Source organism: Mauremys reevesii, linkage group 1 (assembly GCF_016161935.1).
Source record: "Mauremys reevesii isolate NIE-2019 linkage group 1, ASM1616193v1, whole genome shotgun sequence".
Taxonomy (NCBI): domain Eukaryota; kingdom Metazoa; phylum Chordata; order Testudines; family Geoemydidae; genus Mauremys; species Mauremys reevesii.
This window is the reverse complement of record NC_052623.1, coordinates 326,079,298-326,151,386: the sequence shown is the minus strand read 5'-3', so window position 1 is coordinate 326,151,386 and position 72,089 is coordinate 326,079,298. Positions and strand designations below refer to the sequence as shown.

The following is a 72,089-nucleotide window of genomic DNA, read 5'->3' as shown; positions in this document are numbered from 1 at the left end:
TAATTTCTGTGCCTACCAACCTTGACAGTGCCCTCTAAGTAACAAATGGAGTAGTAAACTAACTGAAAACCATACAACAAAGTTGGGTGAACAGTGATTATTTTTTACCCTTTGGCAGCGGGAATATAAAGTGAAACTGTTTGAGTATTTTGTGGATATAGGGCCTCAAATCTCCAAGTTATTGTGCTGCAAGTGAAGACAAGGGACACTTCTGAGGAGGGACACCACACCCCAGAGAGCTGACATTATATTTCCTAAAGCTGTGTCTCAAAGCATTTCTCCTGAAATTCGTAGATATTTCAGCAACAATCATGTCAAAGTCTGGAGTCCCATTCTCATATAACTTTACAACTGGAATTCAGCCACCATATGCCACGCAACACCCTACACAATACTGGTAAGAGGGGACATTTTGGATAAGGATATTGCATGAAATTTATGATCTCAGGAAAAGAGCATCCATGCACAGTAGAGGGGAGTGTGGTATTTATGGTGTTATCTTGATGATTAATGCATAGTCAGCTGCATGGACCTCAGTTCATCTATTCCAGAAATATGAAAGTGAGGGTGAGGTAACCGTAATCAGAACAAACTATCAAGGGAAGGGCTGGTTTCTCCATCTCTTGATGTTTTCATGTCAAGACTGGAAGATATGCTGTAGTCAAAAACAAGTTATTTGGTTCAGTATGGCAGGAGCTGGGTGAAATTCTCTGGCCTGCGTTACACAGGAGATCACATAACTGAATGGTCCCTGCTGGCCTTAGAAACTATGGTAAGGGGGCTGTTGCCCCCTTATTAAAACTTAGTAGATTTTTTGGGTTGGTTCTCCCCACACCAGGAGAAAGGGCTGAAGAGGAGTCAGGATCCTTAGGTCAGCACTAGAAGTCAGCCAGATCGACAGGGTTGTCAAGCCAAGAGGGAGTCAAGTGCCCAAGTCTGTGAGAGCTTGGGCTGTCAGGCAGAGCCAGTGAGAAAGCAGCAGGCCAGAGCTGAGCTGAGGAGAGTGCAGCAGGCCAGAGCAAAACCAGGGAGGGTGCAACAGCCTGAGCAGCCAGAGCAGCAGCCCAGAGCCAGAGAAGCATCATCACCATAGTGTTGGGGTGAATCTCCTGCTCCCACAGCAGGATTGTGTGTGCTGGTCAAGGGAGCAACAGGCCCTTTCCCACAGTCTATCAAGGGGGCATTAAGTGCCAGCCAAAGAGGGGGACATGGGCTGGAAGGAGACCAGAACTACAGGTGGAGAATGGGGTCTGTCACATAGAGTCCAAACCCACACTGGGGCCATGCCACACCAACAGCAGCACAGCAGGCCCAGGAAGAAGACACTGGACTTATACATTTGTTGTTACTGTAAAGTTTATTGCACTTTAGAGACTACTAGATTGAACCATACCCAAGCATTTTCTCACTGTGCTTATGCTATGAAGCTGTCTTCATTACCAAAAGAAATGGGCTTGGTGTAAATAAATTCTATATGTTTAAGGGAATTGTGCTGATTACACGTTAAAAAGATAACAAGTGAGTTAGGAGTATTCTGAAGTAGGGGCACCTTCATCCCTGCCCAGATCTGGCCATGGAGAGATGGAGATAAACCCCTGGAACCCTTGGGCTCAGGTCTCCCTCTGCTGTGTGAGTGATTTTATAGGTATCATGATTTTTCCAGAAGTGGCATGTAGGGGTATTCTTTATTATATAGTGTGTGCATGTGTAATACTGAAAGACCATAGTCATCGGCGGGCCTCTGGAGCATCATGCATGAGCCTCTGCAGCATGAGCTAAAAGCCAGTTGGCTATTAATTAAGGTTATAGAGCAGACTCATTTAACTCTCTCTCTCTCTCTCTAAATGGTCTTGGTGCCACTAGATGGGACAGAATACCATACCCAAAAGGTGCGTGGGTTACACATGCTTTTTTAAAAATCTATGATGCTGCTTTTAAATTGAAAATTGGTGTTTGTGTGTATCATTCATGCAGATGTTCTATGAGACTTTTACAATGTTTTTGTTGCATAAATTATGCCAGCAACAACAAAATTAAACCTTTTAGAATATTACAAACTTGCTCAATTAAACTTGATTAAAACTTGATGAAACATGAAACTGCTTTAAAATTACATGGTGAAACACTTATATGCAGTGCAGTGTAGGGGGCAGTCGACTCATGGACTTTAAGGTCAGAAAGGACCATCACGATCATCTAGCCTGACCTCGTGAAAATCTCAGGCCATCTCACGTCATCCACCCACTCCTGTAATAGACCCCTAACCTCTGCCTGAGTTACTGAAGTCCTAAAATCATGGTTTAAAGACTTCAAGTTACAGAGAATCCACCATTTACACAGCACACACTCTGCTTCATAGAGTGTTTAGGTTCTTGCTTCTGCTGCTACTGATTCTGCATTCTGATGTTGAGCATAAGGGCTGAAAATTGACAGGTTCATTGGAGGGATCACACGTGCTTGGCTTCTGTGTATTGCTGTGCTCACTGACCTGTGCTGGGGTAAGGGAGGGGGAATAGCCTTGAGAGTCCAGTTGTGGGGCAACAGTATGGACCATCTGACTGACTACAAGGCCACCCATTAGCAACAAAGCCATCCCTATTAGGATTTTAGAACTCTTAATCTAGGCATTTGAGATTTGAGTTTATGCCACTAAATCATCACCTCCTCTTCCACATCACTAACCTAGCTCTCAGAAGGATTATTTCCTCTAACACAGTAGGCCTGAGTCTCTCCTTAAAGTACTCCAGTGTAAATCAGGAGACAAAGAAATAGAAACAGTGAAGTTAAAGCCAGTTTAAAATTGGTGTAAGTGAAGGAAGCATCGAGCCCACTAATAGAAATCTCAGCAGACTTAATTAGAACTCTTCTCTTGGTCTCTATTAGTGTCTGTTGGTCTCTGTTCATTTCAATGAGCAGTATCCTTAGGAACCAGTAGCTAGAGGTCTAACTGTGAAATGTAAGTGCTGGCTTGAGTAGGTGTATAGACCAGAGCACAGGTGGCCTGTCCTAGCAGTCACAGCTGGGCAGAGGTCTGCCCACTAAGGACTGGTAATCAATAGACCAGAGCTGGAGGAATCACAAGAGCCATAAGCATGAGTCAGGATCAGCGTCAGTCAAGGATCCAATACTGGCAACCAGAGGCAGTACTAAGTTAGAATTGGGAGGCAGGAATAAGGGTCAGAGTCAAGCTAGGGTCAGAGTCCAGTGATCAGATGATCATGCAGGGTCTGGCATTGCAGCAGGCCAAAATCTGTGTGGTTGCCCAGACAACTTCCTGGGGCAACCCCTGGGGTTAAATAGGGGGCTTGGCCAATCAGAGGGCAGCAGGGTGCCATCACTATGGTCTATCAGGTGACACATGCTATGGCACCTTCTCTACATACCGCTCCCTGGCTGGGCTTCTACATGGCCTCCTGGTGGCATTGTGGGAATATCAGCTGTTCCAGGCTCTGCAGACCTGTGTCCTAGGCCCTGACAATAGAGGACAGTACTAAACCACCACACAACATGAGGAACTCAACAAAGACTTGAGCCTCAAGGGAAAAGCAGCCTGTTTCCCGCCTTGTATATGGGGCATTGACTAAAAGTAGAGCTTCCAACTTCCCTGCCCTGGGACACCATCCATTCTTTGCGCTCCTATGAGCACAAAGAATTCAGTTGCAACAGACCTTTGTGTGGGCTGTGCAAGTTGCTGGCACACGCCTTTATTTACTTCTACTCTGTGCACTCACATAAAGGCCGGACACAATTTGGAGCTTAGTGTTTGCCAGTCACTAGTTAATTTAGAGATGTATTATGAGAGGAATACAAATCTTCCAGGGATCTATAAACCACACAGAGTGTGGGGTCAAAATTAATCTTGACATTATCTAAGCAAAATCCTTTGAGTCTTTTTGTCTCCAAGTGCAGAGGAACTTCTGTGCTTTATTTGCCAGTTGATACCACTTAACCTTGATCGGCATGAAGAAGAACTTTGTAGTAAAATGTATTTATATGGCGGATTACTGCTTTATTTCTCCTTTTGTTTTTTAATACATTCAGCAATTCAGCCCTCACCAAGAAGAAAACAGAAATGAAAAAGAAAGGCAGATAATTAGCAACATATAAAAGAAATGATAATGAGTGTGCATAAGGTGAAAATGCAAATCTTCCATGTGTCTTTGTAGATGAAGGTGTTGGGAATCAGAGGCTAATCCATGGAGATTTCATTAATGAGCCAACAGGAGTATAACAATTCAGCAGATATTTAATAAATACCTAAAATATGTTTATACATCTGCTGCTTTCTCTTTTGTGATTTGTAATTAAAACAGCTATTGTATCTCTTTTGGGTAGAATTGTTTTGAAGGCAGCACATGCATTTGGAAAGATAGCACAGACTGAATTGCTTGATTTAGAAGCTTTGATTTCAGGATGGGTCCCATGCAGGGATGGGCGGCTCTGCTGTGTTTTGTGGGGGTTCCAGTCTTCACCAATTGTTTTTGCATTGTGATGTTAAGCAACCTGGTGTCACCAATTATTTTTCACAAACTTAGGTTTTTCAGACTATGTACAAATAACCTTTCCTGAAGAAAAAAAAATCCACTTTGATTTTAATAATCATGAAAGGGTTGAATCCGTTAATGTTATAGTAATTCAAGTATGCTGCATTAATTCTAATGTTTTATTTTGTTTTGCAGTACTTTTCAGGGTGGGATGATGCCCATCCCTTTGATCCCAACAACAGCTACCCAGCTCCTTCCTCCTGCCATCCCCATTTCATCTTAGAACCATCAGTACCATAGAGTGGTGCTTGGGGCAGAAGTGGAAGGTGCTGTGGAGTTGGCTGAATCCCCGCTCTTCTCCCCTGCACAGTTAATATTCAGCTTCAGTTTGTAACTAAACAGTTGAAGCACAAGGCCAAATTTGTGCAAAAGTTATAAACAACTAAAAATTGAATATTACACAACTGATCTCAAACCCATAATGCTGGGAAACCTCAATATTGGCACAGTGTTTCTCTCTGCATGTAGTCTGGAACTTAAGGAACATTTTTATTGAGAATATTCAGATTTAGGTTTTCAAGTGTTAATAACTTTGGGGAGGACCAACCCTCTCCCAGAAAAACTCCTCTTTAATGATACAGTGCTCTGGCTTCAGGGCCCATTGATGTTAGGAATCTGCTGGAGGCATGGGCTGTTTTTACAGAAGTTCTGTGCTTCCATATTCGCTGCTTCTTTTCTGTTTCTCTTGTTAGCAGCCTGGCGAGCATTAATACAGTCGATGAATGCCTCCAGAATCTTCCTACATCAAAAGTTCTCTCAGCATGAAAACATACCATGCAGCTTTCCCTGTCCCTGATACAATTCTCCCTTCACTCTTTTCCTTATACATTAATTTCTCCAGCATAGAGTTTTCTCCTCAGAATGTGATTTGGAGATAGGAATAATGTTTCAGAACACAGAGGTCCTAAGGGAATGATCCCTGCTTTACTATGTTCTAAGCAGGGTTGCTGTTGTTTTTTTCCAGATTTAACGAAGCATGTACCCCTAGTGAAAGACTATGCACATGCCAAGTTTGAAGTTTCAAAGTTCAGCTGTTTTGGACTGATCCATGCCCAAAAATAAACATAGTGGTCAGCAGATATATATATTATATAATTTTTCATGGTCTCATAACTTCAAAATGGCTGAAGGGATTTCCTTCAAATGTTCCAAAAATATTCACTTTAGGAAAAAGACTAAGCATGAAAAGTTTCAAACCAAAAAAGATACTAAGTTTTACAATGTGCCAAGCAGGGAAAATAAAAAAGGTTCTATAATACGGCAAGGTTAAATTGAGTTTTTGCTGATAGTGAAAGCTATCATTTTACAAAGAAATTTAAATTTCTCTTTGAGAAGAGAACTACCTTTCTTATTTAATTTTTATTTTTAATGTGTACCACTCCCCCTAAATAGAAACAATTATATCTCTTTCAAAACAGAACAAAACAAAAAAACAAAGAAATCAACCCCTTCTGTCTTGATTCTAAAGGCAGCAGCAAGTTTAGTGCAGACGTCATACCTATGTATTTTATTCTTTCCCCTCTTCACACTAAAATTTTTCACCTGCTATAAAACTGAAGTTGACGTTAAAATACAACTCTAGTCAAAAACACTGCTCATCAGATTGATATGTACATTGACAAATGATAGGATGAGTTGAAAGGGAAACTAACAGATATACACTAGGGGGCAAAATAAGGATGGTGCGATGAAGGAAGGGGACAGAAAATAAGGAATGAGAGAGAGTAGAGAGAATGACAGAGAGAGAGAGAGCATATAATTGACTTTTCTGTGCATTTCTTTGACATCTGTGGATTTAAAGCTTAATCCTAAAGTGAAATCTGAACTCCATTGAAGTCAATGGGGTCGGGACTTCATTCCTAATGTTTAATTTAATTGTTTTGGATGGAATTATTCCAGTTTCAAAATCTTTTTAACATAAGGGGAAAAACCCTACTGTAGACTGAGCAAAAAGGTACCTCTGTTGTGATTTATTATCAGGGTCTATCTACCTCTGAAACTTCCCTCATCTTAGGGTTCTTCCCACACATTCTTAAAAATAGATCATGAATCAGTTGTCCCTCAAACTATTGCATTCCTTGATTTGAAAAGTCAGCGGATGTGATTGCATTCACTTTTATGAATTACCTCTGCTTATTTTTTTTTCTGAATTCTGTGTGAGGATATTTAGATCTATGAATCCCAAGCAAGGAAGGCAGAGCTCACACCTACTTTGGAAGAAGTCCAGTGGGAGATGTCCTGTATACTCTGATGTGCATTTTGGGCATCTGAATCATTCTTGTGGTATATAAGGGGTTTGGGTTTTTTTTTTTTTAATCGGTTCATGCCTCTGCAGTTTGTCTGGGGAAAAAAATCCAGTGAATTAGACATTTATGTGTACCTGTCTTTCTGGTGCTCATGCAAAGTGTTAACATATTTTCTTCTATAATGAAAATTCTTCAATGGGGAGAACGAAGGAGCTCCGAGAGCTTTCATGTGATTCCCACTGGAACCACCTGTTCTCTCTTCATATGTTCAAAACAGCTGCCTAATTTGAAGTCTGGCTTTCAAACAGTTCAAACCAGGTACACTAATGTGAGGAAAGAAAGGGGGAAAATACCAACTTCTGTTATGCTGTGTGATCTTTTTAATGAATAATGTATGGATGTATCTGACACTTCTTGACTTTTGGGGCATTTTTTTCTCCATTTGTTCCTGCTCTTTCATACTGTACATGGTCTTGATCTTGCTTACAATGGTTTACATTAATCTCAAGAGAGGTAATCCTTATTTACACCAGCATACGTGAGAGCAAAGTCAAGCCCACTATTCTTCATTCTCTTTTCACTCTCTCAAGCCAATTTTGCAGTGATCAATGATCGTACAGCAAAAGTTTTTGTCCTCTTCACACACTTCGCTATAGGACCACTTCACTTGACTCTGTTCTTGGTCCCTCACTCTTTTCTATCTCCTTCTGTAGATTGAGAAATTCCCCCACTTCACCATGCTCTTATCATCACACTTCATTTTCTACAAAAACAGATTCAGTAATGGTGTGTGGGGTTTTGTTTGTTTTTCTTTTCCTTAAACTACCTAATCAGAAATCATCTCCATTCATTTTCACCAGTCTCAGTGTGGAAATATTTTTAGGACTCAGATGTTGTTTACTGAATTATCATGTTTCATAAGACTGAGTTGGTTTTGCTAATGCATTCGGTGCCTGCCATTCACAGCAGTGGAAGACTCAAATTTCAATGAGACTTGGATTGAGCCCAGCAGAGGCAAATTTTATACAGTTGGCTTTGGGGTAAGAAAATGAATTTGAATAAACAAGAACTGATCTGAACCTTTCCCCAAATAGGGGTTGTTGTTTCTGTTTGGCTTCTGGGGTTTTACTGAGGTGTTAAATTGCTGACTCGGGCAAACTGTAGACTAGAATCACAGTCATAAGTGCAGTGAAGGACAAAGGGGCACAAAGTCAGGAATATAGAATGAAGACTTTTTAGTTTGTGATCCCACTAGCAGCATCATAATGAATAAACACCCCTAAACAAATCCCCTTTAAGGACAGGGAGGTTTCTCTTTGCTGCAGGGGTTGGCAGCCTTCAGCACACAGCCCATCAGGGTAATCCGCTGGCAGGCTGTGAGACGTTTTGTTTACATTGACCATCTGCAGGTACAGCCTCCCACAGCTCCCAGTGTCTCACGGCCCTCCAGTGGATTACCTTGATGGGCCACGTGTGGAAGCTTGCTGACCCCTGCTTTACTGAAATGATCTACAGGTGGGAGAACTCCTAATCCATACTAAGATTCTAGAACTGGAACTAGACCTCAGGACTGAAGGGAGTTCTTACAGCTAATACACATTTTTGAGCTTAACTAAACTCCTGGCCTGGAATAAACTTCTAAGCTATGTCAGACCCCGCAAACTGAAATGAGTATCTCAGGTCTACCACAAGCTTCTGACCAGACAGAACTCCAAACTGGATTGAGCACATCAGGGTTAGAGACCAGCTTAGAAATCTGTTATCCCCACCTCTAGGTTGTGGCCAATCAGCTCCCTCCAGCTGACCCAAAATGGAGCATCACAGTCAGCTGCAAACTCTGCAGCTTCTCCCACCTCCAAAGAAATATCCATTAAATATTAATATAAAGTAAAAATAACCTACATCTCTTAGTCCTTCAAGATAGTTAAAAGGAGAAACTAAACCTATAGCATATACCATGCAGTTGGATTCTGCCTTCCTACCTCCCCTTAGAACTCAATAAAGAACTTCTGTACAAATAATATATGTTACCCTTTCATACACTTAGCCCATGACTACCATACTGCTTGGGCTGGTTTGCTCTTCCACAGGTTAATAGGTACCCAATGCCTCTCAGGATGTGTACGTACAAGTTTTTCTTTTCTTCATGTTGATTTCCTGAAGTGGTTGTCCAACGTTTTGTACATACATTTAAAAAAACACCAACATTGCTGATGAAATTAGCATGTCCTAACATATTTCTGTGCCACATATGCAACCCCTTTTTATCATTACAATTGCAATGGATATTTGGCCTAACAAATCTGTTTGTGTCAGCACATACAGTACCAGACTTTGAAAATATGTTCAGCCTCACATATAACTGAGCTTTAGAAACAAAAATAGTATTTTACCCAATTAAATACAATCATATGTCAACAAATTCAGAGGACCTTCATGCTTCTAGGGCCAGCTCTAGTGCCAGACAGGAAGACCGGCCCAATAATTAGGATAATAGGCTGGGAACAGGAGATCAAGAATCAATGCTCCACCAACAGGCTTTCAGTGTGAACCTGAGCAAGTTGTTCAGTCTGTCTGTGCCACAGTTCCCTGCCATAGCTGCATCCTGTGAGGTAGGGACATGTGATCATTACCCCATTTTATATATATAAAGACTGAGGCCAGGTCTACACTACAGACCTATATTGATCTATGTTGCTCAGGGGTGTGAAAAATCCACACCCCTGAGCAACATAGTTATACTGACCTAACTCCCCACGTAGAGAGCAGGAGAAGCTCTCCTGTCAATATAGTTATTGCCTCTCGTGGAGGTGGATTAACTATACCAATAGGAGAAACTCTTCCCTCGACTTAGTAGTGTCTTCACTAGAGCACTGCAGAAGCACACCTGCACCGGTGCAGCTATGGCACTGTAGCACTGGACGTAAAGACAAGTCCTGGAAGGTGCTCAGATGCTGTAGTAGTGGGGGGCATATAAGTATGTAAGCTAGAAAGATGCTGAGTGCTCTCCACTATGATTTAAGTCAACAGGAACTGAGGATGCAGAGCATCTGACAGGGTCAAGGTGTCAGTTAGTGCTGGGTCAGCATGAACTTATCGGAAAACCCAGCTGCTAGAAGCCAGTCTATTCCTGGAACTGGGGTGCTAGCCTAGGAGTCAGGAGACCTGAGTTCTGTTCCTTGACTTTGGTGCTCACCCAAGTTTCTTCACCTGTATCATCTTTCACACTTTGTTTGTCTTGTCTTTAGGGCAGAGTAATCTCTTACTGTACATATTTATAGTACCTAATACACTGGGATTGCAACATCAATATGGGGTATGAAATACAAATTCTTGCAATGAATAATAATTATGTTGCATAAAGGAACACCACCATGAACAGCAGCCATCCCACAGGCTCCACTCTTCCCTCAGCTGCAAAGCTTAGTCTCACACAGGACTTTAATATGACCTTAGAAGAAGAGCAGCATATGCCACAAGCATAGCACTCCTTCCATGTCCTCTCCGCCACACCCCAATCCAATGTTTACAGATCCTTCCACTTTCAGAAGAGAGCATTTGACCCTCCCTTTGGCTTCCAGATTTCTCTTACCATATCCATTAGTTGTGCACTCTGCACTTTGACCATGCTGCCCTCCCATCTGTCTCTGTTCCCCCATCTATTTATCTTCTTAGGGTATGTCTACACTACAAGACTATTTCGAATCAACTTAAGTCGAATTTGTGGAATCGACCTTATGAAGTCGAATTTGTGTATCCACACTAAATACACTAATTCGACTGTGTGAGTCCACAGTAACGGGGCCAGCGTTGACTTTGGAAGTGGTGCACTGTGGGAAGCTATCCCACAGTTCCCGCACTCCCCGCTGCCCATTGGAATTCTGGGATTTCCCCCCAATGCATGCTGGGGGAAAAATGTGTCGAGGGTGGTTTTGGGTAACTGTCATCATTGAACCGTCAATCACGCCCTCCCTCCCTCCCTGAAAGCGCCTGTGGGAAATCTGTTCGTGCACTTTTCTGCTCAGTGACAGCGCGGGCGCCACAGCACTGCGAGCACGGAGCCCGCTGCAGTTATGGCCGTTGTCAACTCCTCGCACCTTATCGTCCACCTCTTCCACAGTCAGCTGCTGAGAAATAGGGCTACTTTCAATGGTTCTGCGAGCACTGGTGGACCATGGGGGACGTTTTACCAACATCAACGTCGGGTGGCCAGGCAAAGTTCATGACGCGTGTGTTTTCAGGAACTCTGGTCTGTTTAGATGCCTGCAGGAAGGTAGTTTCTTCCCGGACCACAAAATAACTCTTGGGGATATACAGATGCCTATAGTGATCGTTGTGGACCCAGCCTACCCGCTAATGCCCTGGCTTGTGAAGCCCTATGCAGGCGCCTTGCACAGCGACAAGGAACTCTTCAAGTACCAGCGAGCAGCGTGACCTGTGACTGTTCAGTTTCTTTACAGAGAAGCTGAACCTGCCCCTGTTTCTTTACCAAGTTACTGTTGACTAGCATCTGCAGTTACATACCCCGTCCACCCCGCTTCCCCCACTTCCAACACACGTTTAAAAATAAAATACATGTTCCACTGTAACTTTACAAAGGTTTCCTAATTGATGACTTTGCGTTAAAGGGTTGAAACTGGGATGCGGACTGTGCTGGGTAGGGTGTGCGGTGATGTAAAGACCACCTCTAAACTCGAGGAATGACAGGCTCCTGCTCCCAGAGGGGTCTGCAGTGCCGGACTGGTTGTTTCAACGGAGCCTGCCATCCCTCCTTTTTGGGACTCTGTGTGCGGGGGCTATATGGCCTTTTGGCGGGGGAGGACGGATACAGATTCCTCTGCTGCGTGGCTCTGTGGTCCAGGACAGGGACCATTGCATGAGATCTGTAACCCCCCTCCCCCCACTACAAAGTCATGTACCCCCCCACCCACACAGAACCTGCAAACCACCTCCCATACCGACCAGGGTGCCTACTGACTGCACTGTGTGTGTGACCTGCTGCTGATCCTGCCCCCGTGTCTGTACCCTGGTAAAGGTGATTGTCCTGTCCAATTACCAACCCCCTTCCCCCCCTTCAAACACAGTCTCCTCTAAAAGAACATGACGGAAACAGTAATTAACAGAAAAGTATTTTTTATTATCAACTAGACAGTTAGGGGATGAAACTGGGACGGGGGCTTGGGTGAGGCGGGAAGGAAAGGACTTATCAAAATTTAGGGAATGGGAGCTTTTGGGTACTTGAGCACTCTGCTGGGGTGCAGTGACAGTTTTCACGGCCCCTGGCGCACCTCCTTCTGGTTATTTTGGGTGAGGGGGGTATGGGACTTTGTGGCGGGGGAGGGCGGTTGCAGATACACTGCAGGGGGGCTCTGTCCTCCTGCCTGCGGTCCTGCAGAACATGCACAAGGCGCCGGAGCGTGTCCGTTTGCTCCCTCATTAGTCCAAGCAGCGTTTGAGTCGCCTGCTTGTCTTCCTCACGCCACCTCTCCTCCCGTTTGCTGTGTGAGCGCTGGTACAGAGAGAGGGTCTCCCTCCACTGGCTCTGCTGGTCCGCCTCGGCTCAGGAGCACCCCATAAGTTCAGCGAACATCTCGTCCCGTGTCTTTTTCTTTCGCCGCCTAATCTTTGCCAGGTTCTGTGAGGGGGATGCTGTGGCAGGTCTGGAGACAGTCGAAGCTGTGTGATGGGAAAAAGGGAGTGAATTCCTTGCAAAGATACATTTTTGCGAACAATGAACACAGTCTAGTCTGTCTCTGTGAATTCTGGGTTGAGATCCCAGTGCCTGATGGGGCAAAAACCATTTTCGCGGGTGGTTCTGGGTAAATGTCATCAGTCATCCCTTCCTCCGGAAAAGCAACGGCAGACAATCATTTCGAGCCCGTTTTCCCTGGATTGCCCTGGCAGACGCCACAGCGTGGCAACCATGGAGCCTGTTTTGCCTTTTGTGCCTGTCACCGTATGTGTACTAGATGCCGCTGACAGAGGTGGTCCAGCAGCGCTACACAGCAGCATGCTTTTGCTTTTGCATGACAGCAGAGATGGTTACCAGCCATACTGTACCATCTACCATACCATAAATTGGTAATAAGATGATCATGGTTACCAGTCCTTTTGCACTACACCATTTGCTGCTGTCATAAGTGTCCCTGGCTGAGATCAGCCAGGGGCGCAAAAGCCAAAATTGGGAATGACTCCCTGAGTCAATCCCTCCTTTTTGGTATCTAAAAATAGAATATGTCCTGCCTAGAATATGGGCAAGTGTACTAGAGAACCACAGTATCAGAGAACCAGAGAGCACAGCTGCTCTGTGTCAGATCCTGCAGAAATTATGAGCTGTATGCTATTCACAGGGGGTGCTCCTGCAACAACCCCACCTGTTCATTCCATTCTTCCCCCAGCCTTCCTGGGCTACCATAGCATTGTCCCCCCACTTGTGTGATGAAGTAATAAAGAATGCAGGAATAAGACACAGTGACTTATTAGTGAGAAATGAGTGGAAGGCAGCCTCCAGCTGCTATGATAGTCCAGACAGGACAGTAAGGAGTGTGGAGGAGAGGAGCCCAGCATCCCTCTGCTAGTCCAGGGGCAATTGAATCTTTTCTTTACACATGAAGGGTGGGGGCTGATGGAGCTCAGCCCCCTGTTGCTATGATGAGGACGGTTACCAGACATACTGCACCATCTACCAGGAAAAATTAGGAGCAGGCGCCCTTGATCAACCTCACTGATGCTAGTCAGCATGGTTACCAGTCCTTTTGCACTGCCCCATGTGCCAATAGGCTGATGATGATGATGGATATCAGTCATATTGTACCGTCAGCCACCCATGGCAGAGGGGGGAGCAAGGATATTGGTGTTGAGTGCTGCAGCATCGCATCTATCTGCAGCATTCAGTAAAGATAGGGTGACATGTAAAAGAGTCAACAGAGGATTGTTTTCCCTTTCACTTCTGGGGGTGGGTGGAGGGGGGGTGCGTAAATTGCCGAGCTATGCCCTGACCCACCGCAGACACTGTGTTTGACCCTAGAAGCATTTGGAGCTCAGCCAAGAATGCAAATGCTTTTCGGAGACAGCAGGAACTGTGGGATACCTTGCGTCCTCAGTCCCCCCTCCCTCCATGAGCGTCCATTTGATTCTTTGGCTTTCCGTTACGCTTGTCACGCAGCAGCGTGCTGAGTCTCTGCTACGCCATCTGTCTGGAGATTTTTTTAAAATACTTTGGACCAGACGTAACATTACAGTAATTCCCCTAACTAGATGCAGGAGTCTCCGAGCGAGATCACCCTGAGGACGGTCACTGAAGGAGATAGAGAGCGCATGCTGCGTGAAAGCCAGCACAAACCAGGGGCCTATGCAGCCGTGCTCGGGGAGGCAATGCTCCCTGAGTACCTCATGAAAGCCTGGCGCGGAAAAGTGTGCTACCACGGAGCACCCAATAAGGCAGCTCTCCCCAGGAACCTCCTGTGGAGGCTTTTCGATTCCCTCCTGGAGAGCTTCGTGGAGATCTCCCAGGAGGATTTCTGTTCTATCCCCATATATATAGAGACCTCCTTTTCACATACTTCAGATTCCTGTAATATTAAGAATAAAAGTTTACATGTTTAAAGCACTTACCGACTGCTCCTTCCCCTGATTCAGGGTCCGGGTTAACGGCCGGGGAGGGTTGGTAGGGGATCTCCGTGAGGGTGATGAAGAGATCCTGGCTGTCGGGGAAACCAGTGTTGTAAGCGCTGTCGCCTGCCTCGTCCTCCACAAACCCTTCCTCATCTTCCCCGTCCGCGAACATCGCCGAGGAACTGGCTGTCGACACTGTCCCATCGTCAGAGTCCACGGTCGCTGGTGGGGCAGTGGTGGCAGGCTCCGTAGCGTCCGTTTGCTGCTTTGATTTTTTGGTAGCCTTGTCTGGGGTCCTTGATTTTCACGCGGCGCTGCGTTGCATCCCACCTGTATCCTCTGTCTCTCATGGCTTTGGAGACCTTCTCGTAGGTCTTTGCATTCCGTTTTTTGGAGCGCAGCTCCGAAAGCACAGACTCCTCGCCCCACACACCGATCAGATCCAAGACTTCCCGGTCAGTCTATGCTGGGTCCCTCTTTCTATTCAGAGATTACACGAACTCCTCTGCTGGAGAGCTCTGCATTGCTGCCGGTGCTGCTGAGCTCGCCATGATGTCCAACCACGAAATGAGATTCAAACTGTCTGGACAGGAAAAGGAATTCAAATTTTCCCAGGGCTTTTCCTGTGTGGCTGGTCAGAACATCCAAGCTCGGACTGCTGTCCAGAGCGTCAACAGAGTGGTGCACTGTGGGATAGCTCCCGGAGCTACTAAGTTCGATTTGCATCCATACCTAGCCTAATTCGACATAGCCATGTCGAATTTAGCGCTACTCCCCTCGTCAGGGAGGAGTACAGAATTCGAACTAAAGAGCTCTCTATGTCGAATTAAATGGCTTCCTGGTGTGGACGGGTGCCCGGTTAATTCGAATTAATGCTGCTAAATTCAAATTAAAGTCCTAGTGTAGACCAGGCCTTACTCTGCTACATGGAGATACCATCTTTTTTCACTGTATTTAATGATTCTGAGTCCCAGCCCCATCAAGGAAGCTAATTCCATGCAAGGAGATGAGCCTCTTTTGTTTTGGGCAATTGCCAAAGCCTTTATGTGAGAAGCTGTTAGATCAGACTTCTCAGTGAGAAAGAAACAAGGAAATTAGTGTGTGGTGGAATCTGAGACTAAAATTAGCTATTTTGAAAAGCAAATCTCTGATAAATACAACTAAGATTTATGGCTAAACTTACAGGCAGCACAGATGGTATTTGATGACATTTTATCTCAAGGGGAAAAATACTCTTTTTACATTAAAACATCAACTTTATAGGTTCAGGATTATCTGGCAGAATATAACACTCTTCTGTGTATGCAATCAGTGCACTTACAAACTCACTGCTAGCTCTTGTCATCAATCTGGAAGATATTTCAAGCATGTATTGCAGTTTCAGATTAATTTCATTTGCTTTCCTTAACAACCAAGGCCAAGGGAAAATTAAAGCCATGTTCAAACATTGAAGAGCTACAGTTTCTGATCTCCAGTTGAAAAGTCATTAAGTCCCCCAGCGTCAAAACTTTGTGAAGCCGGGGTTTAGATGGGCGATACGTTTCTGGGCACCCAGTAGGAGGCAGCAGTGCACATGGCCAGAGGCAGGATGCCTAGGGTACATTTACCCTGAAAACTTAGGTACTAAGTGAGTTTAGGCACCACAAGGTTTGGCAGGAGTTTTGGCAGTGAAGCCAAAACTGGAACTTAGCCCTAAGGTGCCTAGTGGATTTAAGTGCCTAAGTACCTTTGTGGAACTTGGGCCCAATTCTTCCATGGAGAGGGAACCTCTTGAGAATGAAACACACACATCCCTGAAAAGAAAAAAGGAACCATGCAAAGTTTCCCATCCCCTGGATGGGTTTTCCTCAATCAGGGAACAATTATGGCTTTATAATTTAGCTAGCACTATGTCCTATGAAACACTATTCCTCTTTTAGTACAATCTCTTGAACGAATCCTATTTGGTTTGGTTACTAAGGATCACATCAGTTTCTTCCCCTGACAATATTGGTTAGAGCTGATTGAAACTGAAAAAACAGATTTGCTAGAATACTTGTGAATAAACTACTTGAATTCGATTGGATGCTAGTCAGAGAAGGAGGCCTTTCTATATGTTATTTATAATCTCCAAAACAACCATTGGTATTCATGAAAACTTTTGCAGATTCTGAAGGGTTAATTAATGTATGCCAGAAATGCAGTATTTGTTATTATTCATCATTCTCCTGTACAAAAATTTCTGTCACTCAGTCAGGGAGCAAAACTAATACCATTTGACCAATCATAATCTATGAATTGTGAACAATGAATAACCAATAATTGCAGTGAACAAACCATCCATTGTCTGAAAATAATGGACCAAGCCTTCAGCCACAGGACTCCACTGGAGTGAGGGAAGTACTTGCCAAATCACTTGCATAAAGAGGGCCCAAACCTCAGCCCTAGTTCCCACTAATTTGTACTTCTCAGGCAATGCAAAGTGGATAGGAGTGGGGGAGAGAATCTTGCCCTGTTTGTCCAGGAATTTGGTGAACACTTACAAATAACAAATACATTAACAGAAATCAGGAATAGTTTATAAACTGTTTGTGAATGCAAAAAGGCCTCAATTCATCTGATGTCTTGTTCAGACAACGCCATTGTAATCTTATAACAGTAAAATTTCAGATGCCAAGACTACCTGTTATGTTCAAATCTACTACTTTGGCTTCAGTCAAGGATTTCCAAACTGGATTAGATGTTTTATGTTCCTTATAAAACATTCTTAATAAGGATTTTTGCACATAGAGTTACTTCTAACAGAGAAATGTAAATTAAAGCATCTGAGAACACTTTGACAAACATTCAGCTATGTACAGGAACAGATTGAGGGATGTTTAAAAATCACAGAAGCTTCAAGATTAATCCAAACTTTGGTGGAGTGGTAGAAGGGCTCAACAAATCCTCTGAACATTCTGAGTGCAATTTATCACTAGTAATAATTAAATTCTTGATTTGTTTCCAAAGATTTTTAAAGGGGGGTATTTAAATATATTTGATTACTGTACTCATACACAGTAGGGCCTAGATGTCTGGAAAAGAAGCATCAGAAACCCAAATGAAATAGCATTTGATTTTTTTAAATAGATGTAAATATACTGACCGAAAGTGCTAGGTAGGTAACTTCCCTCTGACAATTATTCAGGATTCTGTGTAAGATGTTACTGTCACAATGATCTTATAGTTTCTGAGCCAAGTCTCCTCCCACAATATATTCTAAATGTAACATTATGTCCAGACACTGTATTTAATATGAAAGGAGAAGGAATTTAAAATCTTTAAGAAATAAAGTGTTAGGTACAGTAACTATTTGTAAATTTTATTCACTCTTTCCTTTTTGATCTGCTAAAGCTTCAACTCAGATTGTGTTTAAAACATTTATTGCAAGAAACATGATGTAATGGGGTATTTTTTTTCCTGTGTTCCACTCAGCAAGGATATAATATTTGCACTTAATAATAGCTTTTCCTTATCTCATTTAATTCTGCTCCATGTCACATTCCCTGGAAAACTGTCTTGCTTTAATATGTGCTGTACAAACTTGCATATTATTAATGTAACAGCTAACAACAATGGTGGAAATGTTGCAGGATAATTCAAATTCTTAAAACCTATTTGCAAGAAATATTTTACACTCCCCTACTTATTTAGGGCATGACCCTGCAGGGTGCTGACTGCTGAGTAAACTATCCTGTTCCACAAAAACACTTAAGTGTGTGCTCAATTTTAAGCATGTGAATATCTCTGTTTTGTTCAATGGGACTATGCATTTACTTAATTTCATGTAAAGGCTGAAGTGTTTTGCTGGATCAGGCCATATTGCCTAGCATTTTGCAGGATACAGTCCTTACTGAGCCAAATCCTGCAATCCTTATTCAGAGTCCCATCCTGCCCACATTGAAATCAATGAGAACGACACCTTTGACTTAAATGGCAGCAAGATCCGACATTTATTGGTTAGACAAGCAACACTCTTGTTTCGCCATATCCTCATCTTAGTTACACTGATGTATGCTCATTGACTTCAATGAAGCTTCACTTTAAAAATCAGTGGGCGCTTGGCATTATAGTGATGATGGACCTGCTCCCTTTGGACTCAATGGCAAAGCATACAGAGGGCTCTGAATCATAGAATATCAGGATTGGAAGAGACCTCAGGAGGTCATCTAGTCCAACCCCCTGCTCAAAATGTTGGAGAGGGCCCAAAACAATAGCAGCTGTTTTGCTAATAAAATACTTCCATCCCTTGTTACAAAGGCAGAGTTCACAAAGTTTGAAAGAGTTTGAATTTTTAAATGGAATTGTAAACCAACATTCCAGTTTGTCTGAGTGAGAGAGACACTGTAAAACTGCATACTCATGCCTCATAGCTGACACCTAAAGATATGCAGCCGTACACCAGAATAACAGATGATATTTCCAATCTAAGTTCAGATAATGTTGTGAGTAAAACACATTCTCCATGTAGTACGATATACAGAACTGTTTCAAGCTTCCCTTAATTCTTATATGCATATTCTTGTTACCCTCACAATTTATAAACTAGATTATTTTCACATACTACCGAAATATTGAATACCAACCATGGTCTAAGTTTTCTTTGTCATCAGTTTGAGCACAGACAATTTTGGTAATAAGATGATAAAATGTAGCTGGCAGGTAGCAAGTTAAGACTATTGCAGCTAACCTGCTAATTTGTCTGCGCTAGCAAAGCAAGGCCCAATACTGAAATATTGTGCTCATGTGTCATCAAGCTTTCAGTATTGTTACACCATTATATCCCCCCTCCTATTTGTTTGTTTCATACTGCTGTTCAAATAATATTATACAATTCCATAAATATTGTAATATTAAGCTCATTTGAACTGGAGACTATTTTACCATATGTCTGTGCAGCACCTAACAACATGGTTCCCTATCAACTTGGGGCCTATAGGTACTATTATAATACAAATAAATAAATGAATACATGATTAATAAGATTTCTACCATGTGACATACTTCATTTGTAGTATATATTACGGAAGGTCAAAATGGTTTGCATAAAAGAAGATCCAACTTCTTTTTAACAAACTCACCAGAAACTGAGTTTTCTTTCTTTTTGTTATTTTTATTTTGAATAATCACCTCAATTGCCATTCTTTTCTTGGTTTGAGAAATGGTCAGAACTTGGAGAATTAAAATATCCATGATTCTGTATTTTTTATATTTTTAAACTGGTCAAACTGGGAAGTGCTGGAAAATCACACACAAGAGCTCATGAGATTTCTATGTCTAGACTAAGAGATCTAGATATGCTGTCGATAGCTTCTAGGTGATGTTCTTAACTGAAATTTCAAACCTTTTGAAGTATACATACCGACCATTTCATCTGTAATGTATTACAAAACAACCCTTGCCTAATTGCTTATGGTTTGTGCACTAGAGCTTTTTTATCCTGAAAAGCATCAATAAATCCTCCTAAATATTAGGATTATTCATCATAGAAAATAGTGTTATTGGCAATAACATAGAAGTTATTTTTTTTATTTTTTGCCATTTACAAAATGTACTTAACATAAATCTATCTCACACCATCAATTTTTAAGCAGAATTCTACTATGCTGATCCTGGGCTTATGGCCATTACAGGCAGATATAACATATAGCAGCTCTGATGCTGCTGTTGTGCAGTGCCTAGTGGCACACATTCAGAAAGCAACACTGGGACCAGTACAAGTGGCAGCTTTTTACCCACCCGTGACTTCCATTCAGGGGTTCTGTGGAAAAAAATATGTGATCATGTATTTAAAAACTGTATCATTATGCACACACACAAGGGACCTGAACTAAAGTTGCCTGTTTCCCCTGAAAACCATGGATGACTATAGAACCAGCAGGATTATGACAGGTACCAAAGAATTAAAATCTGGTTAACTGAGCAGGTAAATGTTTTTTATTTAACCTATGTTTGTTAACATGTATCAAACACAACACATAAGAAATTATTAGAATAAAGTGCTGCTCTTCTCATAAAACTGGTTCTTTTCATATGGGTGGAAACACTACTTTTAAAAATCCACATTTTGGGGAGAACTAAAATGTGAAGGCGAAGACTATAACAGGGTTAAAAAAAATTGGATAAATTCACAGAGGATAGGTCCATAAAAGGCTATTAGGCAAGATGAGCAGGGATGGTGTCCCTAGCCTCTGTTTTCCAGAAGCTGGGACGGGGTGACAGGGAATGGATCATTTTATGATTACCTGTTCTGTTCATTCTCTCTGAAGCATATAGCATTGGCCACTCTTGGAAAACAGGATACTGGGTTAGATAGACCTTTGGTCTGACCCAGTATGGCAGGTCATATGAACTTGAAGAGACTTATAAAAATATAAAGGGATTATTTCTCTAAATATTAAAAAAAAAACTTGTTTGCAGACTATTTACAGTTTAAAGTTGAATTTTAAAACTATTTAAATAGATTGGGGAGAGGCAGTGTTTGAAAGGAGTTAGAGGGGGAAAAGGTAATTTGCAAAGAATATAATTAATAGGCTGCTCTGGGATTCTAACTAATTGAGAAAGAAATGGGAAGTGGAGGAAGAATCTTTAAAAAAGTTGCATTTAATCTTTGGTCTGATAGTGATAGACTTTGTGTATTTTTTTGGGTGTCAACTATGCAGCAAATAGCACGTCACTTGGTATGTTTTTTTCTGTGCTTCGGAGGCAGAGGGAGCAGGATGCTTCATTTCATAGCAGTCTTTTCTTATTGAGCCTATCAGGCAAAGCATCACATGGTGCTTTATATAATAAAACTAATCAAAGCAATGAAATACAACTGAAGCTAACATCTGACATAAAGTTCAATAAGCAGTAAAAGCTACTGCTTATCAAAAGGCTGTGCTTTCAACCTGGATTTGAACACTAAATTAGGCTGAAGTGTCTGCACAACAGACATTAAGGAGTTCCAAGGAGGTAAAACACAACCACGGATATCTCTCATTCCTATAGATTGCAAACAATCTTTGGAATAGAGAAGAATGCAGCAAAATGTGAATGATGCAATGATCCTGGAATCAATACACATATTTAACCGAAAATGAAGAAGGAAAATATTTCACTGACAAAGTCATAGAGTAAACAGCCTTATAATTGTAGGTGCAGGGCTATGGTCTGAAGCTTAATCTCTCTAATATACAGGGAATTTGACTCCAGGGTTTTGCTTTACTTTCATCTCTACTTATAATTTCCTATCATTTTAGCTGGTGGCCTTTTCCATTGTTATTTTGCTTTGTTTTTTTATATAAGCATAATTATACATTTGTTATCACTTTTATAAAGCAGAAAATAGAACTAATTTCATGTTTGTCTTTTGTAGCTATTCTTTCTTTAATAAATAGTTACGAGTTTGCTTTTTGAAACTATTGGATCCCAATCTGATTGTGCCTTTTTGAACACTAATAAAAAATCATCAAACTTAAAAACAATGAACAGTTAGCACAAATTTGGCCTCCTTTCCAATTCCAGCGATATCTTTTATATTAACCCTAATATGTCTTGTTTAAATTGACATTTAAAAGGCAATTTTAAAGTGTGGCTGTTTTTATAGATATAATATTTATTTCTGGCTGAATTGATCTCTTCCTAACTTTAATTTTTTTAATTTTTTTTTGTTAGAATTTGCAGTGTTTTGATCAGATCTACATTGCATGAGTTTCATGGTTATGGTACTTTTAACACTGTGGCCTGTATTTTTATGATAAGAAAGAATCCCTTATCCATTTTTCTTCTTCTTTAATACATCTTTGGATTTGAAATACTTAAATATTCATGCTGAATTTGTCGCTAAACTGTAGGTGCTAAAATACACCATTATATAAAATATGCTGAAAGAGTAAGAGCCCTATTCATAAAAATAGACTTAGCCCATTTCCATCCCTGTTTGCTGAATATCTTAGGAACAAACACATTGTTTCAGGTGCATTTTTCTTATAAAGTACATTTTCATGTGATATTATGAACTCAGTCCTACAAAGTGCTGAGAACTCTGGCCCTTATCCAGCAAAGGGATTTACTTTAATGGGACTGCTCATGCAAAAAAGTTCAGTACATGCTTAAGTGCTTTGCTGGATCGGGGTCAGAAGGCTCAGCATCTTGCAGACTCTAGCCCTAAAACCTCTTTTTATCCTTAATATCCTCTAGAGGGATCCTTCTCACTCACTGTCTTTTAACCATAACATGAATAAAAAACTCAGATAGGAACAGGAACAGAGGTAAAATGTGTTTTTATTTGAAATAATGATAACAAAGGTTCCTATAAGGCTGGTGGCCAAGTGAGTAATATGGTTGTATATACACAAACTTTACGGTAAAGATAAAAAATTAATCTTTTAGTGTCCAAAAATAATCAAAGTAGCCACCGAGTGCACACAAAATTATTAGTGATGGATGCAGGGTCATTATGAATAAACACTCAGACCATCTGGATATTGACATGAATTATTTGAATTTCTTAAATCTATAGCAAAACTGGGATAGAAATCTCATGAGATGGGGCTTTATAAGGATATATCTGGTACTTCTTTCTTTTTGTCAGGCGAGAGATTCTGCAAGAACAGGCCCCCGGAATTTGGGCACTTCCATTTGGTTTCCAGATGGAAGCAGGAAATCAAAGAAAGAAAAATGAATATGAACTTTTTAAAAAGTTAGCCAAACCTTTCTTAATGTCCACAAAAATTATGAAAAAGCCCAATAATCTGTGATATCTTATTTTAACCCTTTTGTTCTGCCTCCCTTCTCCAAAGCTGTTGGCAAACCTATCAACTATCCCTTCTCCCAACCCCTCGGTGATTTTTGATGACTCTTCTATCTGCACATTAAAACTGCCACACAAATTGCATCTGGTCTTTATAACATCTCAAAATTCTGAACCTTACACATTCCTACAGCCAAAAATGCTTGTTCATGACTTGGTTTATCTCCACAACAACTACAACCACTCCTCTCTGGCCTTCCTCCTTCCTGTCTTGCTTCTTTCTAAACCTTTCAGAACACAGCAACAGAAACTCTCTCATCCTCTCCTTCAATAGCCTACACAATTCTTTCCCTAGCCATATTTTCTTCCCACTCCCACTACATTGCATGAATGAAGCTCAGCTCAGTACTTCCCTCCTATATTCCTCACACTCCTTTTGCCCTTTTATACTTTCGTATTGCCCCACTGTTGGAACACAATACCAAATGCTTGGTGCGCAGCATACTCCTTCACTTTTTTCAAATCCTTCTTCAAAACACATACCTTTATACCATGTCTTTTACTCTTTACACAGCAAATGCAATAAGTAGGAACCATGTGGATACAGAGAAGGTCCAAATAATTGTATTTACTAACGATACCCAACATGCAGTGCTATCTATGTATACACACTTCTTCTCTGGAAGGGTTCTGTGGCTTCTGCACCATGAAAAACAGTGAAGGCCATAAGAGGGCTCCCAAACAATTTAAAAGGATACTACCCAATTCCTATACACTACCTTCCACAGAACCCACACATGCTAAAGCAATGCACATCAACGAAAATGCCAGCCCTGAACTTACCATCCTCTGAGAGTTGAAACATTCAGTCCCTCATAGGAGGTGTGACTCACTAAGCCCTTGAACTGCCATTAGGGCAGGATCATAAGTGGCTACACTAATTTGCAGAGTCCACATAGAGAGCACTAAAATATACCCATATGAAGAGTGTTCAGATACTGTAGTGATGGGTGTTGTAGAAAACCCTAACATAAATAGACAAAAAAATCCGAAATCCTTTTTGACATGAAAAACATGCCTAAATTTATGAAACAGAATTTTGAGCTGGTGGCAAAATTGCCTTGACTCCAAAATGAATATTGAAGGACACTGTAGTACTGAGATAGGCAGATTCCTATAACCTTATTCAAATTAAATACTACCATACTGTACAAATGGTGACTGCAATCAGTGGAAACACTTGTCACATAAGGTGCTTCTCTTAGTTAGAAAAGAGAATGGAGTCTCAGAATCTGGCCCATAGAAGGTGTGTCCCCTTGCCAAGTGGTAGTAGCTTTGGGGGCCTTGAAGCCAATTAGTTTCCTGTCAGATAATCAGTGATACAGAGTCAGGGTACTTGTTTAGTGTAATGTATTTATTTACAAGATACACTCAAGATACCTGGAATAGTGTTAGTCACAAACAATTCTCCATTGCATAAAACTCAACTAAGGCACCTTTCCAGCTTGGCATAGAGGTCATGCTGGCGTAGCCTTCAAGGATGGTACAAACATGCATGGTGTGCTGCTCTGCATCAGAAAAAATTAATATGTCATCCAGATATACCACTAAGTACTGGTTCAGCACATCCCAAAACGACACTCATCTGCTGTTGTCATGTGTACCAAGTTCTAAACCCCTCAGATGTCCAGCTTGGTGTGCACCTGGGCAGCACCCACATGGCCCAACAGCTTGGGGATGAGCAGAAGTGGATAGCGATCCCTCTTTGTGATTTGGTTCAGAGCCTTGTAATCCACACAGAGTCAGAGGCTTTCATCCTTCTTTTAATAATAGTAAGTAATAAGTACTAGAGTCCTGGTGGATGAGGGGGATTGTGAATAAATCCCTTGGTCAGGTTTTCTTGAAGTTAAGCCCTCAGGGAGGCTCGTATGGATTCTGACATGGCATAAATGTACCCAAATGGAATATTTGGCCCTGTTGAAATTCTCTGGGGCAGTAATACTTCAGGTATGGTGGCCGGGAGTCTGCGTTCTTTTTTTCAAATACATCAGCATAATCATTGTATTGGGAGGGGGATTGGGGTTTGGGATCCGCTGGCGATCTGGCCAGGCCAAGTATCATAGTGCTTGATCCCTGGGAAATGGTTGCATGTTCTCCAGCCACTGGAGTCCAGCAGTGCTGTTGGCAGAACTCTCAGAGGAAGCTGACCTTCAGTACCCCCCACTGGATGTGTGGATTATGGCAGACCAGACCAACCAGGAGACAGCCAGACTCAGAGGAAAGCATGGGGAGATGACATTGAATTGCAGCATCTCCCTATGCCTTTCAATGTAACTTCCAAGGGCACAGTTTCCATGATCACAGATTCAAAGGACAAGAGGGATCCATCAATTAAGTACCATATCTGGGCAGATTTTGCCTCTAGGGGAATCTGCAGGTTTAGGGCTACTTCAGTGTTGATGAAGTTATCTGCAGCATCTGAGTCAATGAGTGGTTGCTGCAGGAGAATTTGTTGGAGGAGCTCAGGTACACAAAACTTGACTAGAACTTCTTGGTGCAGTATCGCTTGCCAGAAGTTGGCGTGCATTCCAGTCAGGACCATGGTTTGGGACTCAGAGGTACACTTTGTGGGGACACCCAGGCTGGTTGCCCTTAATCTGTCTGGGTTGGCTCATTTCACAGTTCCCTTTGGGCTGTGCTTTGCATGGGGCAACCAGATATGGCATGACTTGGCTCCCCTTAGTAAAAACACAGGTTGAGATGTTGATGTTGCTCTTTTTCCTCAGGAGTGACTGGCCAGCAAGTCAGGTCTACCTGCATAGGCTTAACCTGTGCAGAGGGTCTTGAAAACTGGGAGCATGGTTGTATCATTTTGCTTCTCTCCTCTCTTCGTTCCTGCAGTCGATTATCGATCTGTATAGTGAGATCAGTAAAAGCATCCAGGTCTCCTGGAGTCTCGATCCAGGCCACTCATCCTTGAATTCCTCTCACAGGGTCCGACCAGAACTCCTGTTGTTGGGCTGCCTCATTCCAGGCTATATCTGATGTGAGCCAATGGATATGTGCTGCACAGGAGCTGGCTGTACCTTGCCCCTGCTGGAGCTTATGCAGGGCTGTTTCCATGGAGTGAGCACAATTGGTTGATGTCACTCACTGGACAGCACCCCAGTTACACAAAACTGGACTGCCAGTATCAATAATGCATCTCTAATCAGGAGGCTGACTACCAGGCTACCTTGTCCACTTCAGAGGACTATATTTGCGGATGAAGCAGGAACTGAAGGCTACACTGATTCATGAAATATGTAAATCTTGGGGGATCACTGTTAAAGCATGCCAGCAGGGTCATGAGGGGTGCTGGCTTTGGGTGGTGGGGGGAGGGGTGTTGTGCAAGAGGTCAGGACTGAAGCGCAGTGTTCCCAGTGCAAACTTGGAGCATTTGCTTCTGCAATGTCTGGTTTCCAGCAGCCAACTGCAGAGCTGCCTGCTTGAAGGTGGGCTACATGCTCGTGAGATGCTGGTGCCCCTTGGTATAGTAGGAGCTCTGCTGGATCTGTGCTTGGCAGACCCAATCCCTGCAAGGGCTTAAGAATGTGATCAAGCTGTCACGACTGGGACCTGGGTGGTCTTACCTAGTCATTGTGTTATATCCTTGGGGGCAGCCGGTTTAGGAAGAAATCACTTGAGGCCAGACAGCAGACAGCTAACAAAACTACCATTTTATTTACAGACACAGAGCTCACCCAACTGGCCGAAACAGGCTGGGCTATCCCCTAATAATCTAACTCAGTTGCCATGGCAACAAAAACCATGACAACCAAATACACAACATATTCCTCCCCCGCAATAAGAACATTCCCTAAATAAAACACACACTAGACTAGAGAAGGAGAGTAGACTGCCTCCATTCCTGGCTAAACCCTGGGGATTATTTTGCCACAAAACCGTGGGTTCGCCCTAGCTAAAGATCCAGCCGATGAGGAGGCCTTCTGTCTCTAGGTGGATCACGGCGAACTTCTGGTGTTGTTTCACCCGAAAGTACCATGGGCTCAGGGTCCGCAGCACGAACAGGTGAGGAAGTGGTATCAGCTCGTGCTGGGCAAAGGGGTATCTCAGCCGCCGGCAGTAATGGAGGAGAAGAGTCAGGAACAGGTGATTCATGATTCGGTGTCTCACCAGAAGAGGTGAAGTCAGACCCCTCAACTGCAGATGTGTCCTGAGAACTGGCATGACCTGGCAACAGCTGATCTACATATCGCCACCAGGTAAGATTCTCTGCAGTCCGGACTGTGTAGGAAACAGGTCCTGTTTGAGTGATGATTGTGGCAGGGACCCATTTAGCTCTGGAAGTATAATTCCGAGCCAAAACTGGCTGTCCTGGGCTAAAGGTTCGGTCTTTTGCTCTGGGTGCCCGTCTGATGACTTGATATTGCTGATGATGTTGCACAATTTGTCGGGGTTCAGAAGGTTTCAGCAGATCAAAGCAAGTGCGCAGCTGTCGTCCCATCATTAGAAAGGCCGGGGATGCCTGGGTCGTAGCATGAGGTGTGTTTCTGTAGGAAAGTAAGAAGGTATCCAGATGCTTTTGAATGGAGTGTTGTCCCCTTGCTGATTTCAAAGCGTGTTTCATTGTCTGCACAAATCTTTCAGCTAATCTGTTGATGGATGGATGATATGGTGCTGACGTGATGTGGTGTATCCCGTTTACCTTCCTAAAATTTTGAAACTCCTGAGAGATGAACTGTAGTCTGTTGTCACTCAAAAGTTGTTCTGGCAGACCAAAACAACTAACGAGTCCTCGTAGTTTTTGGATAGTACTCTGCAGTAGTGGACTGCATTATAGAGACTTCTGGCCATTTAGAATGGGCATCTACTGCCACCAAGAACATGCTTCCTTCAAGGGGGCCAGCTAAGTCAATGTGAATATGTTGCCACGGGTTTTCAGGCCAGTCCCATGGGTGTAGGGGTGCCCACTGGGGTGCATTCCTCACACCCTGACATGACATACAAGCTTTTGCCTTCTCTTCAATAGCACTGTCCAATCCAGGCCACCAAAAATAGCTTCGTGCGATTTCCTTCATGCGCACTATTCCACAGTGACTGGAATGTAGCTGTTCTAAAATCTGTGATCTCAGTGGTGGTGGAATAATGACACGTCTCCCCCACAACAAACAACCAGATTGGACCGATAACTCCGTCCTCCTGGACATGTAGGTAACAAGGTCGGGTGAGACCGGAGAGGTTTGTCGAGATTTTCCATGCATCACCAGGTCCATAACTTGGAATAATACTGGGTCAACGCGAGTTGCCTTCTTTATCTGAGTAGCAGTGATGGGTGTATTCTCTACCTGTTCAAAGTAGAAGATTTCCTTTTGGGCACTATCTTGATGTTTGACCGGCAAAGGCAACCTTGAGAGGCCATCTGCATTGCCGTGCAGAGTGGATTTCCGATATTTGATTTCATATGTGTGTGCTGAAAGTAATAATGCCCAACGTTGCATACGACTAGCAGCTAATGGGGGAATGCCTGTGTAGGGTCCAAAAATTGACGTCAGAGGTCGATGGTCTGTGAGAAGAGTAAATTTTCGCCCAAAGAGGTACTGATGAAACTTTCGAATTCCAAAAACAATTCCTAATGCCTCACGTTCGATTTGGGCGTAGTTAGTTTCTGCTTTGCTTAGAGTGCGTGAAGCAAAAGCAATAGGTCTCTCTTCTCCCGAAGGCATAATATGGGACACGACTGCTCCCACTCCATAAGGGGAGGCATCGCAGGCCAATTGCAGGGGTAAGGATGGATCAAAGTGCGTTAGAACTTCAGAATTTAGCAATGAATCCTTAGCTTTGTTAAATGCAACATCACAGGCTTCAGTCCACTTCCAGGCCTTGTTCTGCCCAAGGAGCTCATGAAGTGGTTTTAGCAGTGTGGCTAACTGTGAGATGAACTTTCCATAATAGTTCAGTAGTCCTAGAAACGAGCGCAGCTGGCTTACATTTCGAGGTGGGGGATCCTCCACAATAGCTTTAACTTTTGCAGGGGCCTTATGAAGACCTGCAGAATCAATGATGTGTCCCAAATATTCAACAGAGGGCTTGAAGAATTCACACTTGTCTTTGCGAACTCGTCGGCCATACTCTTCCAGGCTTTGTAGGGTAGCCTCTAAATTCTTTAAGTGATCCTCTTCATTTCTTCCAGTGACCAGGATATCATCCAGATAGCACTGAACTCCTGACAAGCCACACAAGATCTGGTCCATAGCCCTCTGGAACAGGGCGGGAGCAGACATTATTCCGAAGGGTAGGCGACAGTATCGATAAAGCCCCTTATGAGTCACAATAGTCAACAGCTCTTGGGACTTTTCATCGACGTGCATCTGTAAATATGCTTGACTCAGATCAATCTTACTGAACTTTTGTCCCCCAGCCAGGCCTGCGAAGAGGTCATCGATGCGGGGAAGCGGGTATAGCTCTGCACACAACACTGGGTTGACAGTGACTTTAAAATCACCGCAAATCCGGAGAGAGCCATCTTTCTTCACTATTGGAATGATAGGAGTGGCCCATGAGCTATGGGTAACTGGTATTAGGACTCCATTGGTGACCAGGCGCTCCAGGTCTGCTTCAACTTTTGGCCTGATGGCATATGGCACAGTTCGGGCTTTCAGATATTTTGGTGGACTGTCAGGTTTAATGTTCAATGTCACAGTGATTCCCTTCATACTTCCCAAATCATCTCCAAAAACAGCAGCATGTTTCCTTAGTATAGGGGTTAGACTGGTTTCTTCTTTAGTCATCCGGTGCACTTCTGCCCAGATCAGTTGAATCTTCCCAAGCCAAGACCTACCCATTAAGGCTGGGTAGTTACCTCTCACCACAAAGAGTGGCAATTTAGCAGCCTGTCCATTGAGCTCCACCTTAACATCAATAGTGCCCAACATGGGCACAGCTTCTCCCATATAAGTCTTCAGAACTGTTTTTGTTGCCTTAAGGGGAAGATGTTGTAGCTTTTCTTTATACACAGTCTCGGAGACCAGTGAGACGGCTGCACCGGTGTCCAGTTCCATGCGTATAGGTTTGCCATCCAACAACGGGGTTACCCAGTATTCATGTGAGCCCACTGCCAAAGACAAACATGCAGTGGCACTTCCTCTTACGATGAGGTGTCACCTTGATCATCCTGGGTCCGCTCTAGGGTATGCCGGGTTCCTCTTTTTGTCGGCCAGACCACAGGCCTCTTTTTCTTTTGTTTACAGGCACACTCAATGTGTCCCTTTTTGCCACAGTGTCGACACACCAGGTCTTTACACCAGCATTCTGATGCCTGGTGACCCGGCTTACCACAGCGGTAACATTCTTGACTCGGCACAGTTTTGTGGGTCGGTTCTTGTGACACTTTTTGCACCCTAGGGGATGAACCGATGTATTGCGCCTCCCTTGTAGCCGGTTCCATGGAGACAGCAGTATCAAAAGCCTTCTGTAATGCAAGCTCAGCCTCTGTCAGTAGGCGCTTCTGTATAGCTTCACTGTAGAGGCCACACACTAACCTGTCACACAGGGCATCATTTAACATCTCTTTAAATTCACAGTGTTCTGCTAGCTTTTTTAAAATTGCTACAAATTGTACAACTGTTTCATCTTCCTTTTGGTCTCTTTTGTGGAACCTATATCTTTCAGCAATTACCAGTGGTTTTGGGGAAAAATGGGACCCCAGGATTTCCACAATGTCACTGTAAGATTTAGTCTCAGGCTTAACAGGGTGTAGTAAGCTGCGTAGCAGGGAGTAGGTTTTAGCCCCTACAACACTTAAGAATATTGGCACCTTCTTCGCTTCTGTAATGTCATTTGCAATAACAAAAAGCTCAAAACGCTCAGTATATACATGCCACTGCTCTATATTCTCATCAAAAGGTTCCAGTGGCCTGGTCAGAGTAGCCATGATTTTTAGTTTCACTTTCACAGTCAGTGCAAACAAGCAGGTTTTTTTGTTTGTTTGTTCTTTACCTTGACTTCTACTTCCTTCTGTTACTGGAGCAGCACCGGAATCCCATCCATCGTCGCCACTTGTTATATCCTTGGGGGCAGCCGGTTTTGGAAGAAATCACTTGAGGCCAGACAGCAGACAGCTAACAAAACTACCATTTTATTTACAGACACAGAGCTCACCCAACTGGCTGAAACAGGCTGGGCTATCCCCTAATAATCTAACTCAGTTGCCATAGCAACAAAAACCATGACAACGAAATACACAACACATTGAAACAGGGTTAGGCCTAGTGGTCTGAAAGAGTCCAAGCCAGGGGTCAGAGCCAGAACAAGGAACCAGAGACCAAGTAAGAGTCAGGTCCTATGCAGCAGCCAGTTAGGAAGTCTCTTAGTTGCTCAGACACCTTTCTATGCCTCCTTCTGGCATAAGTAGTCCAGTCGGGCCAAATGATGGGGCTGATCATCATCCCCAGTCAGGATCTTTGCGGGTGATGCCTCTTGGAGGGGTCAGAGTTCTGCTACCCCCTTACCTCCGGGAGTTCTGAGTGGGTGGCCAGGGTGTGAGGGATGTCTGGGAACCCATGGGCCCAGCTTTGAGACTCACAAACCCTTACACTTAGGGTCATAAATGTCTAAGTCACTTAGGTGCTTTTAAAAAAAACAACATCCCAGTGCTTGAAAGAATTTCTCAATCACATGTGGGCAAGGAGCACAATATTTTCAAATGGAGATATTGCTTGTAGACCACCATCTGGCAAAGCATTTACACATGTGCTTAAGTGCACTGCTGGGTGAGGGCTTTGGAAATTACTGTGGGTGAAATGCAGAAATGGGAACTGGACTGATTAAGAAAACCTATTCTTTTGTGCTTTAGATGTTCACCTTCCAGAACATTTTAGTAAATGCAGTGAGGGTTATTTCCAAGTAAACTCATTACATAATTACCTAACAAATGTCAAGGCAAGTACTTGGTACCTGACACACAGTGCACAGACCAAAAATGCTAGTAGGAAAAGGCAGATAAAAATATTGAAATAGCTATAAGGGTGTCTGACCAAACAGTGAAATGTGTTTGTTGCCTCAGGATGAAGGAGGAAACAGAGTTATCTAATCCCTCCTTGGGAGAGCAGGCTGACCTCATGCATGCCATGGCAATTTTCTACAGTCCTTTCATTTTGTTTCTTCTTAGTGAGTATATTACAATGGTGGCCCTTTATGTCTCCTTACATAAAGCACTTTATAAATTCAAGCTGTTGCTAATGCGATTACTACATGTATGGGAACACAAGGAGTGGTTTCTTATCCCCACATTTAAATTCTGTATACCATTTCCTCCATTTCATTTACATGCTGGTAAATGTCTTTGTAATTCTTCAGTTCTTTTATCAGGCACATGAAAGATCTACAGCAAAAATCATATGCAACTTACATAAAACCTTTTTAGTGAGTCAAATCTGAAGGTAGAAGCATCGATGATTAAGGAACAGAAAGGAAAGAGCGCATTTCCTTTTTTTTCTCCTAGAATAATACAAGCATCAAACTAATTGAAAAGAAAATTTTGCACAGTTGTAGTGTGTTGCATGATCTTTTTCTGCACTTCAACAAACAAAGAGGAAGGGTATTTTCCTAGTCACTGGAAAGTAAAACTGGTTGTCTGTTGGTTGATCTGTGATGCCAGTGTATTTCTGATATAATATAATGTTTTCTCATACTATGTGAAGCCCGTCTTGATGTCTGGTTCCTCAAAAGAATTTCTGTGCTATCATATTGCTCAGCTTCGAGTTGAATTACTTCCTGATCAGGATCCCAAATCTCTTTATAACTTTATTTTTATTTGACGGCTTTGATTAGCTACTGCAAAACTGATCACTTTTTTTGAAATGCATAAAGCAGAGAATTTATTTTGGGGCATTATATACTGGCACCTTTGCTATCAGCTAGAGTTGGTATTTATAAGAAATGTTATTTTCAAACAGTCTAAAAGCTGCTAAGCATTTGCTCCACACAATTCAAAGTGCAGCTTCATAAATAATAATAATCAGATCTCTCAGTACTGGAAACTTTTCTGGCTTGTGACAGAAATCTCTGCATTCATACTGAAATTGGTAAAATGGGTCAGGCACATGAATGCCTAGCATAGATCAAAGTAAAAAGTAAGAGTTTATCTTTTTTAACCAGTTAAATGGATACTCACCATTTTTCCTCTATAGGTTTTGATAGCTATGCACCTGCTTCTCCATCTTTTCACATTCTTTGCAAAATTAACCAAGATGTCCAGAAAGTACCTTAGTCAAATAATAACATAGTCATATGAAAGATTCCCACACGCTAGCATGTGATCCCAGACAAGTTATCCTACATTTTCCTTACTCAAAGTAAGGAAAATAGGGAGAAGTGGGGATCAGAGCGACATTTGTATTGGTTAAAGTGTATACAGTACTTTCAAATATAAAGCACTCCACACTAAGTTATTTGATTGTTTTATATTAAGAAGTCTTTCATTGTCAAAAGAGCCAAACAGTAGTAACCCCTCAAATACTTTAGGCCTGATCTTCATCTGATGTAAATCAGTGTAGCTCAATTGACACTAATGGAGTGCTGATTTACACCAACTGAGGATCTTGCCCTTTTACTCTAGCTACCACAATATAAACACATTTCTTATAGGAGAGATGAATCTTAGGCTGTTGTAAGCAACATTGCATTGCTATGTTGCTGTAAGTTAAGTGTATTGTGTTATAATTTTATGGTTTTTTTATATATTTTCTGTAAAGATCACAGCAAAGTAAGACAATATTTGAATGACACTGTATGAAATCATCATAGGCCCATTATTCAATTTGGAAGGAAAGACAATAACAGAAAATATGGAAATGGCCAAGGTGCTTAATGACTTCTTTGTTTTGGTTTTCACCAAGAAGTTTGGTGGCAATTGGACATCTAAAATAGTGAATGCCAGTGAAAATGAGGTAGGATCAGAGTCTAAAATATGGAAAGAACAAGTCAAAAATTACTTAGACAAGTTAGATGCCTTCAAATCACAGGGCCTGATGAATACTCCCAGAATACTCAAGGAGCTGACTGAGGAGATATCTGAGCCATTAGCAATTATCTTTGAAAAGTCATGGAAGATGGAAGACATTCCCAAAGACTGGAAAAAGGCAAATATAGTGCCCATCTATAAAAAGGGAAATAAGGACAACCCGGGGAATTATAGACCAGTGAGCTTAACTTCTGTACCAGGAAAGGTAATGGAGCAAATAATTAAGCAATCAGTTTGCAAACATCTAGAAGATAATAAGGTGATAAGTAACAGTCAGCATGGATTTGTCAAGAACAAATCGTGTCAAACCAACTTGATAGCTTTCTTTGACAGGGTAACAAGCCTTGTGGATACGGGGATAGTGGTAGGTGTGGTATATCTTGACTTTAGTAAGGCTTTTGCATGACTTTCTCATAAACAAACTAGGAAAATATAACCTAGATGGAGCTACTATAAGGTGAGTGCATAACTGGTTGGAAAATCATTCCCAGAGAGTAGTTATCAGTGGTTCACTGTCATGCTGGAAGGGCATAATGAGTGGGGTACTGCAGGGATCAGTTCTGGGTCCGGTTCTGTTCAGTATCTTCATCAGTTATTTAGATAATAGCATAGATAGTACACTTATAAAGTTTGCGGACGATACCAAGCTGGGAGGGGTTTCAAGTGCTTTGGAGGATAGGACTAAACTTCAAAATGATCTGGACAAACTGGAGAAATGGTCTGAAGTAAATAGGATGAAATTCAATGAGGACAAATGCAAAGTAGTCCACTTAGGAAGGAACAATCAGTTGCACACATACAAAATGGGAAATGACTGCCTAGCAAGGAGTACTGTGGAAAGGGATATGTGGGGGGAGGGGGTCATAGTGGATCACAAGCTAAATATGAGTCAACAGTGTAACACTGTTGCAAAAAAAAGCAAACAACATTCTGGGATGTACTGTATTAGCAGGAGTATTGTAAACAAGACACAAGAAATAATTCTTCTTCTCTACTCCATGCTGATTAGGCCTCAACTGGAGTATTGTGTCCAGTTCTGGGCATCACATTTCAGGAAAGATGTGGACAAATTGGAGAAAGTCCAGAGAAGAGCAACAAAAATGATTAAAGGTCTAGAAAACATGACCTAAGAAGGAAGATTGAAAAAATGGGGTTTGTTTAGTCTGGAGAACCAAGGGGACAGAGAGGGGACATGATAAAAGTTTTCATGTACATAAAAGGTTGTTACAAAGAGGAAAGGGAAAAATTGTTCTTTTTAACCTCTGAGGATAGGACAAGAAGCAATGGGCTTAAATTGCAGCATGGGTGGTTTAGGTTGAACATTAGGAAAAACTTCCTAACTGCCATAGTGGTTAAGCACTGGAATAAATTGCCTAGGGAGGTGGTGGAATCTCCATCATTGGGGATTTTAATAGCAGGTTGGACAAACACCTGTCAGGGATGGTCTAGATAATATTTAGTCCTGCCTTGAGTGCAAGGGACTGGACTAGATGACCTCTTGATGTCTCTTCCATTTCTATGATTCTATGATTTCTATAGTGGTATGCCAGCTCTGCTTTAGTTAAGGTTGAGAACCCCTTTCTGTTTAAAGGATGACACTTCTAAGTATACGAAAATCTGCATGCTTAGTTGGATTATTTTGATGTTTGCTATACTTCATAAAGGTGTGGGCATAGGTGCCGACTCCAGCCCTGGAGCACCCAAGGAAAAAAATTAACAGGTGCTTAGCACCCACTGGCAGCCAGCTCCCCACTAATGCCCAGCACCTCCCACCTGCTGGTGGCCTCTGCCAATCAGCTCCTCCCATCCCTCCCAGTGCCTCTCAACCACTGCAATAAGCAACATGCAAATTCAGGGCATGCAGAAGACTCTGGGAGGAAGGGGGAGAAATGGAGATGGGGCACACTGAAGGGAAGGGGCAGAACTGGGCGGGAAGAGGCAGGGTGGGGCAGGAAGAGGAGGGGTGGGGTGGGGACTTGGGAGAAGGGATGAGAGGGGCGGGGCCTGGGGCAGTGAGGGTGGGAAGAGACATGATGGGGATTTGGGGGAAGGGGGCAGGTGGAGGCGGGACCTGTGGCAGAGTGGGGAGTTGAGCTCCCCTGAACCCAGAGGAAGCCTGCGCCCATGGTGTGGATTAGGGTTTGTGATCCAAATTTGGGGTCATTTTACCAAATTGTTCCTGAAATACAGCTCCCTGAAAAGAACAGAATTTCATAAAGTCCACAGATTCTATCAACTTTTAGTGGGCACCTAGGACTCAAACCAACCTTAAATCTGCCCTCTTTGATCAATGACCCAATATGCCCATAATGTGCATACTTGCACTCTTCCTTTGCAGATATTGTAGAGAGCTCAGGGAACAGAGCATATGGCTACAGTAGATTGGAATCTAATACCTTTTCTTTGCGAAGGCAAAACTTTTCTTTATGTGGAGTATACTGAACAGGAGCTACCTACAACTGCCCTACACTCACACATTTATCCTACCTCACAGAAACAGCATGAAACCTGTTAAATTTTACAACCTCTTCACCTCCTTTTACAACCTTTTCAGTGTAATGCAAAGGATGTCAATTAATGGATACTTTCACTTACCCATCATTAAACTCCCAGACCTCATGTGGAATACTGTGTGCAGGTCTGGTCTCCCATGTTTTTTATAAAGATCAATTCAAACTGGAACAGGTGCAGAGAAGGGCTACTAGGATGATCTGAGGAATGGAAAACTTACCTTATGACAGGAGACTCAAAGAGCTTGGCTTCTTTAGCCTATTCAAAAGAAACATGAGGGGAGATATGATTGCTTTCTATAAATATATCAGAGGGATAAATACCAGGGAGGGAGAGGAGTTTAAGTTGAGCACCATTGTGGACTCAGGAACAAATGGCTATAAACTGGCCATCAACAAGTTTAGGCTTGAAATTAGACAAAGGTTTCTAACCATCAGAGGAGTGAAGTTCTGGAACAGGCTTCGAAGACTGAGCTTGATACGTTTATGGAGGTGCTAGTTTGATGAGATTGCCTACAATGACATGTAGCTGATCTGTGACTGCTATCAGCAAATAAACCCAACTGCCTGTGATGGGACTCTAGACATGGTGGGCTCTGAGTTACCACAGATAATTCTTTCCCATGTATCTCATAGACTCATAGACTTTAAGGTCAGAAGGGACCATTATGATCATCTAGTCTGACCTCCTGCTCAATACAGGCAATAGAATCTCACCCACCCACTCCTGTAACAAACCCCTAACCTATGTCTGAGTTATTGAAGTCCTCAAATCATGGTTTAAAGACATCAAGGTGCAGAGAATCCTTTAGCAAGTGATCTGGCTGGTGGGTCTTGCCCACATGTTCAGGGTCTAACCGATTGCCATATTTGGGGTCAGAAAACATTTCCCTTTTGGTCATATTGGCAGAGACCTTGGGGGGATTCACCTTCCTCTGCAGAATGGGGCACGGGTCACTTGCGGGTTTAAACTAGTGTAAATGGTGGATTCTCTGTAACTTGAAGTCACTAAATCATAATTCGAGGACTTCCATAACTCAGCCAAAGGCCTATCTGCTGGGAGAGCAATACAGCAGTGCACAGACAATCTAGGAAGTTTCTGGAAAGTGTAGGGGACAATTTCCTGGTGCAAGTGCTGGAGGAACCAACTAGGGGAAAAGCTCTTCTTGACCTGCTGCTCACAAACAGGGAAGAAATAGTAGAGGAAGCAATAGTGGATGGGAACCTGGGAGGCAGTGACCATGAGATGGTCGAGTTCAGGATCCTGACACAAGGAAAAAGGGAAAGCAGTAGAACAGAGACCCTGGACTTCAGAAAAGCAGACTTTGACTCCGTCAGGGAACTGATGGGCAAGGTCCCCTGGGAGAATAACATGACGGGGAAAGGAGTCGAGGAAAGCTGGCTGTATTTCAAAGAAACCTTATTGAGGTTGCAGGAACAAACCATCCCGATGTGTAGGAAGAAAAGTAAATATGGCAGGCGACCAGCTTGGCTTAACAGTGAAATCCTTGCTCGTCTTAAACACAAAAGAACAGCTTACAAGAAGTGGAAGATTGGACAAATAACCAAGGAGGAGTATAAAAGTATTGTTCAGGCATGCAGGTGTGAAATCAGGAAGGCCAAATCACACTTGGAGTTGCAGCTAGCTGGAGATGTTAGGAGTAACAAGAAGGGTTTCTTTAGGTATGTTAGCAACAGGAAGAAAGTCAAGGAAAGTGTGGGCCCACTTGCTGAATGAGGGAGAGAAACTAATGACAGAGGATGTGGAGAAAGCTAGTGTACTCAATGCTTTTTTTGCCTCTGTCTTCACAGACAAGGTCAGCTCCCAGACAGCTGCACTCTGCAGCACGGTATGGGGAGGAGGTGACCAGCTCTCTGTGGAGAAAGAAGTAGTTCGGGGCTATTTAGGAAAGCTGGACGAGCACAAGTCCATGGGGCCGGATGCGCTGCATCCGAGGGTGCTAAAGGAGTTGGCCGATGAGATTGCAGAGCCATTGGCCATTATCTTTGAAAAATCATGGCGATCAGGGGAGGTTCCGGATGACTGGAAAAAAGCTAATGTAGTGCCCATCTTTAAAAAAGGGAAGAAGGAAGATCCAGGGAACTACAGGCCAGTCAGTCTCACCTCAGTCCCTGGAAAAATCATGGAACAGGTCCTCAAGGAATCAATCCTGAACCACTTAAAGGAGGGGAAAGTGATCAGGAACAGTCAGCATGGATTCACCAAAGGCAAGTCATGCCTGACTAACCTAATTGCCTTCTATGACGAGATAACCGGCTCTGTGGATGAGGGGAAAGCAGTGGATGTGCTATTTCTGGATTTTAGCAAAGTTTGCAGATGACACTAAACTGGGAGGAGTGGTTGATACGCTGGAGGGTAGGGATAGGATACAGAGGGACCTAGACAAATTAGAGGATTGGGCCAAAAGAAATATGATGAGGTTCAACAAGGACAAGTGCAGAGTCCTGCACTTAGGACGGAAGAATCCCATGCACTGCTACAGACTAGGGACCGAATGGCTGGGTAGCAGTTCTGCAGAAAAGGACCTAGGGGTTACGGTGGACGAAAAGCTGAATATGAGTCAAAAGTGTGGCCTTGTTGCCAAGAAAGCTAATGGCATTTTGGGTTGTATAAGTAGGGGCATTTCCAGCAGATCAAGGGATGTGATCATTCCCCTCTACTCAGCACTGGTGAGGCCTCATTTGGAGTACTGTGTCCAGTTTTGGGCCCCACACTACAAGAAGGATGTGGATAAATTGGAGAGAGTCCAGCGGAGGGCAACAAAAATGATTAGGGGGCTGGAGCACATGACTTATGAGGAGAGGCTGAGGGAACTGGGATTGTTTAGGCTGCAGAAGAGAAGAATGAGGGGGGATTTGATAGCTGCTTTCAACTACCTGAAAGGGGGTTCCAAAGAGGATGGATCTAGCCTGTTCTCAGTGGTAGAAGATGACAGAACAAGGAGTAATGGTCTCAACTTGCAGAGGGGGAGGTTTAGGCTGGATATTAGGAAAAAACTTTTTCACTAGTAGGGTGGTGAAGAACTGGAATGGGTTACCTAGGGAGGTAGTGGAATCTCCTTCCTTAGAGGTTTTTAAGGTCAGGCTTGACAAAGCCCTGGCTGGGATGATTTAGTTGGGTTTGGTCCTGCTTTGAGCAGGGGGTTGGACTAGATGACCTCCTGAGGTCCCTTCCAACCCTGAGATTCTATGATTCTATGATTCTATTACAGGAGTGGATGGGAGACCCGTGGCCTGTGATGTGCAGGAGGTCAGACTAGGTGATCATGACGGTCCCTTCTGGCCTTAACATCTAGACCATTCTCGCATTCCACCTCACTGCTGAAAAGCCCTCTGGCAAGAAGACCCCTGTGCTCTACTACTGAAACAGCCCACACAACTAAGTGCTGAAATGAGGCATACTGGATCTCTCAAGGTACACGTGCACCTCTTTCCTCTGGTCACACATGGGGGAAGGGGCAGGGAGAGGGGCTCAGCTCCTCTCCACTCCACAGAGAACCAAGACATCTCAGACCACTTCATATCACAATCTGCTCCAACTAATCTCTTCACCATTCGGTACCTTTACACCTAACACAGTAAACACAACTAGAGTGCATACAGATAGTTTCCAGTGGCTATTTTCAGTGCCAGGCAGCACAGTTCAGGTTGTGTTTGTATGTACTTTAATTCTATATTTCCTGGTTTGCAGAAGTTTAAGTTTGTTTTTCCTTTCAGTATTTCATTTAGGCCCTAATTCAAAGCCCACTGAAGTCACTGCAGGCCAGATTTTTTAAGCTATTTCAGGGGTTGGCAACCTTCGGCACATGGCCCATCAGGATAATCCGCTGGCAGGCCACAAGACATTTTATTTATGTTGATTGTCTGCAGGCACCGGGCCCTGCAGCTCCCAGTGGCCACAGTTCGCTGTTCCTGGCCAATGGGAGCTGCGGGAAGTGGCATGGGCCATAGAGACATGCTGGCCGCAGCTTCCCACAGCTTCCATTGGAGGGGAACGGCGAACTGTGGCCACGGTGAACTGCGGGGAGGCCATGCCTGAGGATGGTCAATGTAAACAAATGTCTCGTGACCTGCCAGTGGATTAAACTGATGGGCTGCGTGCCAAAGGTTGACGACCCCTGAGCTGTTTTGTTGTCTAAAGATGCAGATAGGAATATAGTGAGATTTTAAAAGCACCCAGGTGCTTAGATCCCTTTAAAATCAATGACTTAGGAGCCTAGGCACTTAGGCACCAAAAGGGATTTTCAAACGTTCTTATTTGCACCCCTAAGTGCCAAAATACCTTTAAAAATTGGGCTCTGGGAGACTTCCATTGGATGGGCCCTTAGGAAAAAAGGTATCAGATGAGGGTCTCATCTTACAGGGGCTGATTACCTGATTCAAGGGACTAGAGACAGATTTTTAAAGTTACCTAGGCACATGTAAATACCTTTAAAAGTCTGGGCCTGGGTGTCCATGAATCCCTTGAATCAAAAACTCAGCACTGGAATCTTGCTGTTATATATCAAATAAATTGCTGTGTCTGAGAACAAGGAACTAATTTTACCATTGATTTTAACATTTAAGGGCCAGATGCTAGGATGGGGACCTGGTTCTAAATCTTTATTTTAAAACCTTTGAAAGCAGCTTTCAATGGCTAATGCCCAAGAAGAGGTTGGTGCTTTGCATAAAAATCAAACTGATACATAAAGAGTTACACAGCATCATCTGGTTAGATGCTGTATTGAACATGTTGCATGGGATTTTAATCTCACATTTTGCTTTATAGTTGATGAGCCTTTCATGGCTAAAACCTGACTGAAACATTTTGAAAATGTCCCTGTAACTCTCTAAACAGAAACAAGCAGCATTCACAAGGGACTCCACCAATGTAAAGGCTGGCCCATTTCCAGTCGGATACTGAAACTGTTTGCATTGTAATTCTTATTTATTATAATAAATGTTTTGTAGGGGGAATGTCAATAGTTAATAAGTCCATAAACGGATTGGCTTAGAGATCTCATAAGTGATTTGGGTTGGAGCTTAATCGCATAAAAATTGCAGACATTATTCAGAAACAAATTGAATCACTATAAAATGATGTAGCAAGGACAAGGCTATATGACAGACCCAGAGGCTACTCTAAAGCTGCCAACATAATTGTCTGAGGAATCTGCCAAGGAGACAGATGCTGCTGATGGAAAATAATGTTCCATTCTTTGGCATCTGGGTCTAGTGATGGCCTACCAAAGACAAGCACAAGTTAGACTGTATTCCTTTGCCTTGTTAGTTCATAAATACCATGTGACTGGTACTGCAGTCCCTTCTCAGTCCTCACTCAGGTGAATTCCCAATGGATTTTTGCAGTCCACAGGAATGGCTGCAGAGTTTGACCCTATGTTTGCATGATAAATAAATCAATCTCTGCTATGAATCCAAAATGTATATAATGCACATTGGAATACCTACAGATCCTGGAACGTGCGGCTTTGAGTCTGGGAGGTAGTGGTTTTAATGGAAAGCATGGCTACATAACATCAGTGCTGTTCTCAACTCTAAAAGAGAGGAGGTCTGGACTGGGGTACACTCATATCTTTGTGCTTGTGTTCATATCTGAGCCTCTCCTTTTGGAAAACAATATTAAAAAAAGATCTTTCTTACAGAATCAATGGAATTATGTCAGTTTTCAACAGCTGAGTATCTGTCCTTGTAAACGTGAGGGTCCGGGGCTCAACCCTCCACGGGGAGGAGGGGAGCCACATCGGCCCGTCGTCCCCACGAGGGTTCTGCCCGGCTCCTTTAAGGCTGAGCAACACTATCAGAGTCAATTATGGCTCGGGCCTTCGGCTGCAAGGCTGAGCAATAAGACAAGATTCAGTTAGGGCTCAGGCCTTCTGCTGCAAGGCTGAGCAATACTACAAGGGTCAGTTAGGGCTCAGGCCTTCTGCTGCAAGGCTGAGCAATAATACAGTTCAGGGGGCTCAGGCCATTTGTGGCAGGGGCTGAGCAGCAAACAGTTCAGGGGGCTCAGGCCCTTTGTGGCAAGGGCTGAGCAGCAAACAGTTCAGGGAGCTCAGGCCCTTTGTGGCAAGGGCTGAGCAGCAAACAGTTCAGGGAGCTCAGGCCCTTTGTGGCAAGGGCTGAGCAGCAAACAGTTCAGGGAGCTCAGGCCCTTTGTGGCAAGGGCTGAGCAGCAAACAGTTCAGGGGGCTCAGGCCCTTTGGGGCAAGGGCTGAGCAGCAAACAGTTCAGGGAGCTCAGGCCCTTTGGGGCAAGGGCTGAGCAGCAAACAGTTCAGGGAGCTCAGGCCCTTTGGGGCAAGGGCTGAGCAGCAAACAGTTCAGGAAGGCCCAGGCCCTGGATTAGGGCAGAGCAACAACAACTAGGGCTCAGGCCCGTAGGTGCCGGGGCTGAGCACTGGGGTGAGGGGGAAAACTGCCACCCGCAAGTGGGGTGGCAGGGGGGATGCAGGCCCACCCACTCCACTGCGTCCCAGCCCGGGGCCCTAGGCAGCGGCTATGACCGCTGACAGTCAGTGGGGATCCTGACCGCAACACACTAACATGGGCATTGTTTGATCAGCAGCCTGACTGAGGTCGGCTGCCCCCGGGCCACTTCCAATTTCCCCCTCGGGGCCTACCTGGTCCGCGGCGTCTGCTCCCGGGAAGTCCAACAGCATGGGCTCCTCGCAGCCCGGGCTGGGGGGTAGATCCGGCAGTTCCTCGGGGAAGTCCGGCCAAATCTGCTCCGGGGGTTCCTCGGGGTAACAACACGGGAGCGGGGAAGTCTCTGGTGGCTCCTCCTCGTATGTGGCGCGGGGAAGCTCCGGCGGGTCCTCCCAGTAGCGGGCGAGGGGAAGCTCTGGCCAGTCCAGGGAACTGCTCGGGGCCCCAGCGGCTTCCCAGTCCCAAGCTCTCTCGGGCAGGTCTGCTCCCAGCGGTGGCTGGGCTCCGACTGACCTCTGATGGCCGGCTTTTATGCTTCCGGGTCGCTGCCTGACCCTCTGAGGGGCGGGCTCACTGCTCTGTAGCACCGCCCCTTCCGGTGTCCGGGGCTCAACCCTCCCAGGGGAGGAGGGGAGCCACACCGGCCCATTACAGTCCTATAGAGAGGAAAAAAATACTACTATCATATATTAAGACTTTATCTTTCACCTCCCCATTTTTTTCTGATGTGGCGCTTGTTTAGTTATCATATCACTTAATTTATTTTTATGGCCCTTCATATGGTCATGCCAGGATAAGACATAAAGACAAGTATCTCTCTCTCTCTCTCTCTCTCTCATCATGCATTGGTCTCACAGGTGAACAGCAACTCATTGGCAAGGATCTCATTGTCCTGCTAGAAGGACAAGAGATGCTGGATATAATTAAATTGGGCCACAATTTTATTAATAGAATCATAGAATCATAGAATTCAAGATCAGAAGGGACCATTATGATCATCTAGTCTGACCTCCTGCAAGATGCAGGCCACATAAGCCGATCCACCCACTCCTGAACTAATTCTCTCCCTTGACTCTGCTGTTCAATGCTCCAAATCATTATTTAAAGACTTCAAGTAGCAGATAATCCACCAGCAAGCGACCCCTGCCCCATGCTTCGGAGGAAGGCGAAAAACCTCCAGGGCCACTGCCAATATACCCTGGAGGAAAATTCCTTCCCGACCCCAAATATGGCGATCAGCTGAACCCCGAGCATGCGGGCAAGACTCTCTAGCCAGACCCTCTGGAAAAGGCTAACAGTATCCCAACATTGACCCTTTATACTAATTACCAGTGTGGCACGTTATTGACCTATTGACTAAACCCGTTATCCTATCATACCATCCCCTCCATAAACTTATCCAGCTTAATCTTAAAGTCATGGAGGTCCTTCGCCCCCACTGTTTCCCTCGATAGGCTGTTCCAGAATTGCACTCCTCTGATGGTTAGAAACCTTCGTCTAATTTCAAGCCTAAATTTCCTAACTGACAATTTATATCCGTTTGTCCTCGTGTTCACATTAGCACTGAGGTGAAATAATTCCTCTCCTTCCCTGGTATTTATCCCTCTGATATATTTAAAGAGTGCAATCATATCTCCTCTTATCCTTCTTTTGGTTAAGGAAAACAAACCGAGCTCCTCAAGTCTCCTTTCATACGACAGGCCTTCCATTCCTCGGATCATTCTAGTGGCCCTTCTTTGTACTCGTTCCAGGTTGAATTCATCCTTCTTAAACATGGGAAACCAAAACTGCACACAATACTCCAAATGAGGTCTCACCAATGCCTTATATAACGGGACTAGCACCTCCTTATCTCTACTAGAAATACCTTGCCTAATGCATCCCAAGACCGCATTAGCTTTTTTAACGGCCACATCACATTGCCTACTCATAGTCATCCTACGATCAACCAGGACTCCTAGGTCCTTCTCCTCCTCTGTTACTTCCAACTGGTGCATCCCCAGCTTATAACTAAAATTCTTGTTAGTCATCCCTAAATGCATAACCTTACACTTCTCATTATTGAATTTCATCCTGTTACTAATACTCCAGTTTACAAGGTCATCCAAATCTCCCTGGAGGATATCCCGATCCTTTTCCGAATTGGCAATACCTCCCAACTTGGTGTCATTCGCAAACTTTATCAGCCCACTCCTACTTTTGGTTCCGAGGTCAGCGATAAATGGATTAAATAAAATCGGACCCAAAACTGAACCTTGAGAAACTCCACTGGTAACCCCCCTCCAACCCGACAGATCACCCTTCAATATGACCCTCTGCAGTCTCCCCTTTAACCAGCTCCTTATCCACCTCTGGATTTTCATTTCGATCCCCATCTTTTCCAATTTAATCAGTAATCCCTCATGCGGTACCGTATCAAACGCCTTACTGAAATCAAGATATATTAGATCCACCTCATTTCCCTTGTCTAAAAAATCTGTTACTTTCTCAAAGAAGGAGATCAGGTTGGTTTGACACGATCTACCTTTCGTAAAACCATGCTGTAATTTGTCCCAGTTGCCATCGGCCTCAAGGTCCGTAACCACTCTCTCCTTTATAATTTTTTCCATGACTTTGCATACTACAGATGTTAAACTAACAGGCCTGTAGTTACCTGGGTCACTTTTTTTCCCCTTCTTGAATATAGGAACTATATTAGCTAATCTTCAGTCGAACGGTACAACCCCCGAGTTTAGAGATTTATTAAAAATCATCGCTAACGGGCTTGCAATTTCACTCGCCAATTCCCTTAATATTCTAGGATGAAGATTATCTGGGCCCCCCGATTTACTTCCGTTAAGCTGTTCAAGTTTGGCTTCTACCTCAGATACCGTAATGTCTACCCCCATATCTTCATTCCCATCAGTCCCTCTACCACGATTCCTTAGCCCTTCATTAGCCTCATTAAAGACCGAGGCAAAATATTCGTTTAGATATTGTGCCATGCCAAGATTATCCCTAATCTCCACTCCGTTTAAAGTTTTAAGCAGTCACACTTCTTCCTTCTTGGTTTTCTTCCTATTTATATGGCTAAAAAACCTTTTGCTATTGGTTTTAATACCCTTCGCTAGGTCTATCTTCACCCGGCTCTTTGCCTTTCTCACTGCTTCCCTACACCCTCTGACCTCAATAAGGTAGGTTTCTTTGCTGATCCCTCCCATTTTCCAGTCCTTGTATACTTTCTGTTTTTTCTTAATCACCCCTCTGAGACGCTTGCTCATCCAGCTTGGTCTAAAACTGCTACCTATGACCCGTGTTCCCTTTCTCGGGATACAGGCCTCTGACAGCTCCTGCAACTTCAACCTGAAGTAACCCCAGGCGTCTTCCGCTTTTAGATCCCTAAATATGTTAGTCCAGTCCACTTCCCTAACTAGTCGCCTTAATTTAGTAAAGTTAGCCCTTTTGAAATTGTAAACCTTAGTCTCAGATGCAATTTTGTTTATCCTTCTATTTATTTTGAACCGAATTAGCTCATGATCACTCGAGCCAAGGTTGTCCCCTACAACTATTTCCTCAACAAGGTCCTCGTTACTTACCAAAATCAGATCTAAAATGGCATCCCCCCTCGTCGGTTCAGCAACTACTTGATGAAGGAATTCATCAGCTATCACGTCTAGGAAAAGCTGAGCCCTATTATTATTACTAGCATTTGTTTCCCAATCTATATCCGGGAAGTTAAAGTCTCCCATGATCACACAGTTCCTATTAGTATTTACCTCCTTAAAAACATTAAAGAGCTCTCTATCCATATCCAGGCTAGATCCAGGTGGTCTATAGCACACCCCAATCACTATCCCAGGGCACACTCTAGTAGTTTTCTTCCCCAATGTCACCATTGCCCAAACAGACTCCGTATTATCCATTGCATTGCTAGTTATTTCGTTACATTTCACCTCATTATTGACATACAATGCTACTCCCCCACTTTTACCTTTGTTTCGGTCTTTCCTAAACAGCACATACCCTTCCATACCTGTACTCCAGTCATGGCTACCGTTCCACCATGTTTCGGTTATTCCTATGATATCCGGTTTCAATTCTCGGACCAGGAGCTCCAGTTCCTCCATTTTGTTACCTAAGCTTCTCGCATTGGTGAACAACCATCCTAATTTTTGCTGTTTGGCTCCTCTCACCCTTTTCACCCAACTTGGTAGGGACACAGTACTACCAGTATGACCTGTCAGTCTAGTATCCGCCCCCCCCCCTCTTCCTTATACCTAATCCTCCCCCTCTGGCTATATCTGTTGTTATCCTGTTGTTCTCCCTCTCAATGTATAAATTTGGCGTGGAGAGTACCTGGACCTCTCCCAACCGTCTCCCCCCAATGTCTAGTTTAAAGCTCGTTTAATCAGATGAGCCAGCCTCCCTCCTAGAATTCTACTTCCTTCCCTACTCAGGTGGAGCCCATCCCGTGAGAACAGTTCTCTGTCCCCGAAAGCCTCCCAGTGCCCATACATCCCAAAGCCCTCCTTGTAACACCACTCCCTCAGCCAACTATTTATCGTCACAATCTTGTCACCCCTTTGGCGCCCTTCCCTAGGGACAGGTAGAATCCCACTGAAAATCACCTGAGCCTCAATTTCCTTGAGCATCTTACCCAACCTGGCATAGTCTCCCTTGATCCTCTCTAGCAAGAATCTAGCCGTGTCATTCATTCCTACATGAAGGATGATCAACGGGTTCTTACCTGCTCCTCTTAGGATCCTTTTCAACCTCAGGTCCACATCCCATATTTTAGCGCCCGGTAGACAGCACACCCTTCTGTTCTCCGGATCGGCCCTGGTCACAGGCCTGTCCAACCTTCTCAGTATGGAATCCCCAATCAGATAGACTTGCCTTTGCCTGGGGACAGTGCGGTCCTCTAACCTATCCTCCGTCCCCCCGGGTTGCAAGCTCCTTCCATTCCTACCATCCCTTGTGGTTCCCCTTAAGCCATCCTGTATCCTCCCTGGGCCCAAACTCGGTGCTGCCCCCATCGACTCCTCCCCTCTTTCTATCGGACTAGCCTGGCTCCTCACCGTTTTCCTTGCCCTCCCACCGTCAGCTACCACCTGCTGCACCCCTTCCTCATTCTCCAAACCTTCAAACCTGTTCCTTAGCTCTATTCCTCCCTCACTGGCTCTGCTTTTCCTCGGCCTGCTTCTCACAGTCACATGCTTCCACCACCCATATTCCTCATCTGGCAGTCCCCCCTCACTGGCCCCAGCCCCTGCTTCCCCCTGTACCTCTGAGCATTCCCCTTCAGCCACAGCTTGCCATTTCTCCATCAGCTGCTCGAACCCCCTTCCATGCTCTACCAGGGTTTCTACCTGCAGCTCTAGACCCTGGATCTTTTCCTCCAGCAGCTCTATTAGGCGGCACTTCAAGCTGTCTGGGAGTATCCGTAAGATAAAAGTGTGATGTGCAGGTAGCTCCAACATCATTTCAATATTTACCCAGGGGGATTTACATAAGCCCCTCACCCTGCTTTTCCATCCTGGTCCCCAGCCAACCCACTGCTGGGATGTTACCATCTCCCTCCTCCCTGGAATGAGGATTACAGTGGGCTATAAAGGAGGAAGATTGGCTCCTTGCCATGCCAGTCAGAGGAGACCCGAACACCTGCCCCCGTTTCTTTTAACAAACACCTCCTTTAAATCCTTTACCAGACCATTTATCTGATGACTTCACAGCTCCCCATCACACTGCGGCATGTCCAACCACACAATTTTTACTTGTGAAAAAAGTTCCAGGATCTACCCCAAGTCAGGGCTGGCTCCAGGTTTTTTGCCGCCCCAAGCAAAAACAAAAAAAGGGTCGCCCCAAGCACACACTTGGGACGCTGGTCCCTAGACCCGGCTCTGCCCCAAGTCCCTTGTAGCTCCAAGGATTAAAGCAACCCCTTTACATGTTCCCAAATAATTTTCCACAAGGTTCACCAAAGTTATATCTGGTGCCTGCTCACGAGTCCCCACAATGTAGATAAGTGGCATCCACTGGTCCCAAAACATGCCCCTCCTTCTGTTCCACCTTAGAACTACTTCATCAATGAGCCCAAGCTTTGAATCCTTAAGCAACCTGGACACTCACCTATGCTCTAAGTAAACAATACTGTGCCTGCAGATCCACACTGCTGTCTGCCTGGCCCATTTGCCAGTATCTGGAAAGAAAACATAACAAAATTAATACTGACTATCCAAATGGAGTCTTGCGTACATACTGTATGCTTCCAAATACCTGCTGTTGCCACCTCAATCCTGAATGAGTGAAAACCAAATTCCTGAGCTTGGAACCCCAATCTCGTTAGTCCCCATCTCAACATCATGACAAACTGGTATGTTGTGAGGGGACTCCTATCACTGTGCCTATAAAGGGGCCCATCCTTCCCTGATCTTATAGCCATGTATGTCCTCAAAGCCTCCACAGTGCACACCCAGGGCTCACCACCCTCCTATAAGTAATGGATTCACCACAGGCTCCTTGATCTATCTTTGACTTTCACAAGTTTAATAAAGCTGCTTATCCCCTTTAGTGCATATCATGCAATTCCAAAGCCCTTCCAGAAGAATCGCTACGGGACCCAAGTACTAGCTCACTGATCCTAAAAGCTCAAAGAAATACTACCAAAAATGCTGCCCTGAACAAGGCCATCTCCTGTCCTCTACAACGTATGTTCCCAAGGATCCACACCAGATCTGCACCAGATCCACAAGCATATTAGCTGTGATGGGACGTGTAGCCTACCTGGGGCCAGGACATTGCAACCACCCTACTAGAAACCTTCAACCTAAGGATGTGAGTAACTCTTCAACCTACTGACAAACATAAGGGCTGGAGATAGTTGAGGACTCCAGTCAGACTGCTAACGACACCATGTACTGCTGTATCCGTTCCTCTGTAATGGGCCATATTGATGACTGGTCTTCCAGATCCTGAAATTGCACAAAATCATTAAAACTTCTCATAGTTCTGCCATTTTCATGGAGCCACCAACCTCTGCACTATACTGACGACCATCATACACCAAGGTTCCATAAACCTAGCAGCATCCGCTTAGGTTCCTTGCTGGCTTCTGGTGCCAGCTTCCATCTGAAAAAGAGATAATGCATCTGCTATGGCATTAGCAACCCTGGGCACATGCTTGGGAGCGAAATAGATGTTAAGGCTTAAACATTGTAGCACACATGCTCTTACCAACCTTATGGCCCTGTGTGATCTGGAAGTCTAGTGATTGATAACAAGTACCACCACCATGTTGTCACACCTGAAACACACCCTTTTATTAGCAAACTCCATTCCCCAAATGACCACTGCAACCAAAATGGGGAAAAAATTCCAGAAATGTCATGTTGTGCACTATCCCTTTTTGCATGCAGGTGAAGGGCCATTGCTGTGTGCACTGCCTGCCTTGGTAAATCCCAGAGCTCCCAGAGCATCAGAGTGGATTTTTAAATCAGCCTCCAGTAATCTTTCCTCTCGCCATAACAACACACCATTAAAGTGGCTAAAAAACTGTTCCCACACCTCCAAATCCTCCTTCATCTCTCTGGTAACTCATATAAAATGGTGAAATCCTGTTATGCCTGTGATGGCGCTGCCAACTGGACACAGAATGCCTGTCCCTCAACCAATACCCAGCAGGCAATGTTAAGGTGCCCAATAATAGACTGCAGCTCTCAGAGTGTAACTATCTTGGCCCATATACCTCTCCTAAGCAAGCCCAGTAGCTTCTGAAGTTTATCCTGAGGAAATCACGACATGCCAGTCCTTGTGTCTAGTTCAATTCCCAAGTAGGTCAATGTAGTGGAAGGTCCCTCTGCTTTTTACCCCAACTTTTTAACAATGGCCTGAATGGTGTCGAACAGGTAAACACACTTATCCTACTTCACCCTGCCTGCATACAAACAATCATATAAATAATGCACTATTTGCTGTAATCCAGCTTCCCACATCACTGCCCAGCATAGCATTGTATGAAATGTTTCAAATTCTGAACAGGATATTGAACACCCCATGGGCACAGCTTTACCAAATAAAATTGACCCTCAAAAGAATGAAGTCCAACAGATGCACTGGCAGCAGTCCAAAGCAGACAATATCACACTTAGCCATCTTTGCCCCGGACCACAAGACCTGAGCATGCACACAGCTTCATTAATGGAGGAATAGCACACAGAACACAAAGCTGGGTCTATTCCATCACTAGTTGAGCTACCCCATCAGTGTGACAGGCGATTAATTAATCAATATTTTACCTAGAGCCTACTTAGGGACCAAGCCTAGGGAAGAAACCCACAAGTTCTGAATAGGTAATTGATTGAATGGCTACCCTATTCTAATTTCATTCCAGTGTAATCTTTTTCTTTACAATATAGCCCATCCTCACCATAGATTTCAAATTTCAAGGACATCACATGACATGTTTTCCCCATAAGGGGGATCCTAAACCCCACAGTAAATCCTTTCCACAAATATGTCCTATCATCTTTGTTAGGGTAATCCTAAAGAAGCACCCTTAACATCTCCAGTTTAAGTGGGGATGGTCCAACCAACTGCTTTCAGCTTGTGTTCTGTCCTCCACATCCTGCTCCTGCCCCTGCAGGCAGCATTTGACCTACCCACATCCTGTTCCTCCATTGCAACCTTCCCCTACTGCCCTGGCAAGAATGGGCTGTATGGGCCCCAAAGCACATTTTGCAAGCATGCCTGAACATATAACTGCTTTCATTCAATGCCCAGCAAATATTGTTATGCCACTTAGGCCTCTGAGGAATGAACAGGCCACTGTTCATATGGGCTCGGAGCCCTCTGAGGCGCCATCTATTCCAACCACAGTGTATTATGCGGTATGTCCCACAGGATCCCAGTTTGTGTTGCAACCCTCCATCCCAACTGTTTGTCATAATTAAACCAGGCCACGCCTCCGAATGCATTATATGCCTGCTCGATTATATCCATATATTTAAACAATGTTGGGCTTCTCTCTGTGTAAGCCTCTGCAATAACTCCAGCATAGATAAGGAAGGCAGTCTCCCAATTTTCTCATGTTCTAGCTGCTCTTGTCCTCTTGGGCATTTCATTGCCCTGCTTGCTCTAGCACCTCCCTCAGCAACAATGATAATATGTCTACATAGTCACCTTTCAGACTTTTATCCCCAGTACTACTATGAAGTGAACATCCATTGAGTCAGCCACCCCAGAATAGCCATGACCATTGGGGCGCTCTGAGTGCCCAGGTGCCCCACAGCTACTTCTGGGCAATGATTCTATCCCATGAATTTACAGTCCCTATCAACTGGCAAGTCAAAAGGTGACCAGAAATCTCCGCTCCCCCCCTTTCCCTCTTGCTCATTCATGGCATGCCCTACCTGACTATCACCTGTCTTCCAATCTCCACCCCATGTTGGGCTTCTATTACTACCCCTTCTAGACCCCACACACATGGGTGTTCCCAGGTCCTGCAACAACTGCAAGTCAGTTTGTAGCTGATGTGTAATACCAGTAGCAATCATACATGGCATGTCTACTCCAGACAACTCTGATGCACCTCCTAGGACTTCCAGTGCTTCCTCTGGCCTATTTATTACCCTGCTAGGTCCACACTCCCCTCCCGCTACATAAATCCCCAGAGAGAAAAAGTGGGCCAGATCCCTGAACCATACCAAGGTCCCCCCCCTACAGACACCCATTGCCACATTAGTGGCAGGGCTAACCTGAACACCCTGCTCCCATAACCTCCATCTGGTGCTGATCAAATTCACCCTGGCCATCAGTGTTGCCCTCCTTTCCTGCAATCTGTTGGAACAAATGTCTTGGCTCTCGGGAGCCCATTACACCTTGCAGTTATGTGGGAACTACCTCAGAAGGAACCACCCTGACCACTTGAATCAATTCTTTGCTGACTGTCCCACCCACAAGTGTAGCCAGCTCCCACACAAGGTTGTTTGCTTCCCGTGGATCCACCTCATCCCCAGCCAAGGGGACTTCCTTTGATAACCGGACCTGGTCCGGAGCAAAGGGAGGTTTTCCCACTGGGTTTGCCCTTTATCAACTCACTTCTCTCCGGTCCCTGGAGGATGAGTCAGCATCACCATGCTGGCCTGCTCTGCCTCTGCAGCAATGTGATTGCTGCTCTACCCGACACCCTTTAAATCAGTATACCCCTTTCTCAGGCAAGCCAAAAAATGCCCTCCCTCCCTCCAATTAACTACGGTGTGGTCATTGGGACTTTACTCACAACGAGGTGTGGCTCCAGTTCTGTTGTCAGGGCAAGTGGAGTAATTCATAAGGACAACTGAGTTCCTATGAGGAGGTCTGGGCTGCAAGTCTTGACATTCTGTAGTCTTATAAGGGCACCCGACAGTCATTTTACTCTGGATTTGAGCATCAAAGCAGGGAGACAGCTGGTGATTGTTCAGGGCAGCTGTTCTCTTCCCCTGCTGCCAGGTGGTCTTTAGGAATTATATAGTTTGTTAATAAACATATAATAAATTTGCAGCCACTTGGCTAAATCTGGCAAAAAATCTACTACTTCTGCCCATCTTCATTAGGTCCCTGCCAGTTGAAATGTTGCACTAACATAAGCCAGGATTGGCAGGTGCATGGCTCAGTGACTCTGAAAAACAGGTCAAGTATATTGGGCCACATCTTGAGCTCAGTATAGCATCTGCAGCTCCCATGGACTTCAAAGAATTCAACCTGATCCGTCTCCTTTTCTGCTCCTTTCTCAAACTCCATTGAAGTCCTAATTTCAAATCCACAATATTCAGCTGAGTTCAGAATGAGGTAAAACATGTGCACCTAGCCCTAGACAGTAGTTCAATTCTATCAGTGCTTCGTGAACGGGTTGTTTAAAAAAAAAACAGTTACAAATTGCACCTACTTTCCATAAACATTTAATCAACTTAGATTGAGATAATCAAATAAGGATCAGCATCAGCATTCCTTTTACGTTTTGAAAGTGGAAAACAGTGATGTACCCACTTTGGCTTTTCAGGATCCAAATGACTGTTAAATTGTTTAGCACAGTTCATCTAATAACCTCCCTCTGATGGCTCCCTTGTACATGCCTGTGGAAGTTAATTCTAATTAGAATTGCTGTGAAACTGTTTGGCATATGTCTCATAAAATTCTCTGCCCTCTGCCCTCCTCCATACTTAATATTCCTAATTAACTCTGAAAAGAAAATGAAAAAGAAGAGACTTGCATATCAGTTTTTACGCAGACAAACATAGTAGAGGTCATTGCAGAGCACCCTCAAGAACTGCACTCATATACAATAATCAGTTAGCCAAAAAGGGAAATGTTATCTTTGATATGATCTGAAAACCGATCTTCAGCTTCAAAGTCAGGCATTCTTGGCTGAGCTCCAAATAATTTTTCTGGCACTAACAAGTCACTTGCCTATATTGGACTGGTAGCCCATGATCATCAGTTCCAATTTATATGGGGGTTTGGATGGTGCAATATGGCTAGTAACCATCTCTGCTGTCATGCAAAAATCAGGCACTGGGATCTCAACCCGGAAGTTATGGACGACACCACCGATTTAATGTGTTTTTTATAAAATCTGTTTACAAAACCGGTTTTCAGTGTCCTGCTGCTTAAAAATAGCTCAGCTAGAACCAGCCATCTAATACTCTGCAGTTCCTAATTTTGCTTTGAATCGCAGAGCTTTATAATTAAAGAGATGAATTCGGTGCTACTGAATCACTGAGTCCATATATGCATTATCAACTTAAACAGAGTGTGGCATCTGCCCTGACACTTCTTAGATGAAGATATTCTTATGCATTTTAAGGACAAAACAGTGAATAAAGAAGCTGCACTGAATGCTAGAATGACTGACTAGGTGAATCACAATTAATCTTTTTGCACTGGGATAAGAAGAATTTAGGTGTTAAAACAAAATTGAGTTTATTATTACTCACTATCACAAAGTTCTGACCACCCTTACCAAGTTTCGCAGCCTGCTGTTAAAATTAATTTCCTCTTGTCCTGCACTTACACTGCAAGATCTTCGGAAGCAGTGAGTGTCTTTTTTTTTCTCTGTGTTTGAACAACACCTACCACAACTGAGTCATGGTTACATGACTGAGGCTCTTTAGTGCTACTGCAATACAAATTTAAAAATAAAAATGATAATAAACTAATAATAATATGAGAAAAAACTAGTCTAACTGTTTCTGGTTACAGCTGAAGTAGTTTTAGATTACATTGTATTGAAAGTTGCAATCAAACACCCCTCAATTTGAACCTGATACAGTCATAAGATGGAAACAAATGGTTATCTTCAAAGAATATATTTTGCATGACTGATAGGATTTATTTGTGTTTTGTAGTGTTGTGCATAGGGTCTAGTTGTACTTTAAATACAGTATTCTGCATTGATCAACAGAAACCACAGTTACCAGATTAACTTCCCACTCTGACAAGAGAGAAAACTGGTGTATCAGATACCACTGGGGTCAAATGCTGGCATTGCAATAGTGATCACTATTTGTGTTTATATGCACTTTTAATGATGGAGGATTTAATGCCACAGTAAGTCATTTATGGGGCTGAAATATTGCAGGATCTGGTTCTCATAATATTTCAATCCTGGATGATTGAAATACTATGAAAAGACCGGAACTCACATTATTTATACCACATGCATGTTAATCTATTCTTTTCTGGTTATTATACTATAACAATCACTGTGGAATTTGAGCATCAAAAACAAAATTACTTCAAAAGAAAAAACATGCACACATAAAACCAGAGTTATTTGGGTTTATGTAGGTTCCGGAGGAATCTGAATTTACAGCCTAAATTTTTGTACATCTACGACAGAAATGAAAGGAGGATGGAATTCCATTAGGTATCAGGTAAATGGAATTAATGTAAATTAATCTAAAGGTCAAAAATGAATTTCAACCAGGCCACCTTCCCTTTTGTCATACACTTCCTTGTTATTCAGAAGCCAATGTCCTACTCAAACATTAGGCATCACAATGTTTTAAACCATGTACAAACCAAGACTCTGTTCCTACAATGACCCCCAGGCAGGCAGATCCGTCTGAGTGCCTTTAAATACAGTTGTCACAGTGGGACTGGCCCCAAAATAAGAACAAACAAAAAAATAAGAAAAAATCAGCTACCAATGTAGAAGGATGAAGTCAGGCTAGATTTCTTTTTCAGATGCAGCGGGGTCTTTGGAGAAGTTGCTGCTACCTTAAGCAGCATTAGATCCTTATGTGGCTTTTTGCTGAACTATTCCCATGCTATGAGGGGGAATTCTTTTTAGGATGCTTACACCTCTTTCTCTGTCCAACCCCTTTACTGCCCCTCCAGCCTTGCAAAAATAAATTAGAAAAAATGTATGGATTTCCTTCTGTGTAAATCAAACTGCAGAAGGGTTTCTAAAGAGTCCTAAGGAGAGGGGAGTTTCCACCTCATCATGTGCTCTCCACATCAGGAATATAGAGTACAAAATCAATGAGGAGTCCTTGTGGCACCTTAGAGACTAACAAATGTATTTGGGCATAAGCTTTTGTGGGCTAGAACCCACTTCATCAGATGCATCAGATGCAAATACAGGAGGAGGTATAAATACATGAAAAGATGTGAGTTGCCTTAGCAAGTGTGAGGTCAGTCTAACGAGACAATTTAATTAATAGCAGGATACCAAGGGAAGAAAAATAACTTTTGAAGTGGCAATGAGAGTGGCTCATTTCAGACAGTCGACAAGAAGGTGTGAGTAACAGTAGGGGGAAATTAGTATTGGGAAAATTAGGTTTAGATTTTGTAATGACCCAACCACTCCCAGTCTTTATTCAGGCCTAATCTGATGAGTCCAGTTTGCAAATTAATTCCAGTTCTTCAGTTTCACATTGGAGTTTGTTTTTGGAGTTTTTTTGTTGAAGAATTGCCACCAGGGCCGACTCTACGCACCAGTGCTCCAAGCATGTGCTTGGGGCGGCACTTTCCAAGGGGCGGCACTCTGGCTTCTTTTTTTTTTTTTTTTGCTTGGGGCGCAGGGAGCCGGCCCTGAGTGGAGGTGAGCTGCGGCGGTGGGGGGCACGGGAAGGGCCGCAGGAAATAACCCTTGAGGGGGGGCAGAGAAACCACTCCCCCCCAGCTCACCTCCACTCCACTGCTGCCTGCGCCCCTGAGCATGCTGCCACTCCGTTTCTCCCCCATCCCTCCCAGGCTTGCCGTGTGAATCAGCTGCTTTCAGCAAGCCTGGGAGAGAGGGGGAGAAGTGGAGCAGCAGCGGCATGCTCAGGGGAACAGGAGGAGTGGAGGTGAGCTGCAGCAGTGGGGGGTGTGGGGAGGGCCGCAGAAACCACTCCCCCCCAGCTCACCTCCACCTCCTCCCCCGATCACGCCACCTCTCCGCTTCTCCCCCTTCTCTCCCAGGCAAGCCTTCTCTCCCCCTTCTCTCCCAGGCAAGCCTGGGAGGGAGGGGTAGGAGGAGAAATGTGGCGCACCCGGGGGAGGAGGCGGGGCCAGGGATTTGGGGAAGGAGTTGGAATGGAGTGGGGAAGGGGCAGAGTTGGGGCAGGGCTGGGGCGGGGGGGCACGGGGAAATATTTTTGCTTGGGATGGCAAAAAACTTAGAGCCGGCCCTGATTGCCACAAAATATTCCTTGCTCTGCAGAGCTTAGTGCTAGAATAGAGACACCGCACAGATTCTGCATGACAAGACATAATGAGAGCCAGGAAAAAGGGAGTACACCTAGTCATTCATTTTATCAGACGCACAGAAAATCTTGATGCACACTTAAGGTATATAGACAATTCCTTGCTGCCCTATAATAAATGACCATAGTTTATCATTTCAACCGATTTCTACTTCTGACCCAAACATTTGTAGTGGTTGGGGCCAGGTCCTCACTGATTTCTGCAGGATTGTGTGTTAGGTGTGTGTGATGGGGGAAATTCTATGTGATACTGGGATGTAGCTCAACAAACTTCACAAGCAATGATGTTTGGTTTTCTTACATAGGGGTGGCCTTAGAATGGGAAATTAGCTTTAAACTTGACTACGGAGTATAAATGGCCCAGATCCTCTACTAGTGTCAAGCAGCATAGCTTCTTTGAAATCCAAGGAACTACACTAATTTACCCAGTTGAAAATCTGTCTCATTTATACAAACACGTGTCTATGTGCATGAGTATTTATATGTGTATTTGCTGCAATTTCTTATAAACCTCTCCTTCTGTTCTGAACTCTCTATACAAGGATAAAACCTTTACTCTTTTTCTGAAAGATGGTTACCTGAAGTATCACTAATAAAGTCACTAGTCACTAATAACAAATCAATAAAGTCATACCGCAGAGTTGATATATTGCACTAATACATCATCAAGGTAATGTCTTTCCAAAATATATTGGGGCTATTAATCAAGTATTTGTGCTAGTGCTCCTACACTGTGAAACAAAAAAAAGAGAGTGATACATTTTACATTTTGGAGGTGTGTGGGAGGACAGATATGTGCAAAACCAACACTATCATAAATTATGACAATGGCAATTGACTTGCATTTATGCAGCTCTTTGTTGTCCAAATAGAAACCAAATTGCTTTATAAACTTTAAATATTTTCTATATTAAGATTATTCTTATTTATCCAATCAATACAAACTCCTTGGGAAAAAAAAAACATACAGGTCCCAGCCACTCTGAATATCCAAAATAACATGAAGGAAATAAATACAATAATTAAAAATATATTTAAACATATTCCACTCTCTAAATATATGAGCTGTGGTTAGCATGGAATGCTTAGCCAGAGGCTGTTTACACACAGGAAAAGTTGTCTGCAGAAAGGAGTTATTACTTTTGCTTCTTCTCCATGAACCCCTTTTTTCCATTGCATATATTCCTCATGTTCCCTCCCCATACCCTTGCCCCCCAGTCCCACTTCTCTCCCACGACCACCATATCTGTCCCACTTATACCTCAATCCTCCATTACTGGCTAATTCCAGCTCCCAGTAAAATATTTTTCCAGCTCCCCAAAACCCTAATTGAGAGGTTTGAGCATTGGCCTGCTAAAGCCAGGGTTGTGAGTTCAATCCTTGAGGGGGCCATCTGGGGCAAAAATCTGTCTGGGGTTTGTCCTGCTCTGAGCAGGGGATTGGACTAGATGACCTCCTGAGGTCCCTTCCAACCCTGATATTTTATGATCTGTTCTCCCCTGTGCATCCATGGCCAATATATTCCCTACCTTCTCTCACTCTCCCGATGGAGATTTGTCATTAGAGGCTTCCAAGCCAGCTCAAACCAGCAATATGTTAATATATCAGCTCAAGACTGGAGGCCTTTCTGGAAGACATGCTTTATTCAAATGCAAGTTATTGGTCTTGATACAGAATAACTGGATGGAAGTTCTGTAGCATGTGTTATACAGGAGGACAGACAAGAGATGATCTAATGCACTGCTTCTCAACTGGAGCAGGTTTCAGGGGATCCACCAAAATAAACTGGGTTTTGGCACCGGGCGGCAGGGCTTAGGAAGGGAGCACAACCTCCATCCCCTTAGTCACCTCAGTGGGCCACCCAGCCTGTCTGCATTGAAGGGGAACAACCAACAATTGCAGTGTCATTACTGAAGAGAGATCTCCCCCTGCCATCTGAAGGGATTGCCCCACAGCCATTGACTCCATAAGCAGGCAGCAGCTAGCTGAGGAGACACACCACTGCTCTGCCCTGCTACATCAGCACTTCAGGGAGCAGGACCATTTCAGGGAGCATGTGACCCCACATGATCCCCACCCACCCATACGTCGCCTCTCATTGGGAGTCTGCAGGTTTGTCTATTTAAGTTTAGGGGTTTTAGGGTATAAAAAGGTAGAGAACCACTGATTTAATGGTCTCTTCTGGCCTGTGGCTATGTCTACACTATGAGCTAGGAGTATTATTCCTAGCTTGTGCATATGTAACCCATGTGCTTAATAGGGAGATATCTCTTTAGGAGACCCATTTGGGGAAGGGAGGAGTGAGCTGTGTCTGGGTCATTGTTGCTAGGCAGATTAAGCACTCCACATCCAGAAGTTTCTGGAATTGGGTATGGTAGTTTTGGGTATGCTCCAATAGGTTCCCTGTTGCTGGGGTCAGAGTCCATGAGGCAAGTCAGGGCAGCTGCTCTGCAGAAGGACATGTGTCCTGTGTGAGTTGGGAGAAGCTGAGCCCAGGAGCAGAAAGCATTCTGTTGTCCCTAACTCTGAAGCATTTTGCAGCAGGTTAGTGATATTGTTAACCCGGTAACAGGGAAGCATGGGCAATATTAATTATAGCAAGGGGAAATTGGGAAGGAAAAATAGTATCTATTTTAATTGTACGCTTTGAATTTTGTGTTGATTTTAGCCAAATTGTTCTAGTTAAATTGTCTCAACTAGTGCGATTCAACAACTTTTCTTTAAGAGTCATTTATATTTTGCTATTCTCAGTTTTGTATTTTCTTGTAACAGGGTTTTCTTTAAAAAGCAACAAAGAGTCCTGTGGCACCTTAAAGACTAACAGATGTATTGGAGCATAAGCTTTCGTGCATGAATACCCACTTTGTCAGATGCATGTAATGGAAATTTCTAGGGGCAGGTATAAATATGCAGGCAAGAATCAGTCTGGAGATAACGAGGTTAGTTCAATCAGGGAGGGTGAGGCCCTCTTCTAGCAGTTGAGGTGTGAACACCAAGGGAGGGGAAACTGCTTTTGTAGTTGGCTAGCCATTCACAGTCTTTGTTTAATCCTGTCCGATGGTGTCAAATTTGCAAATGTACTGAAGCTCAGCAGTTTCTCTTTGAAGTCTGGTCCTGAAATTTTTTTGCTGTAAGATGGCTACCTTCACATCTGCTGTTGTGTGGCCAGGGAGGTTGAAGTGTTCTCCTACAGATTTTTGTATATTGCCATTCCTAATATCTGACTTGTGTCCATTTATCCTTTTACTTAGGGACTGTCCAGTTTGGCCGATGTACATAGCAGCGGGGCATTGCTGGCACGTGATGGCATATATAACATTGATGGACATGCAGGTGAATGAACCACTGATGTTGTAGCTGATCTGGTTAGGTCTTGTGATGGTGTTGCTGGTGTAGATATGTGGGCAGAGTTGGCAGCAAGGTTTGTTGCATGGATTGGTTCCTGAGTAAGAGTTGTTATGGTGTGGTGTGTGGTTGCTGGTGAGAGTATGCTTAAGGTTAGCGGGTTGTCTGTGGGCGAGGACTGGCCTGCCTCCCAAGGTCTGTGAACCCTCCCAAGGGTTTTCTTTAACTCTATACACTTAACTGAGTGATTGCTTAATCAATTAGCTGACTGGCTAGGAGTGATTTCAGCAGGGGAAAAGTCTGCATGGATTCCGACTGAAGATTCCTACAAGCAAGTGGAGGGAAGATATTGTTTTAGACTCAGCAAACTGTATAGATTTGATCAAAGACTCTAACTGAGACTTAGATGAACAAAACCTAAGCTTTTTGGAACACTCAGGCCTCGGCTACACTTGCAAGTTACAGCACAATAAAGCAGCCCCGGGCGCCCTAGCTCACTCCCCGTCCACACTGGCAAGGTGCGTAGAGCGCTCTGACTCCGCAGCTACAGGGCTGCTGGTGCTCCACCTCAGCAAGTGAAAAAATGTTTCCTGCGCCCCCGCTGGAGCGCCGCAGTGCCAGTGTGAATGAGGTGTCGCGTTACTGCGCTGCAATCAGCCTCCAGAATCGTCCCATAATCCCCTTAAGTCAAGTGGCCACTCTTGTCATTGTTGTGAAATCGGCAGCAGGAATGCAGAGGTGCCCTCTCAAAGCTCTGTTTCGGAGAAGCCGGCTGCTTATCAGCTCCAAGAAAAAGCAAACATTTACTGTTTGCTTTCAGTGAGTAACAGAGAGGCAGGGGGAGAAAGAGGGGTCTGAACTTGCAAGACAGCATGCTGACACGCTCTCAGCACCCCAAAAACCCCACTCTCTCTCCCCCCACATACACACAACACACTCCCTGTCACACTCCATGCCACCCCCCAATTTGAAAAGCACGTTGCAGTCATTTGCATGCTGGGATAGCTGCCCATAATGCACCGCTCCCAATGCCACTGCAAGTGCCGCAAATGTGGCCATGCCAGTGCGCTTGAAGCTGTCATTGTGGGCAGACTGCAGCGCTTTCCCTAGTGCACTCTATGAAGGCAGGTTTAACTCACAGCGCTCTACATCTGCAAGTATAGCCATGCCCTCAGTTTCTTCTCACAGTATTTCTGTGAGGACTGAACTGTTCAGATTTTTCTTTATTTATGTTTATGTATAACTGTGAAGGTAATATCTGTGGATTATAAAATAGCTAAGTAATTCTGTAAAAAATAGATTATTATTTCTTTCCTTATTGTAAGATTTTATAAAGTTATTTAATTGCATTAATTTCTTTAGTTCCTTTTGAGACATGAATGTGGGGAGGTAGACTCTGTGCAATCCTTGCTGAAAATCCTTGGAGACTGAACTCTGGGTCTCCAGCTACTTTCTATGGGAATTGTTGTTGTTGTTGTTGTTGTTGTTTTAAGGCACTGGAGATGGGAAATGAAGTGAACTCTAGCCTACCCGAAGGTTACATATATATATACTTGATCTAGCTTGTTGAGAGCTAGCATGAAAAGACAGAAAAGATTCAAGGTAAGGGAGAAGAATTAAAATGAGACTGAAAGAAAATAATGAATGGTATAGCTCCTACTGCAAATGCCTACTATGAAGTATAATATTGTCATAATAACCTACATTCATATAATGTGCAAAAGGCTATCCCAGGCCTATGCAATGCACCACTTAAATCACACTACAGCCCTATTTTGAGGACCTAAGTGGTAATCACCGCAATGGCACTTTGCACAGGGGTGAGTAACGCCCACAGCTCTTTTAACACATAAGGATACAAATATCATGGCAACCAGCTAAACTAACACATAGGACTTGATTCACCAGAGTCTATGGTGTCAGAAAGTTCATCTAGAGGAAAGTTGCAGTTGATTGGTACAGCCAATGAGTGAGATGGTGATGTTGACCAGAGAAGGGGCATGGCCAAATCTTTTGGGGAATGCACTGTCAGCTGGGCTTCTGTGGAGCCAGAGCTACAAATTAAAGCTCTGCTCCCATCATGGAATCCCCAAAGATAGTGCAAACACTACCTGCCCTCCCACAGGAGGAATCATGGGCCACAGACATCATTGCTGGTGCACAATGGTGCAGATTACAAGCAGGTAGGAATCAAGCCTTTTAACAATATCTTTTATGGTGGTTTGTGGTGACAAAATATTATTTTTATCTCTTTCCTATATATTCATTATTCACTTCGGAATCAGCTCCAAACTAAGATAAATTTCAACTAAACCTTGAAGTAGAATCCAATTTAGATGTTCTGCTAATTCAGTAAAGCTAATTAACTTGGTTCTGCTTTTCGAATCAGATTGCTTGAATTTAATGCTTATGTTTGGTAAGAGGATAGATAAAGAGATAAATGGGTCACTGTATTTATGACTGCTCATTATTTCCTTTAATATCCATGCTGAATAGTGTAAGTTCTGATTACAATTAAACTGCTTTTATTCCATTTTAGCAGTAATTGACTGAAACAGGCAATTTGTACTTTGATTCTGTCTTTTAAGTAATTGACGATCACAAACCATTTCTTGATAACACATTTAATCATTCAGCTCTTTTTGGATTGTTTAGAAATAGCTTCATATAGTCTTGTTCAATGTAGTGAAAGTTCCTATAGGATAGTCAACAATTCTTCCTCTCCTGGTTGTCCTCTTTCCTCTCTAATTGCTCCTCCAGTGTTTCCTTCAGAGGAACTTCCTCATCCCTGTTCTAAGTTTGGGAGGAGGAGGGTTTCAACGGGGCTCTGTCTTTATTCCCCGTTTCTTCTCCATCTGCACTTTGTCTTGGGTAATCACATCCTTGGATATAAACTGTTCAGGAAGGATAGGCAGGGCAGAAAAGGTGGGGGAGTTGCGTTGTATGTAAGAGAGCAGTATGACTGCTCAGAGCTCCAGTATGAAACTGCAGAAAAACCTGAGAGTCTCTGGATTGAATTTAGAAGTATGAACAACAAGGGTAATGTCATGGTGGTAGTCTGCTACAGACCACCAGACCAGGGGGATGAGGTGGACGAGGCTTTCTTCCAGCAACTAACAGAAGTTGCTAGATCACAGGCCCTGGTTCTCATGGTTGACTTTAATCACCCCGATATCTGCTGGGAGAGTAATACAGCAGTGCACAGACAATCCAAGAAGTTTCTGGAAAGTGTAGGGGACAATTTCCTGGTGCAAGTGCTGGAGGAACCAACTAGGGGAAAAGCTCTTCTTGACCTGCTGCTCACAAACAGGGAAGAAATAGTAGAGGAAGCAATAGTGGATGGGAACCTCGGAGGCAGTGACCATGATATGGTTGAGTTCAGGATCCTGACACAAGGAAGAAAGGAGGGCAGTAGAACAGAGATCCTGGACTTCAGAAAAGCAGACTTCGACTCCCTCAGGGAATGAATGGGCAAGGTTCCCTGGGAGAATAACATGACGGGGAAAGGAGTCGAGGAAAGCTGGCTGTATTTTAAAGAATCCTTATTGAGGTTGCAGGAACAAACCATCCCGCTGTGTAGGAAGAAAAGTAAATATGGCAGGCGACCAGCTTGGCTTAACAGTGAAATCCTTGCTCGTCTTAAACACAAAAAAACAGCTTACAAGAAGTGGAAGATTGGACAAATAACCAGGGAGGAGTATAAAAGTATTGCTCAGGCATGCAGGTGTGAAATTAGGAAGGCCAAATCACACTGGGAGTTGCAGCTAGCCGGAGATGTTAGGAGTAACAAGAAGAGTTTCTTCAGGTATGTTAGCAACAAGAAGAAAGTCAAGAAAAGTGTGGGCCCCTTGCTGAATGAGGGAGGGAACCTAGTGACAGAGGATGTGGAGAAAGCTAGTGTACTCAATGCTTTTTTTGCCTCTGTCTTCACAGACAAGGTCAGCTCCCAGACAGCTGCACTCTGCAGCACGGTATGGGGAGGAGGTGACCAGCTCTCTGTGGAGAAAGAAGTAGTTCGGGACTATTTAGAAAAGCTGGACGAGCACAAGTCCATGGGGCCGGATGCACTGCATCCGAGGGTGCTAAAGGAGTTGGCCGATGAGATTGCAGAGCCATTGGCCATTATCTTTGAAAAATCATGGCAATCAGGGGAGGTTCCGGATGACTGGAAAAAAGCTAATGTAGTGCCCATCTTTAAAAAAGGGAAGAAGGAAGATCCAGGGAACTACAGGCCAGTCAGTCTCACCTCAGTCCCTGGAAAAATCATGGAACAGGTCCTCAAGGAATCAATTCTGAACCACTTAAAGGAGGAGAAAGTGATCAGGAACAGTCAGCATGGATTCACCAAGGGCAAGTCATGCCTGACTAACCTAATTGCCTTCTATGATGAGATAACCGACTCTGTGGATGAGGGGAAAGCAGTGGATGTGCTATTTCTTGACTTTAGCAAAGCTTTTGATACGGTCTCCCACAGTATTCTTGCCAGCAAGTTAAAGAAGTCTGGGCTGGATGAATGGACGGTAAGGTGGATAGAAAACTGGCTAGATGGTAGTGATCAACGGGTAGTGATCAATGGTTCCATGTCTAGTTGGCAGCCGGTATCAAGTGGAGTGCCCCAAGGGTCAGTGCTGGGGCCGGTTTTGTTCAATATCTTCATTAACGATCTGGAGGATGGTGTGGACTGCACCCTTAGAAAGTTTGCAGATGACACTAAACTGGGAGGAGTGGTTGATACACTGGAGGGTAGGGATAGGATACAGACGGACCTAGACAAATTAGAGGATTGGGCCAAAAGAAATATGATGAGGTTCAACAAGGACAAGTGCAGAGTCCTGCACTTAGGACGGAAGAATCCCATGCACTGCTACAGACTAGGGACCGAATGGCTGGGCAGCAGTTCTGCAGAAAAGGACCTAGGGGTTACGGTGGACAAAAAGCTGAATATGAGTCAACAGTGTGCCCTTGTTGCAAGAAGGCTAATGGCATTTTGGGTTGTATAAGTAGGGGCATTTCCAGCAGATCGAGGGACGTGATCATTCCCCTCTATTCAGCACTGGTGAGGCCTCATTTGGAGTACTGTGTCCAGTTTTGGGCCCCACACTATAAGAAGGATGTGGATAAATTGGAGAGAGTCCAGTGGAGGGCAACAAAAATGATTAGGGGGCTGGAGTACATGACTTATGAGGAGAGGCTGAGGGAACTGAGATTGTTTAGTCTGCAGAAGAGAAGAATGAGGGATTTGATAGCTGCTTTCAACTACCTGAAAGGGGGTTCCAAAGAGGATGGATCTAGACTGTTCTCAGTGGTAGAAGATGACAGAACAAGGAGCAATGGTCTCAAGTTGCAGAGGGGAGGTTTAGGTTGGACATTAGGAAAAACTTTTTCACTAGTAGGGTGGTAAAGAACTGGAATGGGTTACCTAGGGAGGTAGTGGAATCTCCTTCCTTAGAGGTTTTTAAGGTCAGGCTTGACAAAGCCCTGGCTGGGATGATTTAGTTGGGTTTGGTCCTGCTTTGAGCAGGGAGTTGGACTAGATGACCTCCTGAGGTCCCTTCCAACCCTGAGATTCTATGATTCTATGATTCTATGATCCTCAAACACAAATTCAACTCCCATCTCTATGCTGATGAGCCTCATATCTATGTCTCTACTCTAGACAGGTCTCCTTCTGTCCAAACTAAAATCTCAGGCAGTCATTCTCACATCTTTTCATGGGTGTTTAGCCATCAGCTCAAGCTCAATATGGCTAAAACAGAGCTCATAATCACCCGTCCCTGCTACCTCCTCTCTTGATTGCTGTATACAACACCACCATCCTGTCTGTCACTTAGGCTTGTAATCTGAGTGTCTTTGACTCAAACCTTTCTCTCTAGATCCTCACATCTAGGCTATGTCTAAATCTTACAGATTCTTTCTGCATTGCATTTCTGAGATAATGTCTTTTCTGACCATTCTCACAGCTAAAGCTCCCATCCAAGCTACTCTCACCATTCCACTTCTTAATTACTGCAACATCTTTTTCTCTGGCCTTGAAAAATACAACTGTTTCCTGTTCATGTCCATTCAGATGGCCGCTGCAAAGATAATTTTCCTACCCTGTCACATTGACCAGGTCACCCCCGCTTTGCATCTCTCCACCGGCTCACCTTCTTTTTGATGCAATAGAGATGTGGATCTGTGTTCACTTTAAACGCCCTTAATGGTCAATCCCCACCCATCAGGATGTTGACTCCTGCCTCCAATCAACTCATGAAGCTAGCTTCCGTTGCCCACTTGTTAAATTTTAAACAAGCGACTTCATACATGTTGCCCCTCACACTTGAGAAAAGTTCTCTGCAAACATCTATAAAGCTACCTCATTATTATGCTTCAAAACCTTCCTCAAAACTCTCTTTTGTCATGATGCCTATAAAATAACTCATTGGTTAGGCCACAGGTGTCCTGAAACCACTGCCTTTTATGCTGACCAATACTGTGCCAGTGTTTCCTTGTATGCCCCATCTGTCTACAGTGTCATCTGTTGTCTCTTGTCTTATACTTAGACTGTAATCGCTCTGGTGCAGTGACGGTCTTTGTGTTCTGCATTTGTACAAGGGGGTCCTGGTCTATGAGTAGGGCCCATAGGCACTACAGTAATACAAACAAATACTAATAAAACAGTTATTAAAATAAATGAACAAGCAAACACAAAATAACCTAGGTAAGTTCAGCAAAAGGTTCACTGACTTCTGAGCAATACTATACTGACTTTACTGGGAGTTTTGAGCAAAACTGGGTTCAGTTGGTGATGGAATGCTGGAGAAATTGGTAGCTTTCATTCAAAGTAAGGTTTGAGTTCCTTTGAGGAACACAAAATAGTACCATGTATCCTTAGCAATATTCTTTTACACCAAAGACCTTATGAGATAATGGGGCCAGGTCCTCAGCTAGTTTGCATCAGTACAGCCCCTTTGAAGTCAGTGGAACTACTCTGATGCTACACCAGCTGAGAATCTAGTCCAGGTTGTTAGCCTTAAAATGTCCTATTTATGGTTTACTATTATCGCCACAGGGTGTTAGATACATTGATAATAATTTAGAACAGTGGTTTTCAACCTGTGGTCCTCAACCAGAGGGGTCTCCACCGCCAATCAAAATTTTTTAGGGATCTGCAAATGAAAAAAAGGTTGAAAATCACTGATTTAGAACAAAGCTGAGGGTCAGTGGAAGTTCATGGGATGCTACAAGAAATCTGCAGGTTTGACCTGATATCACAGTTTCCAAAATCTGTTTTTATCAGCCTCATTAATTAATTTCCTACACTGTTGAGCTACTCCTTTTTTACTGTATTAGACTTATATGAAGCCAAGAGTTTAAAAACATGAAATCATGTAATCTATGGCTCCCATGGCAGCTGTGACCAAAGTCCAGCCTTAGGCAAATTGTCAAAAGGTTGGCTTCCTTTTTGCAGACAGTTTGCAGGCAGTTAGCACGTGACATTTTTGCATCTGTCCTTGAATTGTGGGTACAAATGCACCATTATGTGAGCAAAATAAAAAACTGGGTAAACATAAAATTGTTTTACATTTTGTTAGCACATTTTTTAAATGAGACTAACAAAAATTGTATTTGGGGTTTGAACTGTCACTGTTGATTGGATATCCATTATTTAGGAAGTAATTTCAACCCATTGGCTGATTGGATGACAGAACTCTAGACCTCTGTCACTGGCAGGATATAGATTACAGACAAATACTATAGCATAAAGACATAACAAAAAGGCCATTGCATATATATTCCTTTATTGAGGAGATATTCTACTATGGAAAACTTCTTTTAAATCTTTTTGGTTGAGGACCAGGTAGGCTAGCTGCTACCTGTAAAACTTTTCGTATATAGAGGGGAAATATTGATGCAAAAGTGATTATTAATAAAATTATTATAATTTATTTTTATAATGCTAGGTTGTTATACATTTTTGTGTGTGTTAAATTTCAAGAAATACTGATAAGTACTTTTACATCCATGGTGCTTGGAGAATAATGGTTTCTATATTTATTTTTAAACTTCTTGTTTTATTAAAAGAAATGTTGAAGCTAATTAAAGAAACTCCTAGGCAATTGCTGCTTTCTCTCTATAAATGAGATGGTTGAAGGAGATGAGACGATTCAAGGCTAATACCTCCCCCTTGCCAATAGATCTATACTTAACACCTCCAGGTTGTATTGCAGAGTCTGGAATACAGTTTTATAACTTCTATTTTGTTGCAATATTCAATATAGTTTATTTCATGTAATGTTCAAAAGAGATATTTGACTATTAAGTATTCTGATTTTGTCCTTGTATGGAGTGTTTAATAGGAGTTTTAATTCTCAATTATGGGTGAAGCTACTTATGATCATTATCTTGGGAACTGTTTGGTTAAAAAGCAGGAGTGTTTCCTCAACAATCCAGATTCCCCATTGTTAAGGAATGTGAAGATATTTTGTTTAAAGGGACCTCAGAAAGAAGAAACATATAGCCCTTGGTCTGACTAAATCACAGATCCTGAGCCTGTACCCTCCTCACTCCCCCATCTCACCTTTTCTCTTCATAAAGAAAAATCTTCATTTTAAACCCACACAAAGAATTCTTGAAACATACTTAAAAACTGATTCCTTTGATAAACAGTCTAAAGTTCTCAAGTAACTTTAAGGAAAGCATTTATAGATAGAAATTGTTTTGTAGAAAATCTTTGTTTAATCCTTAAATGCATAGAAATGGCATATGCTTCTTTGAGGTGTTTATTTGCAACTGATTTATTTTTAAATGCAAGCCTCATCATAACTGCTATATCAATAGTAAGATGTTTTATAGTAATTAACTAAATATAGTAATAACTAATACTATAACTGCTTACTAAATAAAATAAGCTATTGAATGTAAAATACTGCTATTAACTGGAGAATTAATTTTCTATCTGTGCTTGTTTTGCTTAGTTTTTTACTCATGGAGTCCCCTAAGACATAGTAAAAACCTCAGGTGACTAAAATAATGGGAGTCATGTCTCTGAATGGGCATTATAAAAGACAATTACTAACATTAGGCCCCTCCCATTCCTTGCTTTTCTAGACTATAAGTGCTAACAATTTTATGGAATACAATTACTTGGCACTCAATAACTTGAAATAGCCCTTTCTATCATACACCCGTTAATAGCATCCTTTTTGAGAAGTGTTGGATAGTGTGTAAAATTAGTTGATATAATTTATAATATAACAAAAAAAAATAACAAACTTTACTTGTTTGTTGTTATACTTGTGTCAAACACATTTTACTTTTGGCAATTTATTTACTAACACATTTTACTGATAGTGGCAAGCACAGTGGACAGCCATGCAGATCAAGTAATATATATATATATATATATATATAATATATATATATTATATATATATATATACATATATATAGATATACATAATAAATATTATTATACTATAAAAAATAGGAATAGAAAAAAACCAGTTGGAGCTCAAAACAATCATATTACAAAAAACAAACAAAATTACAAGAAAAACTTCAAAAAAAGAAAAAACAAGAAAAAAAAAAAAAAACGAAATTTTGCAAATTGAACACCAATTGAATAGGCTTGAATAAAGACCAAACTAGGCTTGAATAAAGAACTAAAGTCTGGGAAGTAAACCAAATCCCCCCCCCCCCTTTCCCCCCCCTCCCCTCCTCCACACCACAGTTCCTCAATCACCTTTATAAATTGCTTTAAATTATTCTTTTTTTTCTACTTCTTTTAATTTCCTTTTCCTAATAGCTAATCTTTACACTCAACTTAACTGTATGTGTATCTGTGTACATATATATGTCTGTATATATATATATATATATATATATATATATATATATATATATATATATATATATAATATATATATATATATATATATATATTATATATATATATATATATATATATACTGTATTATCATTCCCACTAATGCAAAAGCTCAAGCAGCTCAAAAAAAAATGTTGTTGTCTAAAACTCTTTGTCTCTTGTCTTTTACTTACTCAGATACAGACAGATACAGACTAACACGGCTGCTACTTGTCTGTTTCAACTCTTGCAACTCTCAAACAAACAAAAGAGAACAAAGAGACAGGCCATGGCTACAGCACTGCATTTGCAGCACTGGGAGTTACAGCTGTGTTGGACAGTGCTGCTGTGTGGTGTGACTGTGTGCCACCACGCCAGCGCTGCAGTGTGGCCCCACATGCAGCATTTGCATGTTGCAGTGGGGTGGTGCATTATGGGCAGCTATCCCAGCGTTCAGCAAGGCTGCTTCGCTTGCTTTGGGGGGGGGGTGGGGGGGGGGGGAGAGGGGGAGGAGAGAGAGAGGATTTTTGGCCAACTGTGTGTCAGCTCCTGTCCCTCCTGCCTTGCCTGCTTTGCAAATTAATTCTCAGCTCCCTCCCTGCCAAAAAAATCTGACCATTTCCGACCCCCCTCTTAACTCTTAAAAGCAAATAGACTGCCAGAGCAGCAGCAGCTGCAATGGGACTCTCCCCCCCCCCCCCCCCCCCCCCCCCCCCTCTTCTCTCTCCTCAAGCAGACACTAGCTACAGACATTCATCTCCCTGCCCTGCATTCACACAGCAACAGCTGTGTGTGTTTTTTTTTAGATAAGCAGCTCCCGGCCCCCGAGTTCACACAAAAACAAAGAGATCATCATACAAAAAAAAGAGAGTAATTTAGTTGAAAGCATTATGGGAAAATTCCAGAGGTCAGTTACAGCGTAGTAAGATTAATCACTGTTTACACTTGCACTCCAGCGCTGCATCACCAGCGCTCCAATAGTTATACCCGAGGCAGAGCAGGAGTACAGCCAGCGCTGCAGCCAGGGAGATGCAGCGCTGTATGTGCCTTGCAAGTG

The 72,089-nt window shown here is 43.4% G+C and overlaps 1 long non-coding RNA gene across 1 annotated transcript; it reads left to right on the top strand.

Annotated features, from left to right (window-relative positions):
• Positions 1-31,445: 31,445 nt before the first annotated feature.
• Positions 31,446-32,659, top strand: LOC120397702. Its single transcript, XR_005593953.1, has 3 exons — positions 31,446-31,483; positions 32,221-32,324; positions 32,514-32,659. It is a non-coding gene; the product is annotated as an uncharacterized LOC120397702 (long non-coding RNA).
• Positions 32,660-72,089: the final 39,430 nt, after the last annotated feature.